General features: G+C 44.0%; 1 protein-coding gene and 1 long non-coding RNA gene across 4 annotated transcripts; one reads left to right on the top strand and one right to left on the bottom strand.

Annotated features, from left to right (window-relative positions):
- Positions 1-1,653: 1,653 nt before the first annotated feature.
- prickle2b (prickle homolog 2b) lies at positions 1,654-46,312 on the bottom strand. Of its 3 annotated transcripts, none has more exons than XM_079297064.1 (8): positions 46,197-46,312; positions 12,986-13,169; positions 8,879-8,992; positions 8,093-8,230; positions 6,215-6,418; positions 5,427-5,613; positions 3,504-4,394; positions 1,654-3,253 (listed from the first exon to the last, which is right to left on the bottom strand). In XM_079297064.1, the coding sequence occupies exons 2-8, from the start codon at positions 13,115-13,117 to the stop codon at positions 2,298-2,300; spliced, it is 2,622 nt and encodes an 873-aa protein (XP_079153190.1). In that variant the 5' UTR covers positions 13,118-13,169; positions 46,197-46,312; the 3' UTR covers positions 1,654-2,297. The 3 variants fall into 3 exon arrangements, with proteins under 3 accessions (XP_079153190.1, XP_079153189.1, XP_079153191.1); XM_079297063.1 differs by lacking the exon at positions 46,197-46,312 and adding an exon at positions 18,977-19,391; XM_079297065.1 differs by lacking the exons at positions 8,879-8,992; positions 46,197-46,312 and adding an exon at positions 18,977-19,391.
- An 11,608-nt stretch (positions 46,313-57,920) lies between these two features.
- On the top strand, positions 57,921-60,311 carry LOC306797738. The gene is made up of 4 exons (XR_013773143.1): positions 57,921-58,037; positions 58,976-59,101; positions 59,560-59,707; positions 60,240-60,311. It is a non-coding gene; the product is annotated as an uncharacterized lncRNA (long non-coding RNA).
- The last annotated feature ends 1,529 nt before the right edge of the window (positions 60,312-61,840 follow it).

The following is a 61,840-nucleotide window of genomic DNA, read 5'->3' as shown; positions in this document are numbered from 1 at the left end:
ATCAGGACTTTCAACAGACTGTAAACTCTTTGTGAATCGAGTTAATCCCAAAGGCACCCAACAGCTCATGGATCTAATTCACAGCTTGGTCAACAGTACGACACAACTGGAAGCATCCATGCAACCAGAGGATTATCTCCCCACCATCCGCTACCTTGAATATGACACGGCCCGGGAAGCATATGGCTGCAATCTGTGGCGCCCCTCACTGTTGGGCCTTCATTTGCTTTTAATTAAACACATGGAAACACACCCATGCTTGGGTAACTTCCTGGCAAGGGACCAATGAAGAAACAATAGTATGGGCTAAGTTAATGATGTGAAGAAAGCTGATCTGTCAAGGACAATAATATCCACAATAATGAAGACGATGTGTGTTTTATTGTCTATCTAGAGACACTGATTGCAGTAATACTCATCCAAACTTGCAGCTGATGTGAGTAACAGTCTGCAGCTGTAGTTTGAAGACTGGCTAAAAGCAAAGGAAAGTCCACAGTTACGGAACAGGCCATCGGCCATCTGACATAATGTATCTCGCATGTTTGTGCAGCTGGTTTTGTCGTATCATGGCTGGCTAATGAAGACTCTTTTCCTCCCCGTCTGGGAGTTATCCCAGAATAAACATGAAAACTGAGGCACACGCCTTGGAAGTTGAGGTTAGGTGAAGTAAACCCACTAATGTGCCAATCATGTCAACAGCATTAGTGCTTGAACACCTTTAATCAAGCGATTGGCATTCACACACATTGTTCCAAACATATGCGTGTGTGTGTGTTTGGATTATGGGGGCTATGGCGACAGTAATCCCCGGACAACATAGACGTCAGAGGCAATCCAATTTACGGCGTGACACTGCTTAACTCTTATAGACACATCCTGTTGTCCTGTATTTACCAATAATTTAACAGGAGGTTGACTTGTAGGGTTTTACTTGTTTCTTACCAACGGTTACATCTACGTCAGCGGCTAACTGAGGCTTTAATTGGGAACAGCGGTGCTTTGAGCTAAATGTTAACGTCAGCAAGGCGTGCTCACGACGACAGTGGCAACGTTCTGATGATTAGCATGTTCAACATCTAATTTAAGCATGCTAACATTAACACTTTAAGTGCAGCTGAACCTGTCAGTTGAATGTATTTGGTCATTACCCAATGACATGATAATGACGCTACATTAAAAACGATCCAGCAAGTTATCACAATTCATCCTGATGGGAACATGAATGTGCCAAATTGCATGGCAATCCATCCAATAGTTGATGTTTTTCAGTCTGGACCCATAGACTGGTACTGCCATCCCTACAGCTGTGCCGCTAGCATGCCTTACATACCCCAGATTTCAATAACCAAATCCCTGGACCTGTGTCAGCAGTTTCCAACTTGCAGAGGCTGATGCAATAAACCAGAACTTCAGTGGCATCTGTTTCCAGGACAATGGAGCTCTGTTTGTTCGAATGTGACGGCGCCCATTTACCAGGCAAGTTTAACAACCCAGTGGAGGGTGATGCTCCGAATCAACCTCTACACCACATTGTCATTCATTTATGCATTAAACAGATGGAGAAGGTGACTGTTACGCACTCTTGTGAACAACAGACGCATGCGTGTTCATTCTCTGGAGAGAAACACCAGCTGTCAATCAAAACACTCACTCAAATACTCCTTTATTCCAAATGCAGGACCAGGTCAGCCAAATAAAACATGCATAAGTTGTTTTTGTCATATTCTATATCTACATTATAGATATTTAATACATAAATGATTCTATCCATACAAAATATAAAAATATGTGAGGCCTCATTTACAACCATATGTACATGGACTTCCTTTAACTTATGTGAAATTATTAATTCATTTATCTATGTACATACTATGAACTGAATACATTAGTACAGTATATCCTTTATCTAAATCACATTGCGTGAAAAAGCTAAGCTGTACCAAACAGACTACCTTGCACACTTGTGTACTGCATGGAAATGAAGTTATGATTAAAAAGAGATTGCACATCAGCTTTTGATAAATGTTGTGACGTGATAGAACTGCGCATGTTAACCGTTAGCCTTAATACTCAGGAGATATTCCGAAACATTAAAATGAACAAACATGCAAACACTGTTGCTTTTTCACTGTTAACCGACTGTAATTCATCACTGACTTTCAATTACTTGATATTCAACACTCAACAACACTGAATAAATGGACCGAGAGTTTTTATTTATTTTTTTGTTCCAGATGGGAGACGTTAGTGTACACAAGCTGGACAAAGAGTACTTTCCTTTACCAGACAACAGGATGTTAGGAGATAATGCAGTTCTTGCTTTTTCTGCGTTTGCGGGGGTGTAACTGCCCGCTGTGGTTGGGTCCTCCAATCCCGTTGTACTTATGGACGAGCTCCTGGTTGCTGAGGTAGCGCAGCTGGATGGGCCTGGGGATCGGCTCACCCAAGAAGTAACCTTCATCCTCTGATTCGGAGGATGAAGAGCAAGTGGAGCACCAGCCATCGCCATCGTAATCATCCCAGGAGTACTGGTTGAAGCCAGTGCGTCGGCTGGCCCCAGGGTTTTGAAGAGTCAGGTCTGAAGTGGTTCTGGGGCACTGCCTGAAAGGTTGGGGCTGGTATCTGCCCCCTCCTCCTCCTCCTCCGAACTGGTCCCTGATGCTCCTTGGTGGCGGGAAACGGTCATAATCCTCACGGACACGTAACTGTGGTCTTTCCTGAGGTCTCACCCTTCGCTCTGCCACCAAGTTGAGAGCGTTTTCTGAACGGGATCGACGGGATCTCCGGGAGCGGTGGTGGTGGTGCCGACGCCTCTGGGGAGTCTCTTCTGGAGCATCTATCCGTGTACTGGCTCCCCTTCCACCTCCTCCACCACCGACACCACCCACCCTGCGCTCACTGATGGGGGGTAGGCGGGCAGCATTGGCGCTGCTCACCAAACTCACCCTATCCTCCTCTTGGAAGGTGAAGCCAGGTGGTAACTTAGTCATACCCATACTCACACCCACACCCACGCCAGGGCGGTCGCAGTACTGCACCTGGTACTGGGAGGATCTGGAAGGATCCATTTCCATGTAGGGCTGACTGGCGGTGAGGCTGTGAATAGACTCGGAGCTACGAAACTGCACTGAGGAGTTGAGCGTGCCCATGTTACTTTTCTCTGACGCGTTCATTCCAGAGTCTTTGCTCAGGTCTGGCATGGAGAAACGAGAAAGGTGCTCCTGCCGCTTTCCTCCTCCATCTGCTGAGTGGCCTGAGGGCAAATAGAGTTACGTTTGGTGTCAGTAGGCGGTTTATTCAATGTCATCCCATAAATGTTATACTGTAGTCAAGCTGAATTTCAGATTACATGGCCAGCAATGTCAGCACAAGTTGTGATGTATACCAGCAACAATACTCACACTGCTGTTTTAAAAAACACACAACTTCCCATGTAATGCTAACAAAGTGCTAGAACCCAAAACAAGGCCAAGCAGAGGTCTGACGGCGACTGTTTTACCCACCTGTTGCATTGGACAGGGCCAGGGACTCCATGGATCCTCTTGGGGTCTGCTCCAGAGGGGTCAGTTGCTCTGTGAAGGTAAGTGCATTGATGGGGTTCCTGCTTCTTGCTACCTGGGTTGCTGCTGGAGGCCCCGTCTCTCTTTCCCTGTCCCTCTGAAAGCCGTGCAAACTGATTGAGCGCTTGTCAGAGGAGAAGCCATTGTGGTGCTGAGAACAATGGGACACCTCTGTGAAGCTCTTTTGGGTCCTCAGTTTGGGTGGATAGTACTCGTCTGGAGCTGGCTGTTGGAACCACATCTCATTCAGAGAGTGGCCCTTCATGGCTGAGATGGGTGGCCTCTTTAAACCTCCATTCTCTTTGATCCTGTGATCCTGCTGATGATTCTTCTGTACAGAGCAGGTGGGGATATAGGCAGTCCTGACATTGCACTGGCTCAGGAGCTGAAGAGGGGTGGGGTTGACAGTCGGGTCTGTCTGGGATTCATAATTATAGCCGTCACCTGCTTGCTCTTGGCTCTGCCAGGCAGGAGGCTCGCGCGTCAAACTGGGCGTTTGGCTGGAAAGGCTCAGCAGATCCATTTGTAACGACAGTGGGTCCACTTCCCCTGAGAATCTCTCAGTCTGAACTCCACCACCTCCGCCTCCGTTCTTCCCCGCCTTGGCGCTGCGTCTGGACTCTCTGGTGGATCGAGCGCTTTGGAAGGCGGAATCAGAGGAGTCCGAGCCGTTGGGCTCCTCCCCGAGACTGCAGGAGCGCGAGCAGAAGATCTGGCCCTGCTTGGGCAGGAAGGGCCGACCAAGCAGAGAGCGTTTACAGCGGGCGCAGCAAAAGCAGCCCTCTGTGGCATGCCAGTGCTGCCCATCATACGTCATCTGGCCTTGGTCAATGCCTGCAGGATAGATACAGATGGGTTTATGTAAAATACGATTATGGGCCTCATTTATAAATGCACAATTAAAATGGGAAGCACCATGTGCATATCAAAGAGCTTGACATTTGTTATTTAAAATGTTGTTTTGTGTGAAAATAGTGGCACTTTACAAGTTGTTTGTTGAGAGAAAATAAAGCTGGAGGCTGTAGTGTAACTGTTCCTGGGGCTTTCCCAGCATTCTATAAACACATTGCATTTTGATTATGCCTGCAGTTGTTGCAGGGAGAAAGAAAACCAGCTATTTGCTAATGGCTGCCATCTGGTTACAGCATGTTTTCTGATGGTTTCAATTTATAATCAGTTGTGTTTTTTAGCCAAATACTTTCTATATCCTGTCTGACGAATAATTACAGAGAAAATTTGTTGAGAGGTATGTGCCAAAATCACACCTGGGCATCCTGTCGGGGGATACGCAGACACAGAGGTTTAACAGGAGGTGGACGTGAGCCAAGAAGCGGTAATATGAAGGTTTCCCACTGAAAAATACCCCAGTTTCTCCTCTCAGTAGGTTTGCCTCTAACACTACAGGTTGTGTGATGTTTAAATTTGTATTTGACCGACGCGTGGTGCATGGTTCTGCGACAAAAACAGATCCTGAGTGTGAAAAGTAACTTGATACAGTCATGCCTTTGCCCCACTGTGGTTTCATGCTGCATGGTATAGACTGTACATATTTCTGTGCTCTGTAAGCTGAGGTCTCTTTGCTCCTCTGCTATGTGACCCCGCCTCACATGCCTGGCCGTGACATCATTCAGGGGTAAACTGTTAAAAACCAGGCCAGAGCCTTTCTACTGTAGCTCTTTTCTGCTGTGTTACTAAAAATGAGGTCACAGATTCGTCCTCCTTTAAAATAAAACTGCAGCCCAATCATGTTTCCGCTTCATTTTTCCATGTATTTAGCATTACATTTCTTTCGGTAGGCGTTCCTTTGCGTGACCTGCTGGTGATTAATGCAGTTTGTATTGACAGTGATAGACGCCGGCAGCATACCGATATGTTCCCCGCAGGAGTCGCAGTACTCGGCGTAGAGGGACTCGAAGCAGGAGCAGCAGTAGGGCCGCCCCTCCTTCATGATGTAGCGCTGCCCCCCCAGCACAGTCTCGCACTCGAAACAACAGAAGTGCTTCATGTGCCAGTGACGCCCCTCTGCCTCAGTGCACTCATCCGCAAGGATGATCTAAGACAGGAGAAATAAGAAAGAGCATCGTTTATCACAGGTCCTCGGCGGTAAAACCTCAGTTGGGTCATTTCTGCTCACTAAATGACAGGACAAAGGTTCGGCTCGCCCTCCCTCCCTTTTCATAGGCACCGCTTTCTCCACTAGAGCTTAGCACTCTTAGATCATCCTCTTTGTCACCGACTTGTAGAAAAGGCTAATGTGTGTGGGGACTTAAATCGAAGTCAAATCTAGATGGTGCATTGACTTTTAATTACGCCGCTGTTAAAACACCAGGGTGCTTTTGAAGTACTGACAGCGTCTTTGTCCTCATTTGCAGAGAGTGAAAGTCAGTGCTAACGGTGGGGAGATCAGGATATTGAGAGCTGACCCCATTAGACCGTAAAAACCCTTGCATGTGTTAAATAGAGACAGTGTGTGTTGGGAAGCCCGTGAGCATCATACGACAGCAGTTTGGCTTAATAATGGCATGTCCAAAATTTGTGTGCGACAACATTTAATAAGTAGCTCCACCAACACTGCCCCACATTACAGGCACAGTATGTTCAAATAAGTAATATGTGTATGTGTGTGTGTGTGTGTGTGTGTGACGAGCGTCTACCTCATCGCAGGCGGTGCAGCGTGGCTTCAGCCTCTCGGCGTGGTGCCGGCCGCAGTAGATCTTCCCGTCCTGGTAGAAGTAGATGAGGTCCACCAGGAGCTCGTTGCACATGCTGCACACAAAGCAGGCTGGATGCCAACACACGCTGTGACCTGCCCGTGACGCAAACACAGCAATGTCGCCACCGTTTATCTGGCCTCCGCACTGAGAAGAGGTGGAGGAAGAAGAAAAAGAAGAAGAGAGTTTTAAGTTAATGGCTGCAGCTTGTATTCGTACTTACATCCCACTTTTTTCTTTTCCAATATCAATTCTAATTAGTGGCCGATACTGAGTTCAAATTCTATAACTGAGCTACTTTTGTAGTTCAACTTTAAATCTGTACATCTGGGCATCCAGTGGCCAAGTGGTGGACCTTTCATGCTCCCTAGGTTTCCTGTCTGCCTCTTAGATTGCCAATGTCCAATAAAGGAAAAGTACCAAAAACAACAACACTAAGATTCTTTAAAAGGCGTTTGGAAAACCTAAACAGTTTGTCACAAAGCAAAATGACCATTTCATTGTGACAGTGATGAAGAAAGTAATTGTGACACTCATCCAGAATACATTTTTCATTTATACAATAATTGCAAAAGAAAAGGCTGTAAAGCTATTGATACATATTTCTGAGAGTCACCAACACAAAATGATTTATTGAAGTCTTGAAGAGCGGAATCAATAAATGATCGTCTTCCCAATCATGTGAGCGAAGAGGCAGCATGAAGTCAGCTGGGTCGACTAGAGATAGACTCTAATACACATGCTCTATGAGCTCCAAATTAGGTCTGAGGAACTCTGAAACACTTTTTGGTTCCGCTGAAAAGAACGTTTATTAAAATGAAAGGATGGGCGCCATCTTGAACCATGGGATGGTTTCATTTCTTCCCGAATGTGAAGTAATTCCTGTTCAAAGCAGGTTAATGGGCTACCAGCGACAGGCAGTGTTGAACCATTTGTGATGATTTAATTGGTCTATAATGCATATTCAAAACGTCCTGAAGTGTGTTTACATGTGTGGCAGGGGAGGGCAAGGACAGACGCAGAGAGGAAGTCGAATGGCTGCTGGAGGACGATGGTGGAGCAAAGGGGAGAATAAAAATTGAGTGATATATTGGAGGATAAAAAGGAGAGCGAGTTCGGCGTGGAGGCAGAGAGGAGCTCCGATTTGCTTGAGCCTGTTGTACAGACACTAAAACAAATGGCTAGCGGATGCTGTCGTGTGTTTTTTTTGTTAAAAGAAAACTCTATTGCACTCTATAGTCGCATACGGCCACGACAAGAATAAACGTAGACAACACGTTAAATATTTGATGGGACTACTCCGGGCACTACTATGACGTATGTTCAGGAGGATTCAGAGCAGTTTGAACTGGAACTTAGTTCTCTAACGTTTTATGAAACAGTCTGTGGTTAACAGACGCCTTCCCTGGAAAAATGAGACACAACATACACATGCAACACCTCAAGATCCGCTCAAGAACTACACTTTGAGGCGAGACTGACATGGTCTCAACCGTGTTATAAAAGCACACGACTGTTGCATCTCTGCCCTTTATACGTCAACGTAAAGCATTTCTCGTACATCATTACAAAGACCAGAAACGGCAGCAGGCTGTTCAGCATGTCCGTCACACGATTCATTGCTTTCATTACATCGACCACATGACACACCTTTGATCTTGTCACACTTAATAATTCACTCTCGTCACGGGACGCGAGGCAGAAATGACATTTCGAAGCGAAACGCTGGGCGGCTTTCAGATCATCTTTGATCTCGTGGTGTCTCTCGACTGCTGGAGAAACGACACAAACATTCATGTTTTTGATATTTCTGTCAGCTACCTGTTCGCAGATTGCCCCCGTCATCGTCAAGGGAAAAGGGCGGACGTTGCCGCGGCCCAGGTTCTCCCGTTTCCGTTGGGTGCTGAAGAGCTTCAGTTCTCGCTTCTCCTCGTCGTCCAGACCGTTACAGTAGCGGATCTACACACACACACATCACACACACACACACACACACACACACACACACACACACACACACACACACACACACACACACACACACACACACACACACACACACACACACACACACACACACACACACACACACACACACACACACGAGGATACATTTGTTGAGTGTGATCTGTTATACAGACACAGAAAGTTTAAGGCGGTTGCCTGTGTTATATAAAGTCAACATAGCAATATCAAACTTTTATATTATTGCCACAAACAAAAGCCGCACTTATCTCAAGTCAATAGTTCAGCATTTGTTAGCATTTCAAGACAATTATTGTATTAATTTGATGTTATTATTATCAGGTTGGCGTAGCGGTGCTAAGCGTGTCGATCATCTTAGTGCTGTTGTCAACTGTTTATGGCAATCACACCAATACCTCAACATTATATGGTAATGTTTAATGATAAAAAAATATATGGGAAGCTTTGCACACAAACACCTCACTATCTCATTCCTAACCATTCAGAGGAGAGACTATTTTTTCCTGTGTCTGTCTCCTCCCTTCTCTTCTCTTATCTCTGTATTGCCCTGGAGGAGGGCAGGGAGGGAGGGATAGATGGATGGATGAGGTGATGGGGGAGGGGGTCCGTTTGGACTCTCACCTCATTGTCGTGGGGTGGGAGCTGATGGAGCAGCTGTTTGATGCGGTATTTCTCTCCTGGGCTGTTAACATAGGGCACCTTGTCCTCAGGCAGGGAGCTGTAATACTGATGAACCTGAGACAGAGACAGAGACAGAGAGAGGATGAGAGGCTGAAGAACAACATACCTGTAACACGTACACCAGCTAAACTAACCCAAAATACACAGTTATAATTTTCAATACGCTCTGGATTACGATTTGTAACTGTCGTCTTTTATAATTGCAGCACTGTGCAGAGACTAAATGAACAGGCTCTACAACCAGGAGAAACCAACACACAGAAAATCACTGAGATTTATGGCCCACCGGCGGAGACTTCACGGAACATCACCTCTCCATCTTTGCACATTGACATGGGAATGTATAGCTGACCTGTCAAATGTCCAAACACTCATGCACACCCATGCTTAACGAGGATACATTTAGCAGTGCGTGTGACAGCAGGATAAATGCTAATCTGGCCATTCGAAATTGCTTTGGACATTCTTTATATTACAGCGGCAGACAATGAGTGTCATCTCCCTGTTATTTATTGCAGTCTTTTTTTATTACACTGTAACAGGGGGCCGGGGTATAACAGAGGTCAGGCAGTCGTATATGAATGTGATTGGAGGGGGCGCAATCCACGAAAGCCTTACAGGGTTTTAAATGGAGATTTGGGGACAGAGGTCAAAGAATGAAGAGGACAATTAGAGGCGACGAGAGGGAAACAAAACAACATGTTAGAGGGACAAAGACAGAGTAGTAGTAGAAGAACAAACAAGATGACGTTTGATCAAATGAAAGAAACAACACATAACTGAGGCTTGGAATGTAAAGACGAACGTGATCGATACCTGCTGACTAGGTCAGACCAGTCTTAACGACCGGATCCGTCTACTGAATGGATCGACTGACTGGAAGCCATCAGCTTCGTCCTTGGCAATAACACAGAGTCTGTCACACAAAAACAGATCAACTTGAGTCATGCAGAAACGCATTGGTACGTAAACCAAACTTTTAAATTGTTGCTTTCAAAAACACTCATATCTTAAAGTATTAACTGTCTGAGCGACACATTCTGTATTAAGAGCATTTCCATGAAGCGTTGCACAAGCATGTTTGTTGTTGGGATGCATTAGCAGCAGGAACCTTGTGTTGTAAGTGTAACCTAATTCTTTCTGCTCTGCTTTTGTTGGCGTCCACCGGTGTTGGCGAGGGACGCTGGGTTCTTGGCCAGCAGCTCGGCCCGGGACACCGGCGGGGGGGGGGGGATCTCAGGATAATTCATGAAAGACTAACTGTGGTCAAGCACTGATAAATCAAACAGCGCCTACGCTTCCAGATGAGCACACGCACACACTGCTAATGATAAATTAGGAAACAACAACTATAGGGTTACAATCTGGAGGTGAAAGGCACATTGCCTCGAGGAAAAGATCTAAAGACAGACACGCACACGCACACTTGCATGCACATAATGGACACAGTTGCAGCGAGAGCCAGGAGGAGCAGCTTGTGATAATAACTGTAATCGAAAGCAGACGGAACTAAAGACAGGGCAGAATTTTCGAACTGTACTGAAAGGAGTGTTTTTAAAAGCTACTTCGCCACTGAGTGACAAGAGCGATGGCTTCACACAGCTGGTTCCTATTGCTGTTAATGGCCAGCCAGCCAGAGGACAAGACACCACCAGGCACCAGCCCTAACGTTCTCTCAACAAGCCACTTTACAGTGGTTGTTGGACATGGATGTTATACTGTTGAGAAAACACTGGTAGTTACAGCCAAACGTGGTGGGAAGGACGCTGTTTTCACAGCAAAATGAGCAGATTTAACAGCTGTGTTTTCATTCTCTGTCTTTCTCTTCTCACGTCCTTGCCGAGATGTGCAAGTTCCCATGAATCGACACTGCAGCCAACACAGTCGTGAAAACAAATTCAATGCGTTTTAAAGTTAAAAAGGCATGACATTGGTTGATCAAGCACGAAATTAAAGCGAGACTGAATGTACTAAAAGCCCACAGCCAAGCTAGCAACTCTGTGAGCTCGTATTTAGGAGCAGCGGCGCTTTGAGTCACATGCTCTGATGGGAATGAGTTCTAATTGTCGTCAGGTCCATTTCAGAACAGGTCAAACTAGCCTCGGGTACCTTTTAGACTGGCTTTTTGGTGTTTGAAAGTTAATTTATCCACATTAGAGCTGTTGAGCAGTCTGAAAAAGCAGACTTCGTGATCGAATGGAAATTTAAATATGATCCCGGTACATGCCGAGTAGAGTCTGAACATTAGACTGCAACTCTTGCTACGTGATGGTAAAAAAAACAAACACATGCAGGCCAATGCTGAGTAACATTCTTGGCCTTGACAAGTTGTAACTTGGCAACATCGCTGAATTTTATTCGAGTAGGATGGAGAGAAGAGAGCAAGAGGAGACAATGGGAGAGAGAATGTTGGCAGGCCCTCCTTCACACTATAATAGCATCTCCAACAAACTCAGTGATGGCTGCGTTTGGTGATAAAGGTCTGCATTTCAGCGATTGCTGACTCAAATTCTAACACAGAGAGTTGAACAGTCCCAACTAAGAGCCGACTTATCCCTCATAATTCTCAGATACATCTGATTGAATATAGCCGTCCTGGTCTGAAATCCCTCGTTACAGAGTGGTGACTTTACACCACCGCTGGCTGAATAGCAGACTCATACACAGCCCAGGGCTCCCGACGGGGAAACCTAAACCCACCGTTTAGATCCTGGAGATTAGCTTTGTGTTTACCGTCTCCCTCCGTCTTTACCTTGTGCAGAGGAAGGCCGGGTGGTTGATAAGCTCCACATCAGGCATGCTTCCGCTCCCCTGCGAGAGGTCACATAATGTGTTTCCACAGCTTGAATGACTTGGAAGTCAGGTTGGAAAAATAGAAATCGTGATATCTACGGACATTTTTCACGTAGGCTGTTAAAAACTCTTGATTTTTTTATTTTCAAGGTCATTCGGTATTGTGCTCCGGGGATACTGCACGGTCCAGTTTTTATTATGGCCCGACTGTTCCTGTCTTATCACCACTAGACGAGAACCGAATTGACTTCGGGGTTAGACATGTGACCCTGGAGGGGGATGAGAAATAGCTGCGCTCAGTCCTCCTCTGGGGTGAGAACAGGGGGCTGTGCCAACATTGTATTGACCAGTTCATTGCTTTCAGCTCATCAACAAAATGAAACCAGCTTCCATACACGCTTCTATTGTGCTATAAAACTGGAAACCCTCCCACATGTGCACACATACAGTTACATGGAGTATCGTAAAAGAGGATTTTCTTCAACGTGCACGGGACCATTTAATACATTTGTGTGTTGCTCAGGTTTAGCTTAGTCCCTGTGACAGAGCTGAAACCTACTCCCAACATGTTTGGGGGCGGAATTAATTGGAGATTACATTGACTGCTGGAGCCACAAAATCCTTGTTATTCATTAGCCTGCAGAAGGAGCAGTCAGCAAGATTGGTGAGGCATCATATGGTGAGGTGCAGTTTGAACGTAACGCTTACAAAATATGGGCATGACTACTTTAATCAGGGTTTCACTACAGTGGTATGTATGTAAATACATATGATTGTATGACTGAATTCTAGATGTGCATATCACTGGGAATTCTTTTCTCCAAAATGAAAATATTTTACGACGCCACACTTGGATCGTTTTGTGTATAAATGTGAACTCCCTGCAGTCACACAGTAGTATGTACGGTGAAATCGGAGCTTTTTGATGAGTGTGATTGTAACATTAACCCAGGACTGTCATTGTCATCAGATCCATTTTTTTTTTTAGAGTTGTTGAAAACACCTGCTGTTGGACAACAAACAATATTTAGCACAAAGCCGTGGGCTTAATCGAATGTGGACACTCAACGTTTCTGGTCTTTAGATTTATTCACACCACAGTGGATGAGTTGGGTCACTATGTGGTGTCTACAATCCGGTGCGATTGACAACTGCTGACAAAACTGCACAATTTAACAGATGTCTGACATAGACGTCAGTGGGGCCGTCCAGTGTGAATGCGACGAGGCCCGGATAAGTGTAAGATACCGATACCTGTTCAGGTTTGAGTCCTGGTGGTACCCAGGCGTACTCCTCCAGGGCGCAGCCCGAGTCGTCGTCTGAGGTGGAGTTCCTCTGGAAGTCGTACATCAGCTTGGTGACCGTCTTCTCCATCTCTACAGGCATGGCTGTCACAGCATGCTCCTCACGGCGACACTTACAGTGCACACAGATCTTCCTACCATGGACAAACACAGACAAAGAGCATCTGTCAAGCCAATGTCGTATGTAGACTACACTTTTGTTCAATGGGAACTAGGGGTGTAACGGTACGCGTATTCGTATTGAACCATTCGGTACGGGGCTCACGGTTCGGTACGCATGACGAACCGAATACGTTTGAATAAAAAAATTTAAATAATAATTTTTTTTATTTAACCAGGTAGTCCCATTGAGATTAAAAATCTCTTTTGCAAAATGTAAGTAACAATACAAGATGTAAGCAAGATGTAAGCAACAATACTACATAACATTAAGGAGCAGTTTTTGTTTTTTATGCTTATATGTTGCTAAGAAGACACCCCAGAAGATGGGTCACTCAGGTATAGTTCCATCATTGTTCAAAGTCAAAGAATAACTTCATGATGTTAGTTGTAATGAATAAATATATTTTAAAATCAAGTACATTTCTCTGGCATTTATAGTTTTCTACTGTACCGAACCGTACCGAACCGTGGCTCCACTGTATCGTACCCAACCCAACCGTGAGTTTTGTGAACCGTTACACCCCTAATGGGAACATATTAATAAAAGATTTACTGGAATAAGAGACAGATTAAAAATGAGGGCAACAGTTATTTGACCTCAGAATAAACCACCATTAGGCTGAAAACAAACCCTCAGTTAAATAAATCACTGTGTAAACAGAAATACATTTGGGGAGATAGAGTTTCAACAGAAACAAGACGTCATGCTGCAGTTGCTGTTTGGTCCTCTGAAGCCTGCCATTAATCACCCAAAAATAACCCAAATTGCTTTTTTCAAAAGGTAACCTCAGACTAATTGTAAAAAATAAATAAAAAAAAGGACAATCTGTCAGCCAACCTAATTGCCTGTAGAAATAGTCAAGCCCCCTCAAATTACATGAATCTCTACTTTTGTTCAAAACCGCATGAAGTCAGTGTGCAGTGATGGAAAGCAGCACTGCACACACACCACACACTCCCCTATGCAGAAGGTTAGCGAGAAACAATAGCAGATGCTTAGCCAGGAGAGTGCTCCACTCTCATTCGTCAAGCAGACCAACCCAGTTAAAAGTGGAAAGTATCCATCCATTAGGAGTGTTTGACACACACACACACACTCCTCCCGCTAGCTGTTCTTTCATGTCCAGAGAGTAATAAAGAGTGCTGCGATATCTCATAGACTCAAACAACTATTCGGCAGTGTTGTCTTACAAAATATTGGGATTAACAGACAGGAATTACTCGTTGTAGAGTGACACGGAGCTTGTGACATCTCACAAAAAGCAGAGGAGGATGTGGGTTAAATACCTGAGTGCATGGATTCAAATTAGAATAAAGGTCACCTTCACCACGTCTGCACTTGGAGACACTTCATACATACAGATTCCCATGTCCTTGACAGCTATAAGCCTCTGCATGAAGAGGGAAACTGGGTGGCCAGAAGGTTGCATCCCACTAAACCTTGCTGCCCCCTCAGGCGGACAAATCTGGGAGACAATCCCATCACCTCCCCAGACGGACGCCTGACGGACAGCCTTATGGAGGAGCTTAAGGACACTCAGGACACGGTTTGACAGCTCGATCGGCCGAGGATCTGTTGGTATAAAGTGCTTGGAGCGCAGACAGCACCATGTGGAGAGCTGGCCAAGTCTCACCTTGTCTGTTGTCAAAGGAGCACTTATTGTCCATGGGTTGAGTCTTGGTTAACAAAACACTTCGATCTATTCAGCTTAGCACTGATGGATTTTGATGATAGAATGGGCCGTGGAAATACGTGGCTCTCCAAGTAAAACATCCCATTGACACGCCACAACTGGCCATTTGACATGTAATCCTTAAAAAAGAAAACAAAAAAAAAATATATTAAGGTCTGAAGTCGGACAAATTCTCCATGACCACTTGAGATTCCACGTCATCCATGAGTGGCCTTACAGCCTATTACTGTCAGTTCCAGCTTTCAACAGTGCCCTGAGCAGAGAGCCAGGCCCCTGCGGTCTTTGTGGAAGAGCAAGCAACAAGCTTCAGAAACCAAATCCACGTAAAGTGGCCAGATATCATTGTCATGAATATTAATGGTTATGATAAACAGAGCAGCTCAGGAAGACAAAGTCACCAAGCAGCTGTCAAGCAGGCCGACCGGTAGAAGGCTGTTTGGCAAATCCCTGCGGCATGCCGCTATAGCCTAGGGCGACGCAGCTTGCCTCATTACAACCCGGCATCTAGAAGAGCACACGCTCGCAGAGAGCATGATGATTGGAAGTGAAAGACAAAGACACCAAAGGCGGAGACAAAAAGGATGAAACACGTATGAACACCTCTTCCAGTCTTCTGACATGCTGCCAGGTGGTTAGCAGCTATTTCTGCCGTGGGGTGAGAAGGGACTCTTGGTCCACACAAATAGCCAGAGCTGAAGGAAAGCATTTCACACCGCATTCCTTCTGAGAGGACACATGACATATCTCTGCCTATCGTCTCTGTACAGTCCAATTTGGAGGCAGAGAAGCTTGTGACCGTTGCAGAAACACACCTCTCCGACCCACTATCTCAGTCCAGATGTGGGAGGAAGACCTTCCTCAAGTGATTCAACTCGAAAACATCTGATCCCCCCCCCCCCCCACATCAGCGCTGGCAGAGATAATGTGGGCCTACAGGGGCCTGTTGCTCCTTCCCTCCCCTTCTACCCTCATGATTTACAACACGCTGCATGCACATGCCTGGGATTTCCCCTCCACTGAAACCTAATCCCCGAGATTCCTCCTTCTAATATACATGATTTTCAATTAGATTTAGGGACTTTTGTAATACAAGTCAAGTGCATCACTGTCACCTCATCAATGACTGCGAGGTAAAGAGAAGGAAGTTAAAAGGCTTGTTCTGTATTCAAACATGACTGCCTGGGCTTTCATCCCCGTGGGAGATGTAAACGCTTACGTATCATTGGTCAGTGCGAGTGTGACGTTTGTTCAAGACCTGGGGGGTATTGTTGTTGGATTGATATCCTTGTGACCATGATGTCAGTGGACAATGATTCACCGTTTCGGGTTAATTATCATCGCCTTGCTCCTCTAGATTAGCCTTGTAACCCAGGTAACGGGTTGTTTTAATACGTAACTGGAGTCTGACAGGCCCCTCTGACCGTTGCGTAGTCTTGGTTCAATCGTTTTGGATCACTGCTGCAAGATCTTCAGCGAGCATGGTCTCAAATTTGGCTGAACAAGCAGTATTAAAACTCTAATTTACCATCTCGTAAATGTGCTTCAACGCAAAGCAAAAGTTGACTCAGAGTTATCTTTGCAAGGCAAAAGATGGGGCTGGGGCTGTAACCATAACCCCAGGGTTAGGAGACTGTATTCAACCTAAAATGTAGAAAACCATCTGATCATTCAACTGTATCCAAGAGCCAGTGGAGGAAGTATAGCCGTGGAGGGTTTGAAGCTGAAGTCTCATTCCACTCTCGTTCCAAAACCGCTGCAGCTTTTCCATGGCATCACTCTAGATGGCCAGATTAAAATCCCATCTTTCAATGGCAGCTCTGCACAAAAGCGGAGGTTGGACGACGAGAGAGGAGAGAACAGCTGGGCGCACACCGCCGCCAAGTCCTATCTTCTTTTTTCCTGCCTCTGCTTTTGTTTACTCTGGAAGAAGTGGGGGGAGAGGAGGACCGACTCTTTTCTCTTCAATGGCCTTTTGTTGAATACAACATTTCCGTTCAGTGTTTTGAAGCCGTTGTTTTAAATCTCAGGGGCTTTCAACGATTAGCCCCATTTTTTTTTTTTTTTACAAATTAAAAATATACAAGCAAACAGTCTTCGTGCCTTCACTTGGCTGCATGCAGACTTCAGAGCCATTAGGAGCTAATCACAGTTGAACATTACTGGAGGTGTTCCCGACAAGAATCAGGGCCGACAAAGATGTTTGCCATTAGCGGCCAATTAGTAACAACCAGATGCAGCAAGTTGCCGAGGACAGACATAAGACATCCACCTGTCACAACATAGAGAGCCAACGTCCTGCTCCGTTTCCAAACAGCCTCAACCTCATGATGAGTTGTCTCTACTGTAATATACAGCAACATATGGGCATCTTTGCATTTTTCCAAAGGCAATCAACAATGAGACACGCTACCAATTGTGCACATGAACTCAAATTAGGCTTGAAACATTTTTCACCATATGGCCTGCATTACAAATGGGAGGTGTGGGTTTGAAGAGAAGTGGGCATTGAACCGTAGAAATTATACTGCACATAAGACTCGCGGAAGATGTAGTTGCTAAATACTTATAGTTAGTTAATTAGCTCATCTTTTTTGTTGTCCAGTATGGACATGATTTGTAACCAAGAATTGGGATAGGACTTTAAGCTGTATAATGTAACTGAAGTAACTTGTGAATGGACCTACACAACGAGAAAACAGAGACGTGAATGGTACAGCACTTGTGTGGGAAGTAGGAAGCAAAAAAGGGACAGAGAGATTTTATGTAACATCAGACTGGGGAGCTGTTCAACTGCAGCCACGCTATACTCGAGCCTGATCACATTACTTACTTGTTCCATAAAATGACACTACTTTGGTTGGGAACAGGGGGAGTCATTGCATCCAAGACATCTTCAGTACAGACTTCAAACCATACTCAGACACGAGTAACACAGTGCCAGGTCATTAGTGAATGTGTTCACCAGGCTTATGATATAGTTTAGGAGAAAAGTGTCAGGAAACCCACCAGTCCTTGTAAGAATGGAATTGGAATATAATGTGTGTGTGTGAGTGTGTGTGTGAGTGAGAGATGCTTTATTTATCCCCAGGGGGAAATTTGTAATGTTGACTTTTCTCGCGTCAGGGGGGAAAAGCAGCACCGATTTTTTTCTTCTTCTCCAAACGCAGTTGTGGATGTCAGAAATATGTTGGTTTCGGCTGCTGTCAACTCAGTTTGCGTTTGGGCTGCTCTCAGGCCCAAGTAGCCCACTGATACTGCAGCCAGCTGCTGAAGCTACATTATTCATTGTCAGTCAGTCCATTCATGTGCTAATCCAGTGACCCGTTACACTGCGAAAAAAGTAGCCATCTAAATGGGTCAATTAGCCTGCATTGAGTCTCGAAATGCTCTCCTTGAAATAACTGCCACGGAGCTGCAATAATGCCACTTGTTTCCAGGGCAGTTTGCAGCAAACACCTGTAAATGACTCGAACCCTTTAACTGGAAAGACTCAAATAATGACAGCATAATAACAAGTTGATATGGAAGAGCAAATGAAATATCTTACAGGTGCTTAGTAATGTATCTCTTTCATTACTAAGTAATCTATAATCCATATGGCACAGAGTTTGAACAACAAAGACTGCATTGCTGGAAAGCGCACAGTAGCTTGACCATTGCGCCCCAGGGGGTGGGGTGGGGGATATAAACCGGTGAGGCGTCTATAGAGAGAACGCTACAGCGCGAGTCAGACAACTCAGAACTCTGGTTTCTTTTTTTCTTTTTTTTTTACATCCAAATAACACCCGGTTTCACGTCATGAATGAGCAAAGTGAGGCGCATCTTAGTTGAAAAGTCCACTGACTTTAAATCGGGGCAAGGGTCTTTAAAATGTAGTCCTGTGACTATTTTACGAACATATTTCAAAGAGAGAGTAAAGGGGGAAAAAGTCAGATATAAACTCGTTTTCATAGTTCATAGATGGCCTACATTTGTGACTCAATTATCTTTCCCATTACGCATTTAAACCCCCACCATGGATCGTCCGTCGCGCTAAATAACGGCTCCAAATAAAACATAAACACGATCAATAATCAGCTGCTTACCTCCTTACAAACTGCGGCGGTTGGAAGCCATAGCCCTGACCTCAATGCTGCTTGTGGTAGTGCGGGTTTTAAAATAAGTCTTCCTCATTGCAGAATTTGTCAAACAACTCCAACGCCACAGCTTTGCCACGAAAACACCCCACTCTCACCCGCTGTGTGGTTTCTGCACCCCTCTGCTACATTTACCCCCTCCGTTTAAAAGCCTTTTGTCAACCCCCTGCCCTCCACAAACACATTCGGGAGTTCAGCAAATGAGGATAATGCGCAGACGAAGAGCCAACTCAATGTGCGTAAAATCAGATCCCCATTTACAGATCCAAACAAGAACACAGACTCCGCCGAAATATTTGAATATCCAAATGAATACGACACAAATCTTCCTCGGAAGCGGGGTTGCTGCTGCCGGCTCGGAGTGAAGATCCTCGCGGACTTTCGCTGCGTAAAAGCACGGAGCGCTGGCGCTGCTCCACTCGCTGCTGTCCGTCCCACTGCAGCGCTTTAATCCTAAACTGGTGTCAAGTGCGCATAAATCAGATGGTTACTTCCTGTTTGTAATTTCCACAATAAAAGCACCATTTCAAACGGGTTGGGATATTAATTGGTTGAAATAGATACTATAATTTAATCTACAAAATGTACCCATTGGAGGACACTTTTGGGGTAAACATCTACATATGCTTTTATGTTATGTAAGTTAAATCATATATATCATCATTATAATTCTATTCATTTCACCAAATTAAAAGAGATGATGCAAAAGGAGTGTGTTGCAAAGAGATATAGCCCAGTGACAACACAACACACTCTGCTGAGGAAGACCATGATATTTGGTTGAAAGCTCTGGGTAAAACAGCTTAGTGGACCTTTAGTTAAGATTCTATTTGGCCTATTTCTTTGTTTATCAAACTACTGTGTCCGAGGTAAATAATTAACTTCCACAGCCATATAATCGATAGAAAAAAAAATCCACTCCAAGAAGGCCTTGTTTTAATGTGATTATTTTCAACCAAATTATTTCTTTAGCCAATTGAATATCTTACCTCACCATCAAACCCTAATCATTCTTAATGAAACCTAGTCTAAATATAATTTTCAGATTTTCCAGACAGCCGTTGACTTCTATTCATTTCTGTACAGACTGAAAACCAATAGTCAATTAAAACCACTTGTATTTCGAAGCCTTTGTTTCAAGTCAGAGTCACTAACTTCCGGTTGTACGGGCCCTCTCTGGTTGACTTGACCCTTCTCCCGACATGCTAATACACCGGTGTGATGTCAGCAAGTCAGCGTCCCAACATTGGCGTAATTAGCAGCGTGAATGACTGGTGTTCTGGGGGGATTTGCATGTGAATTGAACCACTTCACCGAATCAACTGGCCCGGGACAAGAAGAGCGAAGAGGGAGGGGCGCGAGGAGCTGCAGGGCGCTGACCCGCATGGGGAGGTGAGCCCCTGTAAACAAAACAGTGCTGATTAACATAAGAAGCGGACATTAGCTGGCGAAAGGACAAAAGGCTTACAGGCCAATGACAATCCACTGAATCAAAAACAAATGGAAAGTCAATTTGGTCGCAACTTATTACTTGTTGCAGTGCACCTATGGGGTCCGTTATTATAGGCTGACCTTTTTGCAAAATATGTACAAACAGAGGACAGAGCAGACCATACTTAGTCTATATATCATTTACAGCCATCTATGCATTCATTACATATTATTTGTTTTGCTATTACAAGTAGAAAATGCTCTAGTCTACTTTAGAAGTCACACAAGGAGCATTTAATAAATAAAGTTGACTTCCTACATTGATATTATCAAAATACAACTCACCAATATATCATCAGCCACAAGGAAATTAAAGCAGGGTACTGATTGATTTGACAGTCAGTAAACTCTGCTATTAGCAACAACATAAACGGCACAACTGTTCCCCAACAGATTGCCACCATCTCAGCTATTTTGGCTCCTTCTTAATCTCCCAAAGACTCACAGGAGAAGAAGCTCTGTAATGCCATTTCTTTTCTCTTGTCCCAACAATGAGCGGCAGGAGTGTTAAACAACGTCACACTGCTGCTCGTTATTCGCATGTTTGTGGAACGCAAAATGTGTCAAGAAAACAGAAAAACAGGCAAAAGTTTTCTGGCAATCGAAGCTGAACAGATTTGTGGAAGACTTCAAAAGGCAACTTGGAGGATGGATGGAATTGGGTAAGAGAGTAATTAAATCAGGATTTATGTATATATTTCCCCCTAAAGTGACCTGCAGCTGCCGGTTGGCCAAACAACCGTCTAAAAATAAATGCAGAAAGGAATATTTAAAAAATAATAACGTGTGAAAAAAGCTGCACAAGTAAGAATTTTGCCGTTTCTGCTGAAAACAGCCAGCAGCTGTGAACAACTTCCTCAGTTTTTCAGGACAGTGCTGCAGTCTCTTTTCTCCTTTCAGGAACTCTTCCTCTGGTTTCCCTGCTTTTCTTTTTCAGTGAAAGCTGGCTTTCTGCCCCCGAGTCGTCTCTCACACGTGGCAGGGCGACTCTTGCTGTGACTTAGTCTCGTACTTAAGAACACATGATCGCGGCCCCTTTACAAACACAAGAACATCAATTACAGCTCAGGCTGTACTAAAGGCCTATCCACAAGACTTTACGAGGAGCTCTAAGTGACAGTGTCCTCTACTCTGAGCGACCACAGAATGGGTCAACATGGTTTGGGGCCAGCCATTTACCCCAATAAGCCATTCCCTTTTCCCCAATAAACTGCTGCTCGACCTGCAGTGAGCAGTTTTAAATGCCATGAGAGGACTGAATAAAAGCATAGAGGCCAGCTTGGGGGACATACCACAGATAGCATTGCCTGCACAGACTCCTGGCATGCACAGAGACCCACGCTGCTTGGTAATTTTAGACCGTGAGCCAAACAGGTTTACTCCCTTCCTAAGCATGCATAAGCATATTGAGGTTTTTGTCTCTATCAAAGCACAGGATGAGCTGTATTGTATATACATGTACCCCCGAGGATGGGAGCCCTATCTTAAGTATGCAAGAAAGTTGTACTGCCTCAAAGGATCTTATCCTACAAGAACATTATTCATATCTTACCAGGGAAGGAACTGATTTATATACTGCATGATATGGTCAGAAAAACACACCTGATAAATCAATGCCTTTATCTCGATTTGAAATGTGGCCTCATCTTTATTTCTCATCTGCTTTTTTAAGGAAAACTAGTCTCCTCTCCTTTCATGTGGCAAATGCTGATGGCTATCACTCTAGAGTCAACACGCGAGGCAGCTGGGACTCACCCCAACAGCTGATAGCTCAGCCATGCTGAGGGGGAGAGAGGGAACCAGCTTCCTCTTCCATACAGCTTTTCTATCCCAGTGCTGCAGAGGGTTTCTTAAGCAAATGTGTAAGTACTCCCAAGTATTTACACTTCCCAAAGTCTGATCCCCAACTGGCTACTGAACTGTGTTGCAGCCCCTTCAACCAACTGGGCTGAGGCAGCCATGATTTTGAGGGGAGGGTAATATTATCACACACCATACATCATACATGTCTTCAGCAATGAGGACGGAAATAGAAAGAAATCAAAGATAAATGGGAAAGACATTAAAGCTGTACAGATGATTTAAGCTACCAGAACCACAAAGCAGATTATCCCACAGTATGTGTAACTTTCCGAGACCAACAATTCGGAGAACGTTCCCATTTGTTTTGCAGCGATTGGCCAGGTGTGCAGAGGTGGGAAAGTAAGCATGATTTGTATTTTTGTCTCAGCTTGATCACGTCTCGCTCGTCTCCATAAGGCGGGATTTTCATCCTGCCTTATGTGTGGCTGTTTGGAATGGCTGTGAACACTTTTGCCTTCAAATGTGGCCTTTGTTCGTTTCAAGCATAACAGAGCCTAAAAGAAAACCTGGAGCAGAATGGAGTTAATCTTTAATTGCTGGATTCTGTACTTGGACACCGAACAACAAATCAATCAACCGGGGTGTTAAACTCAGTGAACGGCCCATTGGAGAGGTGATGCGGAAGATGTTGCCAACCATCTAATCCTAGTAAGTTTGTTTGCTTACCTGCTGTTGGATAACAGTCCTTCCGCTACATTAAGGGTGTAATGATTCATGTGAACACTTTGCATCCAGTTACAAAGAAGAGGAAGTGGCTGCCAGTTAGTATAAAGGTTCACTGGTTTCCCAACCCATTCAGTGAGAGCAGTGTCATGTTGAAGACGCACTGACCTCCCCTCTATCATGGACTTGCAGTACTTTGGCCCAACTGCTCTGACCAGAAAGCAGATTTAGTGAGAGGGGAGGGGGGGGGGCTCACTATGGGACCTCCACCCAAGAGCCCCTCTGTATCCATGTTCCCAGCAGATAAGTGGCCGTTGAACATTAACTGGATTAATTCTGCGCGGGTTGAAGGGTGAAATTGTATTTGTCCAAAGGGAGGAAAATGGCAAGGAAATGAGGAGTGTCGCCAGCTTGGCTGAAATTCTAATTAGCTTGGGGGTTCGTTAGCACACAAACTCAACTCTTGCTGCAGAGACCTTGCTGGTGCAGAGGCCTGGGTAAGTCATTAAGCCACAGAGGGGAAAGTAGAGGGAGACAGCGAGAAAGAAAAAGAGAGAGAAAAGGGGAAGAAAGAAAGAGTATGGACACTTAGTTTCACGCTCAAAGGCCCAGGGCAGGGAGGTGACCTTGTGGAGTGACTCCTCAAGGGGACTGGAGCTATTTTCTGCCCCTCCTGGCCCACTTACACAAAGCCTCTTCAGCACAGAGGAAAAACACACTCTGATCCCTCCACCTTCGTCTATCCGTTAGACCGTTCATCTGCACTGTAGACAGCACTCTCTAGGGCGACGCAGCTCAATTTCCACCGTGCTGTGCCCAACAACGGCGGTTTGTCAATGAGCTTTTCTCAGCCGTACTGTACATGTGGATTCTGATTCAAAACATAACTAGGTCATGCGCTGGTTTGAAAAAAAATAAATTAAAAAAAAGGAGGAGGGAGCAACAGTTCTAGGAAGTAAAGAAATACTGTAATGGACGCAGTGAGATATGAGGAAAGCAAACAAAATACGTTTTGACGTTATTATTCCTGTGTTCGTGCCTTATAAATATAAAGACATTTGGGAGACAAGATCTAGCTTCATTTCCATCTGTGCTGAAAAGTTATCTCCTTTTAAAGTGAAGTAATGCAGAAAAACCTCTCATTCTTCTACCAGCAACTCATAAAGCCACAGCTCTGATGCAGTGTGATCTTGTGGCTCAATGAATGAACAACCCACCTCCGAACCTCCCACACTCAGCACCCTGCAGCACATTTCTCTGACTCAACTCTCTCATTCAGCCTCCACTGATGTTCCTCTTCCTCACCTTGTCATCATGACCCAGATGAGTGGTGTGGGTGTCGATACTGATTTGCTGACTCTCCCTCTCTCGCTCCCTCTGTGGGTTTTTGTTTCATTCACTACATTCGCTCCATACACTAAACCTCTTCCGACTTGTATTTGTGGTTCTTACTCTGTAACAAATCACCTTGCAGCCCTCGCCCGTAGCCACAATCTCATGCCGACTGACCAGATGTTCCATCATTAATAATAAATATTAGCGTACTCATTAGCTGGACCACAATTGCGGGTTGGCAGGCGTAGTCTTGATATATGATCTTACCACTTATTTTCAGGGGGTTGCATAAAGCAAGGCAACACAACAGCCTTTATGTGGAGTTTGAGGGTTCGTGCGCACTGTACTTTGTAAAGAAGCCAGGTAAAACCAACATAAGCAGTTGGGGTGAGAAAGTGCAACAAAAGAAACACATGGTGAATGTGAAATCGGCTGGTAAGCCCCTGGAGCAGGTCTGATGCTTCCAGGAATTTTAAATAGAGATATTATGCGATAAAAGTTTAAAAAAAGAAACTGTCAAGTATGAGCAGAGGAACATCGGAATAAATAGTGAAATAGAAGGTGAGGAATATAGAGATTGCCCTTGTGATCGTCTGTATTTGTGAAAAATATTCTATGCCAAGGGGTTGGTTTAAACTCTGTTCTCCAGGTTTAAGCTCAAACTTTTGGTTAAATAAACCCCGACACTCAGCTGTGCCACGTTTAAATATTTAGTTTTAAGGAGCTTGTGGGACAGACAGGATCAGTCCATCAAACAGATTTTGGACTGAGGGCGTTCAATCAACTCAGGAACAAACTACAAAAATGTATCAGCAGCAGGTAAAACTAGAAAATTCCGAAAGAAATTGTGACAGTGTGGCTACTCTCCAAAGAAATCGGAATATATACACACGCCAATGTTACCGGTAGTGTCATTCAGGTTCAATTGAGATAGTGCTACTCTCTTTTCTGCATTTTAGATTCATACGGTACTCGGATTGAACCTTGTATTTGTGGGGCGTTTATTTTGAAAGGGTGGGACTGGGCGGGGAAGAGAGGGGGAGAGGAGACAGAATCATAATGTTTGACACTAAAATGAGAGGCTTCATCACAAGCATTCCAGTTAGAATTCATTCTGTGGGGCTTCAATTTGAAATGGGGTGGGGGGGGGGGGGGGCTCAATTAAGATCACTTTGGGCTCAATAAAGTGCAGCGTTTTGTCTACGTTTTAAACTTTGAATCATGTTTCTACGTTAATGTACGGCTCGTCAATATGGGCCCAAAGTTAAGTGTTTTTTTTAGCTCTCTTCACGCCGAAACCCCATTCAAGTGAATGGAGAAATGTTGCTCAGTTTTTAGGGATTTTCGGGAATTGTCGGGAAAACCGCTTGGCGAATCTCTCCGAAAAATAGATAGCACACTATTCCCGATCAGGCCGCACATGTTGATGTATTTTTCACGCCGCTGTTGGCAACACTGTGTGAGGAGAAGCGCGCCAAACTTTTTGGATAATAATCATTCTGATTAAGCCCGATGGATAATATTCAGTGTGGCTTTGTAGCACAATTTGTGCTACATTTATACTGTAGCTTCAAACCGGCTACAAGTGGCAACATGTTTGTGGCGGTAAGAGCAGCACTGGCATTGTTCAAAGCATTTTAGTCTTTCGATGAAGAGCATTTAATTGGTGACTGAAACTTGAAGGGCGACTTTGCTTCACATGAATGCGCACACACATACAGACTGATCTATGACCAGGCACACCCATACAGGCTACACAGGATACAGGGCCTTTTGGAAATTGGAAATATTAAAATACAACATGTGCATTTAGTTTGAACACCTTTAATGTTCCTATGGTTCAAAACAAATCTGATCACACTAAAAGTTTCTTAAAACTTGGTTTCAAATCTTAAGCACATCTCTATTAACATTAAATATTCAGTAAATAAGCGGCACGCAAAGTAAACATTTCAAAAGGCAAGTCTTTTTTTTTAAGAGTTAAAAGCGACTCACCGACGGTGAATATCAGATATCAGTCCGATACCGACTCAAATAGGATGTACTGGTATTGGATACCAGTATTTTGATGAATAACAATTCAGTACATTGATATCAAAGTATTTATGTGTACATTTTGTTCAATGAAGTTAGAAAATCAACATTAATAAAGCCTGATATTGCTTTCAGCATAACATAATGATGCTAGTCACTTGCACACAGTTAGGCATACAACTTATTAATTAAACACTGGTATCGCTATCGGCCAACACCAAAAGCCCAAGTACCGGTATCGAGAACTAAAAGTTGAACCAGTGCATCCCTACCCTGGAACTCTGTATCAGCTTGTCCTGGTATGGTTTGATCAGATTTGATTGCAACGCAGCAAATGACAACAACTTCATCAGATTTTGAACAGATTGAAATGTCGCTAAATCCTGACTGGTGTACTGGACATGTTTCCCCAACTGAGCGTTCTCACTTCAAATCGGTGAGAAGAGCACTGACAAAAACACAAATCAGTGAAATGAACCAAACTAAAATAATCCAGCTCGGAGCCTTGAGATAGATGTGTACATTTCATGGAACAATTACGTTTGTATACAGCAGGCCATTGGAGGAAGGAAGTAAATAGTTGTACGAGAAAGAAAGAGATAATCTCTGGATGACATCATGTCAACAATGAACAGATGCATCTGAAAGAGGAAATAAGAAGATTAAAGTCAAATCGGATTTAAACCAAGGCCGAGTCGCTTAAGCGAATAAAACCACAGAGAACATATTCTGAAAGCCGACAGAGATCTTTTAAAGCTCACATTTGAATCAAAAGCAGTGTTTCATCTTGAGGTTAAGTTTAGGCAATTTCATTTCCCCCTTATTTCATCTTGTTACACTGTTTAACTTAACATAAGAGGGATGGGTGATGAGCAGATCAGACTCAGACACACACACACACACCAGAGCCCTCTCCCGACAGGATCTTGAAAGCCTTATTATGGATTGGAGAAGAAATTGCCATTTCTAGGACGTGACAGACCAGCGTTGTGTTTCATCACTGGCCTGATAGACGGTGAACCTGGGGATTTATTGAGTGGTCGCTGCCCTGAGACTGTAGGCAGAAAGCACTCTCACACAAGGACAGACAAGGAGGAGTTATGAGTCACATTGAGCAACCCACACAAGCAGATAAATCCCATTGAACAACTTTTATCAAACCGAGGTCAAACTTTCAGAGTGAGCACATCTCTGAGCAAAGATAGACTTTCAGTCCATCACTTCTGGTGCCTTTTAAAAAAGGTACTAAAAAGGAAGTCTTTCCCCATCCGTAACCTTTTCTTCACCCAGTCCATTCCCCACTTACTGCTGCTCCCCTACGTTCCCCCATTTAAAGCACGGCCCATTAGGAAGCAGTGAGAGAGAGAGAGAGAGAGAGAGAGAGAGAGAGAGAGAGAGAGAGAGAGAGAGAGAGAGAGAGAGAGAGAGAGAGAGAGAGAGCAGTGCCGTGAGAGAAACTGAATCACCCCGACTCGCCGCTGTTTACACCAGACCCGGCCCGCTGCTTGAGCCGCTGTTTATTTGAACTGTGAACCTCCATGTGAGGTGTGTGTGAAAGGAAAAGTGTAAGCGTGTGTGTGTGTGTGTGTATGAGAAAGAGAGAGCATGTGTGCTGTGGAGGCGAGGGGGAGGGAAAGGCTCCACACAAAACCCAGTGTCTCGCCCTCCGATTTCTTTCACACCTCTCTTAACACACTTTTCACGGCGTATTTATTCACCCCGCGGGCTCCTGGCACTCTTCGGGTTCTCCGGGCCACAGACGGGCCTCTGTGCTGCGCCACTCGGGCACAAGGAGTCCGAAAACAGACCTCTAACACCCCCCGTGGAGCTCCAGACACAATAATGTCCTTCTGCTGACCCACATACGACATCACAGCCCGGTTCTCACACATCTACATATGCTCACGCGTACGATCACACAGAAAACATACAGAAACTTCTGCTATGTTTGTAGGCACACATATGCGCGAAAGTTGGCAAGAATGCATGTAATTCTATGCTTATTTTGTAAGCAAAGAACTGACATACACACACGCACACACACGAACTGGGGAACAGTAAGGTTAGTGTGGGATCGGTTAAAACTGTCCAAGGCAAGAGCGAAGGATAAGAAGACCCGAGCATCAATGAAGCCACTGTTCAAAAGGAGCAGACTGACTGGAGGAGCCACGAGGAAAATGAAAGGCTGCCAAGGATTCAGACATGAGAAGGAGGACACACACGGAGGATACATGTACACATGAAATAAGAACACATAGCATGCACAAAACATATCAACATGTGTGCACAAAGACGGACTAGCTGTTGCTTTTTCAGCTCCATTTATGTGCGAGTGGCTCTGAATTAGTGGCACAGGCGTCGCTGCCGATAAACACAGCACGATAAACACGAGCAATTCTCGTGATCCATCTCGCAAACCCATCATCAGATTCCAACGTACGTGAGGCATGGACATGTAGAAGACCACAGGAGAAGTAGTGGCCAAAGGCTGGTTTGAGTTAAAAGGCAAGTGATCATCAGCATCAGTTCCCTTAAGAATATCCACACATGCTCACTGACTTGAAGCTATTTCATGGAAAAGAAAGAAGAAAAAAAACAAACTTGTGGCCGGCTGCTGAAGTGTGGAACAGCTAATCACTGTGCATCATTCTTCTCGCCTCTGTTGCTGGGCTCCACATGTTTCCACATGAACACACACTTTGGCCCGACAGAAAGAGATAGTGCAAACACATGATGCTGCAGAGTCACGCACTGGGCATGTGTGTGTGCCAAAAAGCACATGTGAGACACAAAAAAAACATGCAAACAATTATACGAGAGTCTTTTTCAAGCTACTGTTTTTTTTTCCAGAATTCATGCAAACCCATCAGCTATGGGTAGCACAACAGAGAGTGACATACTACTCTGCAGAAAGGCGATGTCGATATCCTCCATGTCTAATCACAGCACAGCACTGTAGCTCAAGTATGCTTGGTGCCTGCTCTGGCTCCTCTCTGGTATCTGGGGCAGAGTACCAGTCATTAGAGGAAACTCTGGACGGGAAAGGCTGCTCTGTGTGTGTGTGTGTGTGTGTGTGTGTGTCAGCTTGTGTGCATCTGCATGCCAAGACTGTGCCAGCCACAAGACTGATGCTGGCGTCAGAATGAATCACATTCAGCCTGCTATTCCTTCCCTGCAGCACACCAAGAGGTTAGCTGAGAGAGGAAGACAGAGGAGAGGTAGATCGTAAAAACAGATCATAAAAGCAACATCAATGGGTGATCGGCCGAGCGAGAGAGGGAAGCATAAAAGGCAGTGTGAAAAGCAGGAGAGCTTACGATACAAAGCTTGAGAGGGAAAAAACACGACGGGGAGATAGAGTATGCGGTATCACCGAGCCCATCCATCTACAGCCAAGCTACATGCCAATACATTCATGCACTCTCTAGATTTGACCTATGGATTTCTCTCATTGCTGGGTCACCTCCCATTGTATGTGTACCGCCCAGTGGCATATTTAGAGGATACTGTTTACATTGTATGATGGATCAGACCAGTAGGGAATCTGACACAAGGCCGCTGTGATAGCATCAGTCAATAAATGGGCAGAATTTCAAGACACTCACAGTAGCCCCATTGGTTGCCTGCGGCCATCAGTTAAGGCCCAGTCACACCAGAAATTAAAACTAAATGTGGTGGAAAAATCGAGTCATTTCAATGGAATTGCTGCAATCAGTGGAGATGCAGCGCTTATCTTTGAGGTAGAGACAGAATAAGCCACTATAGCTCACTATCTGTGTTGCGCCACCCCCTTGTATTTAACATCCTATGCCAGAGTATGACCTAATACACAAAAGAAACAATTAGACATTTATTGACAGTTGATAATGGTACAACACACCTGTCATACATTTACCCGCCCAAATTCGATCACTCAAATAAAATGGCGACAAATATAGTACATTATATCGAGAGATGGTTTTGTTCCTGGCTGGCTAGCATGTTAGCGGATAGCTCGTCAGTCAGTACTTCACATACTAGTCTTGCAGAACTTCACTCTGCCATTCTCTGGTGTCGGCAGCCCTTAATCCCCCTGAGCCCTCAGTCAATATATGGCCAATAGCGGCTTCTAGCCTCAAAGCACACCCCTTAACACAGAGCGCTCGAGACAGCCTGGCTCTGATCTATTGATCATGAACTATTTTTCATTTAACTGCTGTGGCTGACGCTGCACGTCCATCTGATCCTCCAAAGCCCACAGATCTTACCATGCATCGTGAACTCTATTGATTACACATACAAATCAACGGACTACTTCAACAGATCCTTTTGGAACAGACTTTCATTTTCTCAAACAATATCTGATCAATGCTCGGGGTGAGTCAGCAGGTTTAAGCCAAAATCATCACAAGCTTCACCCCCATCTTAACTGGAAAATGAATAGATCGTTGTGTCGACATAAACAATAGGTTCTAAAAAGCTCTCAGTGTTGGGAAGCGGATATGAGAGCAACATTTATGATGACATAACACAGATCTCGGGGTGCAAAAAGCACAGCCTGAACAACACATGAACCCCTCGCATCTGGGACACATTTAGTACCCATGTGCAATGTATTACATGTTTCTGGAAAAGAAGCCACGCTCAAGTCTGTAATCTGTTGATGATGGGAGTTTATTCCCGTTGTTCATGGTTTCGTCTGTTGTGACCGCACCATGGTAAGCAAAGTTTTTCTGAAAGTAGCTGACACTGAATGACTGAGGGGTGAAGAGGGGGGCGGGGGGGGCAGATAAGCTGGATAAAAAAAAACCAGAGGTTTAGGAGACGAGAACGTCAGATGAAAATGTTAAGAGTTGAAAGACTACAAAACTACTAAGCAAAAAAACAACAACAATGCAAAGCAGCTCCTCCACCACCAGACTCTTCACACTCCCAGAATCCTCAGCTGCAAATGACTCTTTTAGAGCAGAGGGGTGAAATTCGTCACCCTCATGGTCGGCAGGCTGGGTAAACTTTTAAGATCCTGTGTCAGCCTGCAAACTCTGATAATCACCTTGAGGAGTCCTGGCTACCTTGTTATCCTACTGACCTTCAACTGGAGGAGGCTGCTGAAAGATGGTCATAGTTTTGGGCTACTTAAGGAATAGTCTGACATTTAGGGAAATATGCTTATTCACTTTAGAGTCAGATCATGTTTTTATTTATTCTAAAACACTACAGTAATATAATACTACCTTTCTATTTGACCATCAAAATTGGAGATTGTATTTAAATCTTAGGATAACTAATCACAGAGACCATACACAGATATAATGTTCAGTCATTCTTGGTGAATAAATACCAAGTACTGGGAATGCTTCCAATAAAAGATTGCTGTTATTTTTCATCCATGATAGATAAAAGTAAGAGAAACAATGAGATGAGATGTCAATCTGAGAATTCAGCGAGAGACTAAAACTGCATCAGTAATGTATTACTGTACCCATCTCTGCTGGAAAAAAAAGTTATAATTTCATTGCAAACCATGACTGAGTATATGCTGTCAATAATGAGCAAAAGCAGTGAGAATTTATGAAGCCTGCTAGGGTCTACCACTGACCCAAAGCCACATAAAATCCTAATGAGCTTTACACAAACCAAGAAAGACACAAGGACATGGCTTCAATAAACCTACAGTTAACATGAAGCTGAAAGATGGCTCGCCCAGCCCTCGTCTAAACCTCAGAGCAAACCTCAGTCAGCCTCTGTTCAGAGTCAGCAGCACTCTATACTGGTGGCTCGCTACCGTGTCCACGGGCTTTCTAGGCATCGCGCTAAGCAGCCGAGCGGCGGTGAGGCTACCGGCCAAGCAGCCACTTGTTAGGTCTGTGGGGTTAGACAGCCACATCTGGTCTGCCTGCACCCACTTAGAGCTCCACCATGGTCTACTGTTCAGCCAGACCTCAGAGGTCAGACACACAACCAGGGAACGTGAGTGTGTGTGTACTGAAGTGTGTGCATACTCTAACCCTCCCATATATCATAGAGGAAGAGGAATTGGATGTAAATTTAAAGCAGTTGTGCTCTGCCTTAAATAAACATAAGCTATTCATTCAAATGCAAGATTAAAGATTGCCAGTTGAAGGATTTGGATTTATGTGGGCTGGGTCGGAGTAGAGGAGAATAAAAAGGAGCACGCAGACATTGATAAATTACTGCAGCTCTGTTTTACTCATTACGGAGAGATACGACAGGTTCTGTCCTTGAGCTCTTTCTCCTCCAACCACTTTGTCACAATGCCAACGCCTGCACCTGATGTCATACGTCTGCTGTAATGACAGACACCGGCAAGCAACAGCTTCATATGACGCACTCGAGCTTGAAAATATGACAGAGAGCCCATCACTTCTGCATCTGAAAATCAGATGAAGGCTCCGATCAGTGCTGCTGGGTGATTAGCGCGTGTGGTCGTGCCTGTGTGTTCAAGTGTTTCACACCTTATCTGCTGCTGTATGTCTCACAATGACCTAACTGACTCACGTTGTGGCTGAGAGCAGCCCTGCAGTGCTTTAGGGTTTTATTAGGCTACTGAACTATGATCACAGACTTTTCATGTCTTTGACCGAGAGCAAATCTGATGTTTTCACATCACAGATGATGATCAAATGAGTCACGCAAGTCAGATGTGAGACGTGGAATGTAGGCCGTAGGTGAACTGCTGTTCAGTTGTGCTGGACTGGAGTGTTACCAGGCGGAGGCAGGGTCTGAAATGACCTTTTTTCACTGCCTGCCACTGAAGCAGGCAAGTATTTTCTTGTCTGTCACTGTGAAATTTTAACTGCCATTTTTTAAATCTGCGCGCTAAATGAAGGAATAACATTTTAGATCTGATATAATTAAATTTTTTATGTATTTACGCAAAAACATCACGTTAAATTGCAGCGTTTCAATTACACCAGCTTCTGAGGGAGCCCTAGCGGGGTCAGGAGGGTACCGTGGACATGCCACACATAAATGCGCCCACCTATGTGCACAAATACACAACATTTTGCCAAGTTTAATGTCTGCAACAAGTATGCTGCAGCCTTAGGCTACATCCACACGAATACATTTTCATTTAACCAAAGTTTTGAAACAAAAACGATCTCCGTCCACACGAGCGTTTCAGCATCGTTTGCACTAGCAAGCCTGAATATTTACATCACTTGACTATTCATGTACAATGAGTATGCGGGTGCCGGTTTAAACAGGAAGTAGATTGGTTGCATTATAGTACTCTTTAATAATAAAAGGTTGTGCTTGATACTTAAGATCTTCATCTAAAATCTTCCTCTATAAACTCAGGCAGACACATTTCGTGGAATGTTTCAAGAATGCCGCTGGACACGCTGCTCGCTAATGGCTCCAATAACGGCTACTTCCTTAACATTTCTGCAGTAGTAGAATTATAAAATGCAGAATTTAACTGCACAACAGCTGCTAGTAGAGACAACAAGGCCAGTAATGCCTCTAATCCGTTATGTTGAATTAATCACTGGTAGTCGATCGATAATCAAGGCTGTTGTTGCTTGTTTTTCTCCGAAAAAGGGTCACGTGATGGGGCGTTACGCGTCAGGGAAGGACACGTCGTGACTGCAAAGACCCAATCAAGTAGCGAACGCGGGTGTCTACGTCATCGTTTTAAAATGTATGAGTTCATGCCCCTCCACAGTACGAGGTAACCTCTGACTTTTTAAACTTAATAATCTGTTTCCGCTGCTCTAAAGCTAAAGTGGAACTGTGCTGCACTTCATTTGACTACCAATCAGCACTTACAGTATCTGGACTACACTGTACTGGTGTGTTCTCATGTTCCTCTTATAAGAGGAAAATAACAACATAAAAACAAACTGTTCAGAGCAGCAGGCTAAAGGCCAGGATTACATTGTCATTCTAAAAATACCATTTTAGTTCACAGAATTGGAATCAGTCACTGCACAGATTGTGGACAATTAAGGCAGGAAGCAGGTGGTCGCTAATGTCTCATATCTAGGCAGACATCGAATCTGGCATCGGAAGATACATAAGCAAAGTATGGCATGTGCTGAGTTCAACTAAACGGTTATTATGAAGGATGCAAAATGGTGGCACTGAAGGAAGCAGCAGTGAAGGATGTGTTCCTCACAGCAGAGCATCGGCTGTCTGAAAGGGCGGTTCTGCTTTTTGTGTTTGACTTTGAAGTGCAAGGGTGTCTGATCTAAAAAAAAAAAATTAAATCCAGGTGGTTGCATCTTTGTTTAATGTGGAATGTGACAGATTTGGGTTAAATAGGATGCTTGGAGGGCAGATATACGCCATGTTTGTGCCTGCAGGTGCACATGAGAGAAATTGCCTTAGTGTGATTGTGAGTGGCTTTGTGATAATTGCAAGGGGAGAGAGAGAGAGAGAGATAGAGAGCACAGTCGAGATAAATAAAGGACATGACTTCGAAGCTTCCCCATGGCTCCATCTCAGCGTCTTTCATTAGCCAAGACCACCCACCCACCTACACACACACACACACACACACACACACACACACACACACACACACACACACACACAAATAGGGATGGAGAAAGAGGAAGGGTAAACATAGTCGCTGAGAAATGGAGGAAGTGTACTCCCGATATATCGACTTGTACCTCAACATGAATGCTGTGTTCCTGTGGAATACAGCAGGGGGTTTAACCAGTGTTTGTTCCTTACAACGTTGATTTTCTCTGCTGGAACCGTGCAGCCCATTTCAATGTTCCTCAGACGATTTAGGGACAGACAGCTGACGGATTCAGTGCAACTCTGAGTTCACATGATAATATTTGTGTGTGTGTGTGTGTGTGTGTGTGTGTGTGTGTGTGAGTCTGGAGGAGGGGAAAAACTTGGTGTGCCAGATACCAGAGCATCTAACTGTATTATATGGATTAATTAATAGCCGGAATCTGTTTCCTATTATCTCTGTATGCTTCTAGAAGGGGGTTTTCAGCCACACGCGGAGCTGTGTGGGGGGTGCGGTCTGCTCCCATTACATCAGAGCTGGGGCCACGAGGGATTATTTTAATGACCAAAAAAACAAACTTCTCCACGATGCCTCAATTGCCCGCAGCAGATCAACAGGCTGCAAGATATAAATAAGTTAAACACTCCAAAAAACACAATGGCTATTTCTCACAACCACATACACATCTTTTTCAGCCAGACACACAAAGTGCATCCAGGAAGTGTCTCCTTCTGGGGTGTTTTGCGGCAGCGGGATGTAGCGGAAGTGTGTGTATGAATATAAAGGAAAGGGGGGTTTGTCAGAAAGCAACAAGTTGGAGGTCATCGTCCAACTTCAAAAGGACCCACCCATCCCCCCAAAATAACTCTGACTTTATGTGCTGTTTGGTGATGCAGAGGCAGACAGACACCGTTGAGTTTCTGGCAGTCTGTTTGTTTCATGGTTACGGTCTCCTCTTGGTCGAGAAAAGCCAATGGCTTGGATGGATGGATGGAAACCAGCTTTCTCCACCAACTAACATTGACCTGAAGCAAACAGTGGGGCCCTTTTTTGACTCCTGGGTGGGGGCTGGGGGTTAAAGGCAGTGGCCGCTTTTACACCTCGATGTCACCAGCACTCGTGTGTGCGTGTGTGCGAGAGACAGAGGTACAAATATAAACGGACTTTGCAACCGTGAGAAAGTAGAGATAGAAAGAGAAAGAGGAAAGGGACAGAGCGGATAGAGAGGCAACATTTTGAGTTTTATTTTAAAAATAAATCAGTTTTGTCGCACAGCAGTGGGCGTATGAAGATAAGAGCCTTCCAAAGCAAGGTCTAGGGCCATCTTATCTGCAGTTTAGGCTCTTGTTAGAGACTGTGGGAACATTCAGGGTGGTCTGAAAATCACAGTTTTTCCAAAGAGTGAAATCTTCCTTCTGAGACATAATAAGGCTCACAATCCAACGCCGAAGGCTACAGATCACTGACCACAGGGCGCTAATTCATATACAGTAGTGCCTTTACAAACAAACATAACACAACATACCCAATACCAGCACTAAATAGCTGCAACATGTTTTCTAGTCTGCGTACATAGAGGACATTACACCGACGCACAAACACACATTTAGTTTGAGAGTCAACCAAATATTACCCTCTATATACTGGCGAAGATTTCAGTTTGCGTTCATCTTTGTGTCTAAGCATTCACATGTGCATTGTCTGCTTGTGTGTGCGTGTGTGTGTGTGTGTGTAACTTTGCTCGGCCCTGCCTGCAGTATCGCAGCAAGGTGTGCACTAAGCATTTATGAGCTAATTAAGGTCTGGCCAGGACTGGAAAGCTGGTGATAAGGCCCGTCTCCGGCCCTCTCATTAACGTTACACGCTCCACTGGGGTTACACACACACACACACGCACACACACGCACACACACACACACACACACACCACACCCACACACACACAAAAAGTCTGTCCTCCAAAACAACAGTGGCAGCACTATTCACTTATTATTAAGCAGGTTTCCAGACTGATTTCTCAGATTTTGAGACTGATTTCTCAGATTTTGCCATTTGGGAGCCTGACTGGGAATTCCTAATGAGTGATGGAAGCTGCATACGGAAATGGAGAGAGTGTGATAGTGTTGCAGTTGTATGTAACGAATCTAAATAATAACTCCAGACTGAAGGGCCAAATTCTGTAGTAAGTGTGCAATATGAAGTGTATGTCTCCCTACATTTCTCTGTTACTATATAGAGTTGTTAAAATGTGGACATGAAGGTAACATATTCATAGTAAAAAGGCAATTTTGAGTCATTCCTCTCTAATGTCACAAGACGTTACAGTGGCAATATCAATATTTTTCACACAAGTATTTCTACAGCTGCAAGCATCTTTCTCCATCTCTCTCAGTCTCTCCTCATCTCCATTCCAAAAACGTAATTGTCTTCGCTCATCACTACAACATTATTCCGCTCCACATTCTTTTGTATTTGATCACTGCTGATGTTCATCTCTCCTTCTGCTTGACAAATCAAACACAATCCAACATGCTACATCTTTGTGGTGAAAGATACACGACAAGACCTCAACAATTATCTGTGGTAAGAGCACATGGTATGTTTACATGTGTGTGTTTGCTTTGCGGCATTCTTTTCTGAACAGAACGGGCAAAACATAGCGAGAGGAGACGCGGATCACGGACTGCCGGGAATCAATTCCGAGACCATTAGTGGCCAAATTACAGAGAGGCAGAAACGAAGATGGCAAGACAGCAGAAAGAAAGGAGATGAATCAGGATGAGGGTGTGTGGCAAGGAAAAAATAACAGCTTGCAGCAGTGGAGGAGAAACAAGTTACAGAGAGCAGTATGTAGGCTGGTTTGCTGGAAAGATGGCTGGAATCAGATCAAACTACAGGCTGTCTGAATGAAACCAGGCCAAAATACACATGCACACACCGGCATCACTCCAGTGACTTCCATCACCCTGAACATGATAAGCCTGCCCAGTGCCAAGCAGCTGACAGCAGGCAATGTTAGCTACCAGCTAACACGCTATGGTGCAGCAAGGAATTTTCCTCAGGAGTTGGTGGAAAACAAATCCGAGCTAAGGAGGAGAGTACATGTATGACTTACATTCATGGGAAAACCAAAAAGATGGCTGCATACGAACGCTAATATGGTTACTGAATGTTGGGCCCAGCCAACATGACAAGCAGCTTCCACCATGCAAGGTTGGCGTGGTGGGATGGATGAAGTGTCAGGGGTTACATCCAATATGGATATGTTTGGAGACGGAGTTAAATTTCAGGTAATGAATCCTGTGCAGCACTTTAACTTTTCCAATTCATACTGCATACACAAGCACATTTAGGATATATGCACATGAACAGAAGCACAACACAGAGAGGATACTGCAGATGGTCTTTTGAAGAGAGGAGAGTAAGAGAGAGATCCATCGTCCCTGTCCTACTTTCCACCACAGTTCTCCTTCTCTCTCTCCCAGCTCCAGTCTTTTGGGACGGATCAGTGAAAAACTGCCCGTCAGCAAATTTCAGGATATACTGTACATCCAGTGCTTTTCCCTCCTAATTCGAAGCTTCCCCTCTGCAACACCATCAATGGAAGGAGAGCAGAAATCCCTTTTTTCACTGCGGGTACCAATTCACACGACGGCAGGCAAACCAGATGCAGAGAAACAGCATCTACCCTTTGTTGACATAAACTCACATGCAGAGATGTGTGGTTGTAATGCACCTCAAATTACAAGTCAAAGCGCTATGAATTTTAACTTGAATAAAATAAAAAATAAAAAACAATGTGTTTTTCTGGGTGGGCCTTGATTGGTCGCATCACTGCAATGCAACACATAGGGGGGGAAAGGGCCACAGTTCAATGAGTGTCGAGTTTGTTGTTTGTTTCACTTGAAACTATATCTGAATGTAATTTAAGACACACACACACTCAGGTCATATAACATTCAACACTCCAATCTCTTGACTGTCACCAGTACGGTACTTGGATTTTTCATGCAAGGGGGAGGGGGGGGGGGGGGGGGGGCACATTAACTGTCGGCCATTGTCTTCTCTGCACACTAGAGCAGGTACTGTTTGTGCACCAGTGACTAACTGGCAGGCTGATGTTTCAGTGCACTGGTGACAGCGGCGGAAACCGCAGGACAACACGACTTGTTTACTGCAGAGGAGGAATTTACCATTTGTCTTGACTTCCATCCCTTGCTGTGTGTGTGTGTGTGTGTGTGTGCGCGTGGAGCAACAGTGTCTTGTGCATTGCCAGCCTGTCACACTGTGGGTTTTATAAAACAACCTTTTGTTCACTCTTGCCACCTCTGGTCTGGGTGGAGAGACAGAAACCGAACAAAGGTTGAAATGTGTTACGATTGGAATGTGTTTGTGTGTGTGTGTATGTGTGTGTGTGTGTGTGTATGTGTGTGTGTGTGTGTGTGTGTGTGTGTGAGAGAGAGAGAGATCGGGATACGGTGGGTGGTAGGAAGAGACAGATCATCTGTCAAAAGTTCTTGTGTGTCTGTAATTTGCAATGCAGAAACTTGTCACAGACTCTGTTGTGTGTGTGGATCATGCAAACGTCTGTGTGTGTGTGTGTGTGTGTGTTTTCTCCTTGGCATGATTGAGCGGGTCTTGCGGCCGTGCCAAGGCTGCGGTTATTCTCCAGCCAGAGGCAGAGGAGCACAGATACTTCATTATGGTGCACTGTTCCTCTGTGCTTATTACTCTTCCTTCCTCCGGTCAGATGTTTCCCCGCTCTCACTTTACTTACCTTCTCTAAGCTTCACCCTATACCCTCTTTCTCTTTTTTAATTAACGCTCTCTAATCCTCCATGCCCCTTTGTCTTGACCCACCCTCCAAGGCTTACTTCCCGACTCCCTTTTCTCCCCTTCTTCCCATAAACCTGGCTAATTTGTCATTCCCGTTACTCCTCTTTCTCCTCGTCCTATAACTGATTTGCCGCCCGGTCTGCTGAATTAGCCAAGTTGCGGCACCCACTGTCCTCTCACATGCTCTCACCTGGCATGTATGTTATGGAGATTTGGAGAACCACGGATGTGTACATGTGTCAGGGTCTGTCCAGCAGCTACCAGCCCCTCTGAGGTACTTCCAGACAGAAAGCTGTGTTCTGTGCAGGGCCATTCGCTACTGATGAACTTTTATTTGTACTTTTGTACCACACCTTGCAATGTAACCATGGCAACCATAAAACAACTCCACAAAGACGGAAATGATAGCAGGAGCCAATTTGCATCTGAGCTCCCCGAGTTACACACCTCTTCACCAGCTGTGAACAAACATATCAATTAAGAAAAGCAGTTGTTAATTAACATCATAAACAATGTTTATAATGCTAGACTTGCCGTATCAATTATGTCAGACTGCTAACAATTTCCTCTATTTGAAGCTACAGCCTGCTCTATAAAATGAAAAGGTGTCGTTGTACGGGACGTTCCATGCTGTGACTATTTCTTGGCAACAAACGGGCACAGAGACTTCCCAGAGTCATGTCGTCACAGAAAAGACGCTGCACAGACATACTGGGCGGATGGATCAACTGTTATTCATCAAGAAATAGTTACACCTCTTCCTTTGGAACCACAAATTGCTGTTTTTATATTTCTGCTTGTGTATAAATTGCAGATGAAACAAACGAGATGTGTTGATGAGTGAGCTTTAGAGGTGTTGGTAAAGAGGTTTTTAAATTTCGGATAGAGCCAGGTGAGCAGTTTCCCGCTGCCTTCAGACTTTATGCTAAGCTAAGCTAATTTATCTCCTGACAGTAGCTCCATCTGACCCCAAATGTAGAACTATTCCTTTAAATGGTAGTTGTTTGCCTTTCATGTACTATCAACACCCGGGGAGGCTTCAATCTTTTCCTTGGCATAAAAAGCATAAAGACGAGGTGCTTGGCCCTTTCTAGTACTTTCACTAACCCTCCCTGAATCTGTACCGCGTGTGTGTGTGTGTGTGTTTGGACCACACGAGTGGGGAGCCTACCTGCTGTCCCATATGGTTGGCATTCAGCCTAATTAAAGCTTTTGTTGCCCCACAAACTGGGTGTATACATAAGTGCTCCCTGAAGTCCTGTATTTATGGCGACTTGGCATTATAAACAAGGATAAAAAGAGAGCAGAGACAAGTCTAAATTCTCTGCACGTCGCCATAGAGACAGAGGAAAAGTTCCCAGGCAGCACAGCAGCTAACCAGCAATGCCAGCTCACATGCCCACGTTATGACCATAAATAGTGCCACTGTGATGTAAACTGCTTGAATTTCCGGTCAGAGACAGACATTTAAATGTGTTCACATCACAAAAGAATCGGCCAAAGCAACGCTCTTTGGGAGGATTAACTGACGTGTCTCGACCGATCTCGCTCTCGCCATCTATGGCGCTGATCAAGCAGACAGTTATATGGTCCACAAAGCACTCCTCTACAGCCCTTTTCACTATGCTTATCCCACATAGCCGTCATACCTCTGGGACTAGCTCAGCATGACCCGAGCAGAGGACATATGACACTGAAACATTAACTCAAGACCCTGAACTCACTGACCTCAGCCAGTGCGGAGAAGCTGCCCTCACACAGCCTGAAGAAACAGCCTGAAGAAACTTTCCAGGTGATAACCGCGAACAGTAATTGCAGATCGAAACCTCCGTGAATTGGCAGACATGGAGGAAATGGTATCAACTTTGCTACCAGCATGAAAAAGCATTGCTCTCTCTGTGATTCAGTTCATAATTATCCTCCATCAGGACTTTAATGAACTGTGCGAGAGCTGGCACTTCCGCTGCTCGCTGTGAAACCAAAAATAGCTCCGTTTTGTGTGGTGCATGCAGCAGATGGATCAAAAACAAAGAATTTCCACTGCCAAATTTTCCACCGTGAAACTTTTCCACAGGCAGCGCTGGTGTGTCAGGGGATCTGTCTTTTTGACCAAACATGATGGAAAAACACGGGATGTGTGGAACGAAATCTAATTAGCCCGTTGCCAAAGCTGTGGCTCAGCTGTGTGGATAATTTTCCTTATTAACCCTCGCATAAGAGATGTAAGGCCGCTCCGCATCCCATGAAACTCCAATCCATCTCCTCATGTGTAATGAAAGCTACAGGACCGGAGGCAGCCCTCAGCTAAGTGAACGCTACTCAGGCCACTTTCACAACAACGTCAGGAGATGGTGAAAGGAGATAGGTGAAGCGCAACATCTGGGGCCTCTTTGATCACTACGTGGGAGAGAAAGGGAAAGAAAAAAAAAAGTCGGGGCAAGTCTGAACATATTAATCTCTTTGTGAATGTGTTATCGAGGACACAAATGACTCAGTGACGCTTCCATCCGCCGTTGAACAGACGGCGTAGGCAGAAAGTCATTTCCTTCTTCATCAGCAGGAAAGTTCAGTCAGTAGAAGTTCAACTAGAGGACACAGAAGTCTCCAACTCTTCGCCCAGTCACCTCGAACAGACATATTCCTTAAAAACTGCTTCTACAGGACATTTTTGAATTGGGGTTGTGCTTCCAAAATGTGTCTTCTATTGGTGAACCTTGAACAAAGCGCTATTGTTGCGTCCGGGTCTCAACATGACAGTGACTTGATTTCCATGAGATTTTTATGGTAATTGATTGAACAGCAAGACAATGAGAACAGAGGGTGAAGTTGTGGTTGAGATGGAATGAAATGGAGAACATCTTGACATGCTGCTACAGTCAGAATAGTTTGGCTAGCATACCACCCCCCCCCCCTTACAGTTTTTCCACTTCCTCATTTTACAAATCTTTTACGGTTTCATGATCCATTTATTTCTCTCTGACCCTCCTCCACTCCCTTTCACTTTATTAATTCGCCTCGATCCTCTTATTCCCAAGCCACTCTATATCTGTCTCCCAGCCTCTCCATCTTCCTCTGTCACACTCCTCCCCCCTAATCACTCTCTTATGACGAGGGGAGGGAAGCAGGCTCTTGTGCTTGACGGACAGGTCCTGAGTGCAGACATCTCCCCGTGGTCGACCTTATCAGTTGCCAAGCCTGGCCGAGTTGAGCGGCAGCCGGCTTTTTCTGGCTGCACTCATTTGCTTCTGGTCGTCTCCAGATCTATGTGTGTGTGTGTGTGTGTGTGTGTGTGTGTGTGTGGGCGTGTATTCTGACACATCTAAGAGAAGGCAAGTGTGATGAAAATGTGTAAGTACACAAGAGACTATTGCAATCTAGTGTTTAATTCAAATGAGGCCGGTGCTGATATATTTCTTTTAATTTGAGAGGACCTTCAGATGTCATTCAATGACTTCAGTGAGGCTGAAAGAGCTTTTGTTTCAGTTTAGTTTCTGTCATAACTGTGACACAACCCAATTATCCAGTTAATCTGTTATTTAATTCAAGTTTCATCCTGTTGTGTCAGAGCTTACTTCTTGCTAAATGTCCCAGGACTGACATTTCCTGGCACTGGATGGAGATGAAGTACAGATTCTGTGCTGTCCCACGACCCACAGATAGAAAACAGTAGGAAGGACGCAACAAAAATAGAGGGAAGACTGAGGAAGAGAAGCAGACAAACTACGCAAGGGGATTCATGTTTTCTGTCTCATCTCTCCAAAGCCGTCTTCCAAATGTCTGTGTAATCTCACAATGAATACAATCTTGTCTACAGTCACATTACAGACAAGATGTTTGAGGAAATGTTTTGAAATCCAAATTTTAACCGTGCTAGGGCTCTAAGGATGTCAGCAGTTTGGTCTGATAGTCTGAAATATCTCAACAACTATTAGATGGATTTCTGTGAAATTGTGTACAGACACTCATGGTCCCAAGAGGATGGTCCCTGCAGATTTTTGATGATTCTGAACTACCAGCAGGACAATGTTTTCACCCATCTTGCAAGATATCTCAACATCTACTGGCTAACATTTTGAACAGACATTTATGATTTACTTTTCAGACGTTGTATTAACTGACCTCTGAAGTGATCCCTCGACTTTCCCACTATTTGTGCCACAATAAGGTTGACAATTGTGGTTTTGAGTGAAATGTATCAACAACTATTGGATGATTTGGTATGAAAATTGGTTCAAAAAAATCCATGTCCCCCTCAGGATGAATAAGTTTGTCCATTTCAGTGGTTTATCAGAAAATAAACCACTATCACTACGTATAGCCTGACAGAGCTGTACGCACGTCTGTAGAGTTTTGGACTCTTTACTTAAAATGGTCCTTGCATCCAGGCAGAAACAATGCGGCATTGCCAGGAGATGACGTCTCATTCTGTGACGAATGTTGTGGGAGGTGAAAATTCACTGCTCAAACATAAAGATAAAAATTGAAATCGTCACAATAACAGATCCTGGACTAATTTTGTAAAAAAATAGGTAAAGGATTAAATAAATCATCTCACAGAAAGAAAGAAATGATTGCACAGCAGTAATCGTGAAAAACAGAAAGAAAAGACTTTGGAGCTTATAAATGAGTGGCACAATTTCAGCCCTTTTTAGAGATTCAGATGATGAAACATAATTAGGATTCAAATCAATGGAACCGATCAATGCAGCTCACAGTTGATACACCGCTGTGAGCCAGCTCCTTGATATCGATTGGTTGACAACACACGAATGCAGGCGGTAGGTCTGGCAGCAGGAGGAAGGATGGGGGTGGGTGAGGCGACCACTCGCTTACCAAATCAATTGCCACACTCACCGCCTGAGGAGCAACCAGAGATCCACTTGCAGAAGCTAATTCATTCATCCCTCTGTTTTCCATCCCCCTCCCTCCCTGACCCTGAAACGTTCATCATCCCGCTGCTTCAGTGGGCTCAACAGATTCTAAATCGTTCTTTACTCCGGAGAAACTTTGAAGTGAGGGATGTTTGTCTTGAAGGCTGGCAGGATGTGGTAGCAGGATGAGAGGGCAGGTCTTTCCACAACTGTCAACAAATCCCATTGATCTAGTAATTCCACTGATGATATGATTTTTCTACACGCACAAAAAAAAACACACAACAAGTTCCCCAGCAACGCGCTTAAATCAGTCAACGCAGAGGCCGTTTGTTTTGTAGGCGTCGTCGCTGTGGGTGGGTGCTCGCAGCCCAGGCACAGAGACACCGCGAGCTGCATGGTGCTCAGGAAGCTGCAGGACTCGCTGTACTCTAAATCCAAGCCTCTTTTTTTTTTTTTTCCTCCCCTTGTTAGTCTTTTACCAGCAGCTCACACAAGGGTGCCATCAACAGAGCTGGCAGCATGTCTGTGTGGAATGCACTCTGGCAATTTACGGACACACTCACACGGTCAATCAAGGCCGTTGAGCCGGTGCCGGATCTCACACATGTAAACTGTTCTTAAACTTCTCACATGTGACGTGATTTGAGGCAGAGCACACGACGACGGCTGCAGGGAAAGGAGCCCCCGATTTTGTCGGACAGTGAAACTTGTGCCGCTGACATATATAGGCATGCGCTTGATACAGTGACACCAAGACGCATGCAAAGACACACACACAGTTTAGGAGACGATAGCCTGCACGCTGCCTGGACCTGGCAGCCCAATATAAGTGGCCGAGTTAAAAATAAAAAGGGGAAGGCATGTCGCACAGCTGTGAGATACTGGGAGATTTTTCTGCTGTCAGCCTGCCTAAATCACAACAGCTGAGATGACAAGCCAATGCCTCTTAACTGCCTTTTTCCTTCTGTCGTTCACTTGCTTTTTTATTCCCCTCTCCCTTTAACTCACTACACTAGCCATTTCTCTTCCACTTCTTTCTCCCTTAACACACATTTTCTCACTTCTGTCTTTTCCCCCCCTTGTCTAAAGATAACGCCACCCACTCCTGACAACTGCGTTGGCAGAGCAACAAAGCAGCACCCTAGGGAACGGAAAGACAAGACTCAAGTGGCGCTTTTACTCAGTTGTCAGTCGTAATTCACTGGAAGAGTCTCAGAGACGGATTTGCACACCATCGTGGAGACACAGTCACTTAAAATTGAACTCACACTTGTGAAAGCACAGATACAGTGAGACCTGAAACACACACACACACCCACCGTAGATTGCCCAGATTGTCACGGTATGCATGCCCTCCCGAAATAAAAACATTCCCAAATTGTCAAGATAAGTCAACAGTGCCCTTAAGAAAACTAACCAATCACTGAAGGGCTTAGCTATCCAGAATGAAAGTGTCAAAATGCAGAATGTACACCACCCGGGGGAAAAGTCTTGACTCCCTGCCAAAGACAACTCTTCTCCACCAATCAGTGCCTCAGAAGCCGGCATGAACAAATCAGCCGTTGAATAAAGGGGATGAAAATGTTTGAAAGTTACTCACCGCTTCCCGCTTCCCCCCTGGCTGTGCTGGGAATGAGGCGGAGGGGGAAGGAAACACACTAAACGACAGGAGGATCTCAGAGGGGGCAGAGAGCAGTGCGGCAGCCTGAAGCAAACACTTTCAACGGCTCCCCCTAATTGAAAAATTCTGTTTTCATCTCTCTTAGAGCGAGAGAGAGAGAGCGAGAGAGAGAGGGGAGGGAAAAGAAACAGAGGACTTGAGCTGAGGTGATGAGGAGGAGAAGAGCGGTTCTGCTTGCAGATGGTCGGCAGGGTGAAAGCGGCGAGTGTAAGTAAAAGACCAAGAGCAAGTGAGCGAACGGCAGTTTTTCCAACAGAGGAATGCAATCGGGGGTGACCACCATGCTGGTTGCTGAGAGGGCAAACAGTCCACAACATTAACCCCTCCCACTGCCTGTCAACAGCAGTCAGCATGTTTTTCCTAAGCTCTTTGCCCAGATGCACTCCTATAAATGTTCTGACAGGTTTCTGCACCGACATCATGCGGGAACACGAAACAGAATCGACTTAAGAAAGTTTACAGCAACTTGAGGAATCAGGACCCAACTAATTACGGTGCAAACATTGCTGGGGCAGAACCCGCGAAGAGTTTAAAGATCCCGTTTTCTTAGAGGGAGCAAGCAATCACAAGAGATGCAGACTGTTCAGATCAAGTAGCAGGAAGCTGTGGCTTGACGGTTGGCTGTAGGAGTTCTGTGATAACAGCAAGAAAAACTACAGAAGGAGGAGCACTGATTGTGATTTCACATTCTTCAACTCAGAAATAGTGTGACATAACAATCCCAACTCAAGGCCCACTTACTTGCTGTATCACACACAGTATTTCAGCTTAAATGTCAGTAGCTTCATCTCAGTATCAACTGAGCAAACATCCATTCATTCAGACCACGGGACTTGGTGAAAAGCTCTATTAAAAGTTACTCGTGTATCACAAGTTTGTAACTGCTATTGAATCAAGCTAAATGTGAAATTGTAATGAAAAATTTGAATAAAATGAAATTCTAATTTCGAATGAACGCATCAAGTCAGCAGACTTTGTAAGTAGGTGCACTGTGTGAAACAGTGATTGGAGTTGCGTCCTGTATTTGAGCCTGAAAGCATAAATATTCTACTGTGTACGAGCAAAAACTGTTTTGTTGAATTAAATTGTAATGCAAATTAGGTGTCTTCAGCTGTACAATGACTGATCTTGACCTTTATAGAGTATTCCCTCATCAGCAGTCAATCAGTCTGCTCACCCTCCACTAAATCCACAAGGGCAGCAGGCTCTGGAAACATCTGCTAGAGCACTTTCTAAAAGCTCTCCTCTCTAAAAGTTGGACTGATGTACATTCAGTGAGCAGCGGATAACTTAAAATCAGCCCAAGTTGAGTGCTACCTTGTAATGGGTCTCTGGGTGCCAAATCCTAAACTAACCATAGCCCAAAATGGCCGACTCTGAAGGGAGGTCCCCCCCATCTCTGCCTGCCAGTCATATGTCAAATAAATACAGGCAGACAAACGGCGAGGGAGAGAGTGAACACAGGAAACAGTGATCTATCTCGGCGCAGTCCGAGGTTGAGGTTTCTGGCACCGCCAGCGACCGCGATGTGGGCAGAATGTCATCACTTCTTCTGTGGTGCTCACACTGTGCCCTTACTGTTCTAAGGAGTGTGTGGTAGCCAGACTCACAGCTGTAGATCTTGAGGGATTTCTGGAGAACAAGCAGCGCAGCAGCCAAGAGAGGCGGCTCCTGTCAACAAAGACGTGTGTTGTTCCTGCTAAGGATTTGCAGGTATTCACATAACAGTTACATTTCACAAGCACAGACACACACACACACAAGTAAAGCAATACAAAAGACACAAGGGAAGACAAAAAGACGCTAAGGCAAGGAAAAGTATGCTTTCACTATCCCAGTCACCAGCCTTAAAGACACACAGCGTATCGCAACATTGATATAGATTAAATCAATTCCAGGCAAAAAGCCACAACGCCTCATGTTACCATTCCTGCTACAATGGAAACGAAACTGCTGCGGTCCACGTCACTCAAATGTCGTACAAAAGCTTAACATCATGCCCAAAATATGCTGAGAATCGCCCTGCTGCGCCAGGCAAAATCGGTACCATTTGTACCAAAGAAAATAGCAGAAATAACCAGGCACCACCTGACTACACGCAAGAGCTCTCTTGCGACAAAGAAAAGTCCCCACACCTCACTTTCCTAATGACCTAAATGCTTTTCAAAAAAATGAGGTCATTTGTCACTGCTAAAAACAAAATGTGCATGAAGAGGGCCTGAGGTGCGTCCAGGAAAAGGGATGGAAAGAAAAGAAAAGAAAAAAAACCTCCCCCTCGCCCCTCCAGCCACACACAGAGTCATGGACTTATCCCCCTCTTCCCTTCAGGAACAAATGAAGGTATCAATCAATCCCACGGCCCCACGGAGAGAGGGAAGAGAGGGGCCACAGGCATACAGAGAGCAGAGCTGAGGCGGCCAAAAACACTGCAAGAATACAAGATGATTGTTTTGAAAAAGAGCCGCAGCAGCCGATTCTGTATTTTATGATTGCATACATTTGTATATACAGTATGCAAGAGGAAAGCACACAATGACGCATTGTTGTGACAACATGTACAGCAAGAGGTGTTCCAACATGTTCATATTAAACACAACTGTTATATAAGTCTCAGGTTACTGCATATGTAACCATGCTCGGTTGAGTTGGTTGAGAGGCAATACTGGATTTACACAGATCAGATAGACACAAAACAATGTTCATGATGCTTGTTTGAGTAAATAAGCTGAAAGAATGCATGTCTAAAAAAGTGTGAAAGAAAATAAATGCGTTTTCCCCTCGTTAATATGCAAATTTATATATTTGTCCAAAATCTAACCCGAGATGAGCTTTTTCTATTGTTCTTAATTTATTGGATGCATACAAATGGGAAGGATTTTTCGAGAATCAGACCCCAGCACAACGACCTAATGCGGTGCGTACCCCGATGAAACATAAAAGACAGTTTTGGAAACCATTTCCATGCCTGTACACCGTAGAAAATAGCTTTCCCTGAACAGCCAGATGCTGCTCAGAACATAAGCTTAATGGAGCCTATGTAAATGTAAAGGAAAGAATAAAAGAGCTACAAACAGCATTGGTTGCCATGCCTACCCGTGCGAAACAAGGTCGCTTTAGTCGTCTTACGGAGGAACAAAGAGCGAGCCGGCTACAAAAAGCAAGTAGTTGTCGCACAAAGAGCTGCAGTTATTCAGTCAATTGTGTTGAAAATGGGCAGAATACAGACAGAAGGAATGATCAGCAGGAAAAGTACAATCTGCATTATAAGAGAAAAACTTCTTGCAAGAATGGAAGACAACCTGGCAAAAATTGTATCTTTCTGAAATCTCTGCTTCATGAAATCAGTGAAGTCTTGGAGTGCGCCTCCTCGACGCCCTTCAGGGCCACGCTTCTCACATGTAGCCACAAAGAGGCCTGGAATTTGTCTTGTGACCCGGTATGTCCACCCAGCTCAGCAGTGAACCCATCATCTCATGGTTTCTGGCTGTCAGTTCCCTCAGCTTATTGGCTTGGCTTAGTTTCTCTCTCCCTCAGACAGTGCGGTGTGCGATGAGAGGAGCGGTGAGGCTGAAGACCACGAGCTGAGCTTCAGCCAAGAGCAATGTAGAAAGAGAGAGAAAGATGGAGGGGAATAAAAAAGAGAGAGGAGAAGAATAATAAGAAGAGGGAGGCAGATTGAACTTTTTTTTGCTTTTGTTTAGAGGAGAATAAAAACAAAGGGATGAGGAAGGAGAGAGGATAATAAATGGACTGTGTGGCCGGGAGCTAAGTCAAGAGACTAAAATAGGGAGGGATGAGGAGAGGGTGGCTGCACCCGCTCTTCTCTTCTCCCTGGCCTGGCAGTCGGCCTTTTGGCAGAGACTGTGGTATCCATTGCATGTTGGTAACCCTATAGAGACGACACGCACACACATACAAACAAAGGGACCAGGGTTAAAACAACAGTGCACGCTTTGAGGGGATTTTCGAGGCAGGGTGCTTTTCTTTGTGAAAAGCCAAGTCTGAGGCATCACACCGCATCTCACTGAGGAGCCAAGATTGGCCCTCGTTAGACAGAATCATTTTCACAGCGGTTTCTGATCCGTTTGAGCTTCTCGTGGGCCGAGAAGAGGAATGGAGGAGAGAGGAATGGAAAAGCAAGGAGACAAAAAGGAAGGAGAGGAGCAATGGCAAGAAGAGAAGAGATGCTGTCTGCCACTTTGACAATAACCCAACAGCCAATCCCCATTTAACACCACGCACAAACACACACAGAGCGACGAGCAGGCCTACGGGAGTTAACGTCCTCAGTGACCTCTTGGGAGACAATCTACTGAGAGGAAGGCTTGGATTTCACAACGCCCAGCTGCTTCACTTGCACAAGTAAAGCCCATGAAAATTCCTATAGTGAAAAAGCACCCCCACACACAGCTCAAGGCAATGGAAGATCAAGCCATTAAGTTCATAAGCTTTCTTGTTTCCTCTGTATCTTTTTTAATCCCTTCTTCTCTTTCCCCGTCTCATCTTCCAATCTGCTCCCCCCCCCCCCCCCCCCCTCATCCCCTCAATAGATCTTAAATCTCTGGGGAAGAGTGGACACACACACACACACACACACAATTATTCACACACACTCCCACACACACTTTCATCGTCTCCCTAGTTAGTCACTGTGTCATCATTAACTGTCTGGTCCAGCAGAGTACACACCAGCTAATAAACTGTGCATCGTGGTCAGAGCTGTCAGTCAAACCAAACAGGAAGACAGTACATCAAAAAATAAGTCTGTTAAAAAAATAACTGTCGTGTAAGCATCTTTTCTTTTTAATGAGAATGAGTGATGAAGGGTGCAAGAGGTGAGAATAAAGAGCTCTGCAGACATTATAATAAGGACATAGTGACAATAAACTTCAGCTTGACATGTTATTTTATACAGCACTGTCCAGGTGCTGGTGGTCGGTGTAAAGAAATGCATTTACATTTGAAGGATATTTATTTCAAAGGAAAATGGAGGAAATAAATCTAAAGTGCTTCTCTGTGTCACTCCTCTGGCACACAACGTTGGACTCACTGGGTCGTGCAAAACAAAAGCGCCACAGCAAAGATGATATTTGGGACTATGGTTTACCACTATCAATCCATTTAAAAGTGTGAATTTATTTTGTGTTATTTGGGTAGAGGGAAGAGGAAGCAAACTGGCCAACCAGCTACAGAAACTGTGAGAAGTTGAACAAATCCAAACGGTCCTTGAGCCAGAAAGTTTATTCTTTTTTTTTAAATGTCTAAAATGTCAATGGCCTGGTGAATCAGATTCCGGTCAGGTTCATCACATTATCAACTATCGCCGGGAACGCCTCAGCGGGAGTCCCAAAGCCTCCCGGACACTCACACACACACACATCTCCATGTACACGTACTTAGCTGAGTAATCAACCACGGTCTGTGATTGCAGACTGTCCATCTGCAGCATGTTTTCATGTTGAGAATTAAACACACCGTCTCATCACAGACAAAGACGGTATGATGAAATCAGACACAGCCACACTAACCCAGCCATGTCTGATTAGGCCATGACCTGAGTGAACCCTGACCTGTTTGGATTATCTGCGTGTGGGGTCATATTTGTGTATGTGTGCGCACAGATAGTCACCACTTTTTGAAAAATGCCTGTGACGCAATCTCAAGCAGTAATTCATCGTCTAACCACAGAAGTTAAAAGGTTTGTTAAAAGGTTGTCTGTGTGTGTGTGTGTGTGTGTGTGTGTACAGCTGTGGGTCTGTGTGGGAGAGATGTTTATCCTCACCGCCACATTGATGAACTGTGGCTGAAAGCCTCTTGCCATGCAAACCCTAACGAAGAGTCCTCACAACTCAGAGGGGGAAAAACTGGTGGAAACCTCCCTCGATAACCGGTTCCAAGCGTAACAACCCTAAACTAAACCCCTCACATACATACACACACACACACACGCACACACACACACACACGCGCTTTGCTCTCCTGTCTCATTAAAAAGCCATCGCCTTGCTCTCTCGTGCGCCCCAAACAAATACAATGGTAAATTGGGAACAGGGTGGAGGAGCAAAAAAAAAATTCCCACAAAATAGAGGCGCTCCCTTTGTGGCGACTGTGGCTTCACAATATGGGATTTCTGGAGCGTTTCCAAAACAGGCGCGTGGCCCCCTGTTCTGACAACAGCTGAGGCCCTGAGCCCCCGCCCATCCCTTCCCTCCGCACACACAAACACACACCCCCACACACACAAGGTCTCCAGGGATCAGCTGTGTGTGACACAGTGACACAATCAATCAGTGGATATTGCTTCTATTGACAGTCCCCAGAAGAGTCTCCTTCTGTTTGATGATCCGTTGCCCTTGTTTTACCCTCTCTCTTTCTTCCTACTTTGCTCTTTGGTTCCTTCGTCCTCCTTTGAATCGTACGCCGACATTTGAGTCTGTATCCATTTTCTTTTCACTCTTTCATCCTGTACTTCACTCTGTCACCACCATCCACTCTGCAAATCTATCTTTCTTTCTTTTCATTTCTGCTGCCATTTGAAGGAAATACCACACAGAAACACCGACACAGTCTCTCTCACACACACACACACACACACACACACGACTAATTCATTGATCCTAGCCTCTAACACAATCAGACAACACAAAACGATCTCTTGCTTTGGGGGGGAAAGAATGAGGAGATGGGGAGGGAAGCCAAAGCACAAGGGCTCATGCATATTTCATATCTACTATGATACACTTTCTGGGCCATGCATAATGCAGACACTGTTTAAGGATGAACATTGGGGGGCGGGGGGGGGGGAGGGGGATTTAAGTTGGGGATATTAAATGGAAAATGAGATAGCACCCACGAACCATCACTCCATATCTTCAACACAGTGTGTCTGCACACAAACACCAGTCGCCCAGACTCAAGCTTTGCCTCTGAGCCAGTCATCCAACCAGTAGATGGATGACTAATTTTAAATGAAGCTTTCATTTTAATCCAGAGGAGACTTCACATGTGGTATAGCCTACAAGATGTGTTAACTGGACCATCACACACACACACACACACACACACACACACACACTTTACACCCCAAATCGATTTAGAGTCGTGGTGTGTGTGATCCCATCTCAAGACGGTCTCTGGTTTTCATCATTGGTTCCCAATCATTCCTATCGGTAATAAGAACATAATTGGTGCGATCTGAAAATTTGGCGATAAAAGAAAGTCAAAAGGGCAATAAACTACAACTTGTTAAGACTTGTATTATCATCTGACTGTGCATGTTTCTTGTCGGACTTCCTTGTAGCAATGTCACTGTGTTGCCAGATCTCAACAATTACTTAAGTGCTGCTGATGTTATCATAACTGACAGAACATTACGGCCAAAATAAGGCCCAAGTTGTAATGAAATGGAATGATCCTTCAGAAGCGGGAGGTGAAGCACATTGCTGCACAGAAAAAAATGTAAAATTCTCTTAGCAGCAGCCAATGCTCGTCTTCCCTGAATTCCCCTTATGTGCACAATCCAGTTCCAGTTAACCAGATGTCATATATCAGCCTCGCTGTGAGGAAGCCAAGCCACTTGTCCCATCAATAAGGCTTTCAAGGCATATGGTCAGATCATCCTCTGTATTCTGACTTAACATTCAAGAGACAGCGGGTAAAAGGGGTCAATAACTTCACCGTGACAAAGGAAATCCCTTCTCTTTAGTGGCTTTAACAGAAAGCTGCCAAAGTGCCTAATTCCTCTCCTATCAGTGGATGTAACCTACATTTAGGCAGGAAACAGAGTCAAAGTGGGTATTGAAGGAAGACACGAGTTTAAGACAGTCTATCACTCAGATGGAAACAAGGCAATAAGCTTTCTGGCAGCAGCATGTCAGTTTAACAAGGCTTGATGTTGGCCTTCCTTTCTCTTTATAGCCCCACTTTCCCGCCATTTCTCATTAAGTGATTCTCTCACAGTCTCCTTCCATATTTCTCTGGTTTCCTCCTCTCCATCCTTCCCTTTCTGGGATTGCTAATAGTTCAGAGAGCCATTTCAGCTGTGAACAAGTGAGTTTTTCCTTTCATGAGTGATTGTTTTGTTATTTCTTTTTCAATCCAAACCTCCCCCTCTACAGCCCCATCCCTCAATACAGATGCACAACGCATGGCGAAAATACCATAGATGCGTTTCCATGTGCCACTAGGGATGTCCACAATCCAATTCCAGTCAAACAGATGTCATATATCAACCTCTCTCTCTGAGGAAGCTACGCTGAGCGAGCGAGCGAGCGAGAGAGGAGGAAAAGAGAAAGAACAAAGGAATGATCTGGGAGGCTTTTGTAAGGAAGCAGGCTGAAAGTCAGACCCCAATGCTACAATGCAAGCACACACACAAACAGTAGGATTGTAACAGTGGCGAGGATGTGGTTACCACCACGCCATTATGCAATCCCTCTACCTGTATATCATCATATTCTTACCATCCCTCTTCCACCCCTCCCACTGTCTCCAGACTTTGTCTCGCAAATAATAAAGAAAGTAATTTGCAGTGAATTTACTCACTTTTCCATTGAGAGACTTCCCATTGTGCTTTTGCTTCCGGGCTAAAAGGCGCCATAAAGGTTGTCAGATGGGCTCATTATGATTTGTTGGCGCTGAGCAGAAGTCATCAGTCACAATGGACGGAGGGGGTTGTCTGGCTGTATGGCTAGATGGTGGTTAGATAGATGGAGCTGGATTAATGAGAAAATAAATGACCCCTATACATCTGGTGTTAACATGCATTCTGGGTAATTAGATTCCAATTAGATAGACTCTTACACTCTGAGGGAAATGCATGAAATTAATTTGTATATGAACCCGAGAGGCTCTGAAGATCAGAGTATTTTATGCAAGTATGCCTGATAAGTAGTCAGAGGCACACAGGGATATATTAGTGGTTAAATGTATATCTAAAGTGCATTATGCATTATGGTAAAATATAGATTCATAGGAGCTATTAACAGAGAGAAAATACATGAAAATGATGAAGCTACAGCCATGCTCGCAGCTCTGAGGCTGTACTAACAAATAGTGGCCCTTGGAGATAAATGCTAACTTTAGCATGTTATCATGCTCAGAACGACAACGGCAACATGCTGATGATAATGTTAACCATGTTCACAATTGTAGTTTAACATATTATTAATATTGCTAATATTTGCTAATTAACACTAAACACAAAGTACAAACAAGGCAGAGAGTTTTGGAGGTATTCGGTCACAACCAAAGTATTGGACGACTTAAAAACACGACCTGATGAATAAATCAAAAGTCCGGGGATCACAAAAGTCCTCAAGGTCCACCTTCTGGGGAACGTGAAACTGCGTGGCAATCTGACAAACCAACAGTGCCATCCCTAGAGCCAGGCTACGAGCATGGCTAAAACGTTGACTAGCTCCACCCAAAATACAGAATAAAAGAGAACATAAAATAACTCAAGGGTGTGGGACAAGCAAAAAAAACAATCTGTAAGGTTGAATCAAACACAAGGTGTATACCAGCTATGCATTCAGTGAATAGCATCTGACTTTGCGCATAAGTGTGAATGTGTTTGTCTGTTATTGTCAGTCTCTACCTAAAGCCTGCTGTGATTGGCTCCAGCCCTTCATTAACCTGAACAGCAGGTATAAAGGATGATTGGATGAATGTAAATATGGTCCAAGCACATAAGCTGTAAACCCAATCTGGATATGATGGATGAATAGAGCGTGACATGTATTAAATCTAAGATCTTGCTCGAAATCAATTCTGATGAATTATGAACATCACCTTGACAACCGCCAGAGGGCTGAAATGTACCGTACATGACAGACGACGACAATTACAAAGTGCGGAAATAAACATCAATTATGCATCGTCATGATCCCTTCAATGTGACATCCAACACATCACATCCATGAACAGCAAATTGTGTTTTAGGCTGATTTGTCAGCTACCAGCACAAACGATCACTTAGGGTTGCTATTCATATCTGAAATGAACATCAGCAATTTGACTGACAACTAGTTGAGTCGAGAGGAGAGGAGTTGGGCATCTGTCAGTGTACGACAATGACTAATTTCTCCCTTTCTGTCTCCCCATCTCCTCCATCCCTCCTTTCATCCTCCCCCTCCGTCCCTCCTTCCTCCCTGACTGTCTGTCTCCGTGCTGGTGTCCTGTCCGTGTCCAAGCTTTTTTCTCTTCATGGTTCAGGGCTCCTATCTGCCTTAGATGATTCCCTTGTTGCGCCATGAAGCGAGACAGAGAAGGGAGAGGAAAATAAAAATCTCATTAAAGAAGGGATCATCTGCTGTCAACTACCGGCCCGGCCCCAGCCGAGCTCGGACACAGAGAAAATACAAATGGCCATAAAGAGCCACCATTAATTTGAAGCGCTGCCATGCAGCACATTGCTTTGTGTCGGCTGCATATTGGACAGTGTAGTTTCCTAAAGACTGGGAAACCTGAAAACAATGGAATATATGAAAATATGCTGATGGAAATAACTGTCATCCATGTTTTTTCAGTTTTACAAACATGAAGTGAGAGCTGCAGCCAGCGGAATGAACTCTGGGCTTCAGTCTGAAACACTACAAACCAAAAGAAGATTTGACTTTGCTGAAGCAATTAACTAAGTGGTAATTGAGGAGAATTGAATTTTGCCTGATTTGAGGAACTGTCAGAAAATTTGATGCTCACATCTTTATTAAATGTCATGAAATGACGGAAAGCAGACAAATATTCATCTCTGAGAAGGTGAAACCAGCAAACGTTTGACATTAGCTCTTTTCATGGCATTTTGACATGTTATAGCAGAAAAAGCACATGTGGAACTAATAACTTTAATGATGGTTCCATTCAGCAGAAGTATAATCCCCGTCAGTTAGCCAACATGCACACAGACATTTTTTAGAGCAGACATCTTGACTTGTCATAGCAGTAAAAACCACATGTGTAATGGACAACAATAACCAGGGTTGCAATCCACTTCGGTATTCCATCATTAAAGAGGCGCTCCGCTGATATTACACACAAAGTTCAGTTAACTCGTCCTGCACTCTAAAAAGCCCAACTTCAAATTTGTTGTACTAACACCTTTTTTAAAGTTGAGTCAACAAATCCCTTTGGAAAAAGTTGAGCTAACTCAAAATGTCAACTTTACTAATAAGGAGTGCAGTCCACTGAAACTTTTAAGTCGAGAAAACTCAGCATAGTGGTTTGGGCATCTGCTGAGGTAACTAAGGCCACTGTGCATGGGTAGATTTTAGTAAATATATACATGTACATATATGTATGTATGTGTGTATATATATATATATATATATATATATATACACTATAATTATATATTTTAAATAATAAAATAAAATAAATAAAACATTATTTTCTTTAGCCCCTGTTAAGATACCATTATGTTTAAATACCTTATTTGTTTAGATTTTATTTGATTGACATTTACTTTTTATACCTAAATCTTATATGTGTAAGAATGTGCATGATCTGCTGAATGTCTGTTGACAATGTTCAATAAAGTTCAATCAAGAAAAAAAAAAAAAACCAACCGCCACAAATTCAGGAGAAGAAGAAGAAGAAGCAGCAGCAGTAGGAGCAGAAGAAGAAGAAGAAGAGAGGGAAAAATAACGTCACTGCGCTACACCAGTGCCTTCGGTTAGAGATAACGTTAGCAAGTCCACGCTGGTCCACGTCAGCTCAAGTGTTGCTGCAGCATGCTGTCTACCTTGATCACAAATTAACAAGGTAAGGCTGTGTATGTTCTGGAGTGTGTTTGCTAACGGGCTGGTCAGCGAACATGTTCTTTTTTTAATGCAAAAGTTAACATTAAGAAGTTTACAATGTGACGGACCCCACCCTATTTTTCACGTGTTCATAATGTCATGTGTAATTTAACGATAATGACCCGCGGCTTGCGGTTTTGCATGGTCGAGTGAATTTGCACATATTAAAGTTAACGTCTGTACTAGCTAACTAAAGCTACTACGTTGTATGCACGTGCACAATGTTATAGCGCCGTATGCTAACGTTACATTGGTTGGTTTCTGTTAGCTAGCTGACATGTTGCTGCAAAGTGCTTCGCCGTTCGTTAGTGTTGGTGGCGTTGAAACACGAGGGCTTTAGCATGCTAGTTTAAGTTACTCGCGCGCGTGTACCATTGAGGTGCACTCGATACCTTCCAGGTAATGAAGTAGGCATAAAGCAACACGCCGTTCTTTTGTGCACCCAATTTATTTGTGTTACTCGTAAGACTCCTTGACCTATGCCTTTCCTCCCCTGATGATACAAAACAAATATGCATGAATACTCATTTAAAAATACTCAGCAAAAGGGGGGATGAAGGTTCTGTTGCTTTTCATGGTCACCCCCTTCCTTCCATCACTCATAGTATTGTTTGTCATTATGATAAAACCATTTTAATGACTTGCTCCTTTACACACTTAAGGTAAACATAGTTAGAGGTTAGTGGAATCATCTTTTACATTCTCAGTTCACAGTGTACATTTAATAAATCATGGCAAACTGCTTTTCTGTTTTAGTAAAAAATGTACCATTACTCCTTGGCAATAAATATTTCCCATCTTTGAGCAACTTTGAAAATAAGGGGATGTGAAGCTGTTAGGTTTGCATGGAGTTTTGACAACTATGCACATTGTTAACATGTTCTTATCTTTCCTTCATAGGATTTGGATGCAAGTTTTTCCACCCCAGTCAAGATGTCCTCTGAAAGCATTACAGACATTACCAGGCGTGACTCTAACCACTCCCGTGCCTGTATACAGCCTGCACCTGAACTTTCAAGACAACTGGTGCGTTAAAATCCCACCTTTCAAGAGTACATAAACAGTCTGGTAAACCTAAAGTGCAGGTCACATTTTGTTGTGAATTGTGTGACTGTAAGGTCCTCTGTGCTCCAGAAAAATGCATAGGCCATCTCAGGGCTCATTTGAAGCAGCATGTGACTGTTGTCTATTCAAAAACTGTGAATTTACAAGTAATGTCCTTCAGTAGTCATGTAAGCCGGTAACAAATCCGGTAAGTACAAATCTTACAGTGTTAATTATTTTAGATAATCTGTAATATTTCCAACAACTCCAACTGATCTACCAGAAGCAGATGAAGAATTGCCTGCAGAGTGCAATGATCCACAGGCTACTGTTGGTTGTTCTGAAATAGAAAGCAGCATGTATCTAATGCCTTTGGACAATTGTACAATTGAACATAAACTTGCATCATTGTTTCTTTACATGCAAACTGTTTTGTGCAGAGTTCTACAGAATTACTCGAGTGGACCTGAAGAAGATCTTCCTGTCATCATTGGATGCACACTCATCGCAGCTTATTAAGCTGTACAGATCACGCCGCGGAACATTGGAAAGGACATGAGGATCCTTCTAGACACCTTTGATGAACAGGTAATCAATAAGTAGGAAGTGCATGTGGTATAGCAGGGGTCCTCAATTAGATTTGAACTGGGACCAAAAACTGGGGGACAGACGAGGGGCATTTTCACAATTATTTAGTCCGACACAAGACATCAATTATGAAACTATGCAAACCATAACATTGGAGCAGAGCATTTACCATCAGATCACCCTTTAATATTCCAGTTTGTCTTACAAAATAAATATGAAGACACGTTAATGTTCACAGGTGTATTGTATTGTTTGACTTAATTGACATTTCAAATTGGTGATTTCGGAGATGAAAAGCAAGAGAGCGTTACTGTGTTTTCACCCTTAAGCTGTGTCCAAAAACATGATGCCCATATATACAGTGGTAAAATATAGGTTAATTTAGTTAGTGAATACAGCCAACCTGAAATGCATGCGACAATGCTGGAAGCAGTTTGCCAAATGCCTTTGTCTTCTATAGTTTGCATTGAATTTTTTGAATTTTAATTATTATGAATATATACATTTTTAATCTTCATTTTGTATCTTTCAGACAACTGATGTGCTTGCCCACAGAAACTCTACAGCTCTATGGGGTCTACCGTTCTTTGATGGCGAAGCCGGACAGCTTTCTGAAGAAATATCTGGTAAGACTAATGTGTCAATGTCATTTAGGTTGCACATTGAGCAAGAAAACACGAATGCAAACTTTCATCAAACCCTCATTTCTACTTCACTGTTACTTTGTTATTCCACCTAAATAGTTTAATAAGTGTAACTTTACAGTTTTTAACATTTCATTTCATGTGATATCGCCAATACTGGCAATATTACTGTAGCATCAAGGTTACATGTGAGTGTGGTGCCTGCATCACATGCATTTTGTAACAGCAATTCTCCTTCAAATTTACTGGTAACATTTATAATTCCAAGCCAAAATTAGTCATGGGTTTTGAGACCTCGTATACAGTGCATTCAGAAAGTATTTAGACCTGTTGAAGATTTGTCTGACTTAAAAATGATGCATGTACATATTTGAGTGTTTTTAATTGTAAAGTCATTCTCTGTCAGTGCATTTTCAAAGTCAAAATACCTTTTTGGTTAGCTAATCTTTTTAAGAAAGTAAAACTAAAAAAGTCCCTACACAACATTAGCACCCTTTGCTGCTACATGTCTTTAGAGTAAGAATCTGGCAGATTTGGAGTGATTTTGTCCATTGTTTTATGGCAGATTTGCTCCAGTTCCTTCAGGTTTTTGTCACTTATTGAATCGAAGGAAGCCTGTACAGTGAGCAAATGTTTCCCTGTATTCTGCTCTATCTATTTATTTATTTATTTAATGACAAGACACGACATTCAGAGTATGAATATTTAAATATTAAAATACTATAATACAAATGTGTAGGGGGTGAATATGGTATGACAGTGGTATATTTTTGTTTTTAAAATCTGCAGAAAATTTACCAACCAAAAATGTATTTTGACTTTTCAAATGTATTGTTACAGAATGGGAACGAAAAAAAAGAGAATTTTAAAGAGGGGGTGAATATTTATGAAAGTCTCTCTATGCTTGTTTTTCTTTAAAATACAGACCCGGAGGAATTTTGCGTCAAGGGAGTTGAACTTGGAATATTCAGTTGTTGAAGATGGCGTTGGGGTGGTCCGCTCAAGTCCAACAACAATAAGCATCGCCCTGGTTATTGAGGAACGGATTGTCCTGGAGGATGTATGCGACTTCCCAACCGCATTTGCCCTTTTGTTTGGGCTCATCCAGGCTCTTAACCTGGACTATCCGAAGGACTTACGGTACACATTTTTTAAGTAATTCAAAAGGTGTTCATGAACCTTGGTACCCAGTGCTCTACCCGGGTTCAGGCCTTAAAGAACAGTTTGCTGAAGTAGCCTGCCATATCTAAACCACGCCTATGGTCTTGACTGGATTTTCATGAGGGACTGAAATGTCACCAACTTGACCAAATGCCGATGGTATGAGTTGACCAAATTGGTCAACACCCTTAAGTGTTAGATGTTTAACAAGTTTATTATTTGTATATACTTTGTATATTACAGCTGAACTATCCACTGCTGGTCCTGCGCTTTAGGTGTATTATAATTTTAGTTTATTGTTGTTACTGCCACATAGCGCCATGCAGAC

This window comes from Melanostigma gelatinosum (genome assembly GCF_949748355.1).
Source record: "Melanostigma gelatinosum genome assembly, chromosome: 3".
In the NCBI taxonomy this organism is placed as follows: Eukaryota; Metazoa; Chordata; class Actinopteri; order Perciformes; family Zoarcidae; genus Melanostigma; species Melanostigma gelatinosum.
This window is presented reverse-complemented; position numbering and strand designations above follow the sequence as displayed.

Coding starts and splice junctions, on each gene's coding strand:
- prickle2b (XM_079297064.1), bottom strand. CDS start 13,117: ATGCCTGTAGAGATGGAGAAGACGGTCACCAAGCTGATGTACGACTTC. Junction 8,993..12,985: donor CAGGACTCAAACCTGAACAG/GTATCGGTATCT, acceptor TCTCTGTCTCAG/GTTCATCAGTATTACAGCTC. Junction 8,231..8,878: donor TCCCACCCCACGACAATGAG/GTGAGAGTCCAA, acceptor GTGTGTGTGTAG/ATCCGCTACTGTAACGGTCT.